The sequence below is a fragment of the Bos indicus genome, chromosome X (assembly GCF_029378745.1).
Source record: "Bos indicus isolate NIAB-ARS_2022 breed Sahiwal x Tharparkar chromosome X, NIAB-ARS_B.indTharparkar_mat_pri_1.0, whole genome shotgun sequence".
Classification (NCBI taxonomy): domain Eukaryota; kingdom Metazoa; phylum Chordata; class Mammalia; order Artiodactyla; family Bovidae; genus Bos; species Bos indicus.
In genome coordinates this window covers 91,641,685-91,713,773 of record NC_091789.1, presented here as the reverse complement: position 1 = coordinate 91,713,773, position 72,089 = coordinate 91,641,685, and the positions used below count along the sequence as shown (strand labels likewise).

Below are 72,089 nucleotides of genomic sequence, written 5' to 3'. Positions count from 1 at the left end.
CTTACTGGGGTTTCTCTTACCTTGGACGTGGGGTATTTCTTCATGGCTGCTCCAGCAAAGCGCAGCTGCTGCTCCTCACCTTGGATGTGGGGTATCTCCTCACAGCCTTCGCTCCTAACCATGGACGTCAGGTATCTCCTCTCAGCCACTTGCCACTCCAGCACTGCACAGCTGCCACTCACCGCTCATAAAGGTAGAGCCCTAATCTAATAGGACTGATGTCCTTATAAAAAGGGGAAGTGACGCCAATGGTGTGCATGCACAGAGACAATGTCATGTGAGGACACAGTGAGAAGGTGGTCGTCTATAAGCTGGAAACAGAGGTCTCACCAGAAACCAACCTTACTGGCTGTTTGATCTTGGACTCCCAGTCTCCAGAACTGTAAGGAAATAAATCTGTTGTTTGTCACCCAATCTGTGGTACTTTGTTATGGTAGTCCAAGCAGACTAATACAGTTTTAAAGTGTGTTCCTTGGTCTGAAGAATGTAACTCAGTGGTACAAATCAATACAATGTGTTCTGTTCTCGTCCTTTTATAGTACTATGAACATTTGCATTTACCACCAGATATGCACAGCTCAGTTCAGAGTGTACTCCTGTCAGGACCCATTTGTAGCCTCCCAAATTGTTGAAAAGCATTAGTCTACATAACCAAGGGCTCAACAAACTCCAAGTAGGATAAATTTTAAAAGATCCAGGGCTTTCCTGGTGGTCCAGTGTTTAAGAATCTGCCTGCCAATGATGGGGACAATGGTTCAATCCCTGGTCTGGGAAGATTCCACATGCCATGGAGCAACTAAAAGCCCAAGTACCACAACTACTAAGCCAGTGCTCTAGAGCCCACAAGCCGCAACTACTGAGCCCATGTGCTGTAACTACTGAAGCCCACATGCCTAGAGCCCATGCTCTGCAACAAGAGAAGCTGCTGCAATGAGAAGCCACAGCAAAAGAGTAGCTCCCGCTCAAAGCAACTAGAGAAAGCCACACACAGTAATAAAGACCCAGCACAGCCATATATAAATAAATCTTAAAAAAAAAGGTCCATGCCAAGATACTTCATAATAAAAATGCAGAAGGGCAAATACAAAGAGAAAATCTTGAAAGTAGCAAGATAAAAATGACTCATCATATAGAAGAAAACCCCAATAACGTTCACAACTGACTTCTCTTCAAAAACAACAAAGGCTAAAAGGCAATGGGATGACATATCCAAAGTACCAAAAGAAAAGACTTACCAAATAAGAATCTTATATCCAGCAAAAATTTATTTTAAAAATGAAGGAAGAATAAACACACTCGCAGATTACTCAACTTCTTGAATCTGTAGGTTTGTCTTTTACCAAATTTAGGAAGTCTTCAGCAATTATTTCTTTAAGTAGTTCTTCAGGCATGCCCTATTTCTCCTCTCCTCCAGGACTATTGAATATTTTATTGTAATCCCACAAGTCCCTGAAGATCCATTCATTTTCAAATTCTGTTTTCTGTTATTTGAATTGAGTAACTTCTGTTCTTCTGTCTTCCAATTCACTGCTTCTTTCATCTGTTTCTCCACTGAGGTCATCTTTTGAGGTTTTTTTTTTGTTTGTTTGTTTTGTCATTCTATTTTTCAGTTCTAAATTTCCATTTGGTTTTTACCTTATATCTTCTATATCTTTGCTGGGTCTTTCTGTTTCTTTTCTGTGATTCTATTTTGTCATTTGTTTCAAGTGGAAGCATTTTTATTATGGCTACTTTAAAGTCTTTGTCAGATAACTCTAACAACTCTGTCATCTTGGTGTTCACATGTATTGACTGTCTTTTTCATTCAACTTGATATCTTCCTGGTTTGTGGTATAACAAGTGATTTTCAACTGAAAGATGAACATTTTCAAGGAATTCCCTGGCAGTCCATTGGATAGGACTTTGTGTCCTCACTGCTGCGGCCCAGGTTTAATCCCTGGCTGGGGAACTAAAATTCTACAAGCTGCACAGCCAAAAAAAAGAAGAAAAGATGAACGTTTTCGATATTATAACATCCTGGTTTTCTTAAGCCTTCTTTCTTTTCTCATTTTTAAAACTTCTTATTTTGCTTTTTTAAACTTTTTATTTTATATTGGAGAATACCCAGCTAAAACTGTTGTAACAGTTTCAGGTGGAGAGCAAAGGGACTCAGCCATACAAATACATGTATCCATTCTCCCCCAAACTCCCCTCCCATCCAGGCTGCCACACAACGCTGAGCAGAGTTCCCTGAGCTATAAGGGCTTCCCTGGCGGCTCAGTAGCAAAGAATCCACCTGCAATGAAGCAGTTGCAGGAGACGTGGGTTTAATCCTTGGGTTGGGGGGACCCTCTGGAGGAGGGCATGGCAACCCACTCAAGTATTCTTGCCTGGAGAATCCCCTGGACAGGGGAGCTTGGCAGGATCAGTCCATAAGGTTGCAAAGGGTTGGACATGACTGAAGTGACTTAACACACCCTGTGCTATACAGTAGGACTGAGTTTGTTACCCATTTTAAATATAGCCATGTGACTTGCAGGATATTTGTTCCCTGACAAGGGATTGAACCTAGGCCACAGCAGTGAAAGCACCAAGTCCTAACCACTGGACCACAAGGAAATTCCCTAAGCTTTCCTACTAAGGTGGCTTTTTCTGACACCACTCCAGATGGAAAAGGAGTGGAGGGTGCCAGTTTGCTAATGCCAGCTATGAGGAGAAGTCTTGTTTCTCCACTCAACTTCAGTTGATAACAGAAGGTAGGGGCTCCTTGCTACTGCTGGGCAAGGCTGTAAGTTCCACAAACAAGTAGAGCTTCACTGATACTTCCCTGGCTGGAAGAGGTAGCAGTGCCTCCCTATTCTTTCCACATGGCCTCCGATGACACCATCCTGGGGAAAAAGGGAGGGGTGACTTCATGCTGACATGTGAAAGAAGTCTAGGCTCTCCATATGGTCTCCACTGACACCATATAGGGGAGGACTTGTTCCACCCAGTAGGGACAAGAGTCCTGGCTTCACAGTCAATTTTTTCTGACACCACCTCAGGAGGGGTTTGGAATGACTCTTACAGTCTGTTGAGGGGAAAATACAAGCTCCTCACTTAGCATTTGTTGGCATGGGTGGGAATTTGGCCACATTTTTTCTATACTGTTGGGGTGCAGTAAAGCAACTATTTTCTTAAAGTTTACCATATTGTTAAGCTACCCATTTCCTGGTTCCTTTACTAGAGAGAACAGGTTTCGTAGGGTCTTTTTTCTTGTCTGGGCCCATTGGTATTTCTAGGTTGCCAGGTTCTTCACCACTGTCAGATATATAAGGCAAAAAGAAAACCCATGAAACCAATGTTTTTTGTTTGTTGTGGTGGTGGTGGTGGGGGGTGTTCTGTTTTGTTTTTTTTTTTTTTTGCCACACCGTGCAGCTTGTAGTATCTCAGCTCCTCAACCAGGGATTGAACTGAGGCCTCAGCAGTAAGTGTCGAGTCCTAACCATTAGGCAACCAGGAAACTCCGAATATGCTCTTTTCTTTGGGGTCCTGAGGTTCCTCCTGCACTCCACCTTTCTGAGTCAGCTTTTGTTTGTTTTATAAACATCATTTTCAAAGTTTTTCATTGTACTTAGCAGGAAGAATAGGAAAAAAACACATCTGCTCCTTTTCCCCAGAAATGGAAGTCCTGTAATTGGATATTTTAAAATATTTTCCCAAGTCTCTACTTACTTTCTGAGCATGTGGAATACATTTACAAGAACTTTTAAAATATCCTTGTCTATTAATACTAACCTCTGTGTCAGTTCTGGGTTGGTCAATTGCTTGATTATTCTCATTACATTTCCTAGTTTCTTAACTCTTTTCATCCCTGGTAATACTTAATTGAATGCCAGGTGTGAATATTATTTTGCTGGGTACTAGATATTTATGCATTTCTAGAAGTCACCTGGAGTTTTGTTCTGGGACACAGCTAAGTTTGTTGGAAGGAGTTTGATCCTTGGAAGATCTTGCTAATATAATTTTTTAGGTGTAACTAGAGCAGTGCTCAAGTGAAAGTGAAGGTCGCTTAGTCATCTCCAACTCTTTGCGACCCCATGGACTATACAGTCCATGGAATTCCCTAGGCCAAAATACTGAAGTGGATAACCTTTCCCAACCCAGGAATCAAACCAGGGTCTCCTGCATTGCAGGCGGACTCTTTACCAACTGAGCTAAGGGAAACCCAGAGCAGTGCTCAGCCTAGGGCTAATTATTCCCCATTACTGAGGCAACAGCTTCCTGAATTCTCTACACAATACCCTATTTTTCCTGTCCAGCTATTGAGAACAGGCACTATTTCCAGCCCTGTGTGAGCATTAGACACCATTTCTTCTTATTCTTTCAGATGGTTCTCTTCTTGGCCTCAGTTTCCTCACACACGTGTGCTGATTGGTACTTGATAGAGAATACTCAAGGAGGACCCTAGGCAGATCACCTGGATCTTCTTTCAGTGCAGTTTTCTCCACTGTGGTGGTATGTCCTACAAATTCTAGCTGCCTTTTTCTCCCTAGATTCTCAGTTCCTTCTCAACTCAGGGAATTCACCAGTCTCTTCCTCAGTTTCCTCTCTCTGTGCAGTGGCCTGGCAAGTCTCTCAAGGAAGTATATTGGACAAATCATAGGACTCACTTAATTTATTTCCCTTTTCTCAGGGATCACTGTTCTTTACTGCCTGATATCTAGTGTCTTGAAAATAGTTGTTTTTTTTTCTATGTACTTTGGTTTTTGTTGTTTGTTCCTGGCATGAGGGTAAATCCAGGCCCTGGGACTCCATGTTGGCTGAAGTGACAGGCGGGAATTTATAAATGTGGAGATTTGCCCACGGATGTCATCAGTAAGACATATATTTGAGTTGGTGTGATTTTTATGAGTGAGGAATATTGTAACCTGAGTTTGAGACAAGAATGCCAATGAGGCTGTATCTATAAATGGGGAACTTGTATCTATTAAGTGCTCATCAGTGTGGGATAGATTGAGAAGTATTTATTAAGAAAATATTATTAATAAGAAAGGGGAGATATGTCAATGTAGGCTGTTAATGTAAGACATTCTCCAGTAGGTGAAAATTTACGTTTAACTGGTATTTTCAATGTATAAAAATTCCAGTGGGCAGGTATTTCCAAATCAGATTTGTAAATTGGGTTGTCAATGAATGACATGCCTTTGGTGAGTATTTAAGAATAAAGCAATTTGTCACCAGTAATCATTAATGAAGTTATACCTGGTTGTGAGGAGAGGTTTTTATGAATATAATCCTGGTAAATATGGAGCTGCCAATTAGGGATACTTTGATAGGTGAATACAAATAGAGAGATATACAATAGATACTGTCAATGGGGTATATGTCAACAGAGATATTTATGATGGGTATATTTGTAAAATGAGCTGGGCAATAGGACATATGCCAATAGGCAAGTGTTTAAAAAACAGGGAAATTTGTCATCAAAGGTCATAAATAGATTACACCATCAGGTGGGTGTTTAAGACTATAGAGATTTTTCAATGGACAAACAACAATGAAGTATGTATTATGGAGGTTATTTGTAAAAAGATTTCTCAATAAGGATTATAAATAAAGAATCCAATGGATGTTTATGCATAAGATTTTTCACTGGCAGACATCTACCGATATGTCAACAGTTTTTATTTCTCAGTGAAGAGATTTGTCAAGAGGGGTCGTGAAAGGAGATATTTTAAGGGTTTTTTTTTTTTTTTTACTGGAGTGATTTTTTTTCCCTAATAGGTTTATGAATGAAAGATTTTCCAATAAGTAGATATTTATGTGGAGAAGGAAATGACAACCCACTCCAGTATTCTTGCCAGGACGATCCTATGGACAGAAGAGCCTGAAGGGCTACAGTCCATGGGGTCACAAAGAGTCGGACACAACTGAGCTACTGAGCACACACAGATATTTATGAGATGAGAGATTTGCCAATGGGGATCATCAATGGAGCAATGCCAGTGGAATATTTGGGAATAAGAAGGTAGTGGAGGTCTTTCCTCATGGTCCAGTGGTTAAGAATCTGTCTTGCAATGCAGAGGACACAGGTTCCCTGATCAGGGAACTAAGACCTCACATGTTGCAGAGCGACTAAGCCCCCTAGCCGCAACTACTGAGCCCAGGATCTTGCACACTCCATAACCCATGCACCACAGCTAGAGAAGGTGTGCGATGCCAACTACTGAGTCCATGTGCCACAATAAAAGATCCCTCATGACACAAGGAAGATCCCGTGTGCTGCAATGGAGACCCAATGCAGCCAAATAAATAAATAAATTTTAATAGATAAAATTAAAATTTATGTTTCAAAAAAAAGAAAATAGCACAATGTGATTGCAGGAAGCAGAATTCTAAGAATGGCCTCCAATATCCCTCTCAGCTTATATAAACATCTTCCCTTGATTGTGGGTCAGCCGGTAGGGGTGATGAGTTACAATTCCTTGATTATGATTATATAGCAAATTAATTGCAAATGTAATTAAGGGTACTAATCAGTCTGCTTTAAAATAGGGAGATTATCCAGGTGAGCCTAATCTAATTAAGTACATTGCTGCTGCTGCCAAGTCACTTCAGTCGTGTCCTACTCTGTGTGACCCCGTAGACGGCAGCCCACCAGGTTCCCCCATCCCTGGGATTCTCCAGGCAAGAACACTGGGGTGGGTTGCCATTTCCTTCTCCAATGCATGGAAGTGAAAAGTGAAAGTGAAGTCGCTCAGTCGTGTCCGACTCTTAGCGACCCCATGGACTGCAGCCTACCAGGCTCCTCCGTCCATGAGATTTTCCAGGCAAGAGTACTGGAGTGGGGTGCCATTGCCTTCTCCGAATGAAGTACATTAGCCCTTCAGAAATGCAGAGTTTTCTCCTGCTGGTGACACAGACGCTGGAGAAATTGTAAGCATGGGAAGCAGTTGGCACATCCTAATTGACTTTGAAGACAAAGAGGCCCACATGGTGAGGCATGCAGTTGGCCTCTAGAAGCACAAAGCAACCACCACAGGCTGACAGCCAACAAAGAAATGGGAACCTCATTACTACAACTGCAAGGAACTAAATTGTGCCAATAACATGAATAAGATTGAAATTGAGTCTTCCTAAGAGCCTCCTAGAAGAGACCAGTGTAGCCAACACTTTGACATTAGTTTTGTGGGACTATTAAGTAGAGAAGCTAGTCAAGCTCACTTGGACTTGTGACCTACAGAACTGTAAGACCATAAATAAGTGTTGTTTTAGGCCGCTAAGTCTTTGGTAATCTGTTACACAGTGATAGAAAATTAATACAGTATTTGCCATTTGGGTATTTGTGAAGGGACATATGCTGCACTAAGGACAGGGTACTTTTCAAGGGAATTGTTTATGCAGGGCTTGGGGATCTGTCATAGGTTCTTGTCAGTAGTAGAGATTTATAAACATGGGGATTTGCCCATAGTGAGGACTGCATAATGGGGAACTATTATGGGTTGTATTGTGTCTTCCAAAAACATACATAACCCTCACCATCTCAGAATGTGACCTTACTTGGAAATAAAAGCAGGAACAATATCACTTGGGGAGGGGTGGCTGTCCTCTGAAGTCTTTGACAATGTTGGTATTTCTCAGTGGGAGCATTTGTACATTAGAAATTAGTATATGAGCATCATCATAAGAAAAACATTACAAATGAGCATATTAAAGAGAGACTTGTCAAAATCATTAAAGGTGCCAGAGGGCATGAAAGTATTATTACTAGTATTATATATTATTTCCAATATTGTAAATTATCATTCCTAACAAAACATTATTTGCAATAATATAGTCATTACTAAGATTTATCACTACTGTTATAAATTACATTTACCATTACTATTACTGATAATAACTAGTATAGAGAGCTATGTACCTAGCACATATATAATATATAATATATATAATACAATATATATATAATGTCATTTAATGTTCACACTGTCCTTATGAGTTAGGCATTATTTTTACCCCCATTTTACAGATATAGAAACTGAGGCATAGAGAAGTAGTAAGATATCCCCAAGGACACACAGTTAGGAAAAGGCAAGATTTCTTTCTCAAAATCATAAGCAGGAATTGTTTTGTTTTAAAAAATATTATAAGGAATCAAATTGAGAAATACTGATCTAGTTAATATTTTTTATTTTTATAATATTTCTTAAACTTTACTGATACAATTTACATACAATAAAATTTACTCATTTAATATGACAATTAATTTTAGTATATTCACAAAGTTGTGCAATCATCACAATAGAATTTTAGAATATTTTCATCATCCCCAAAAGAAGCCCATTAGCATTCACTGTCCACTTCTCCCACCTCCTCCCCCAACCCTGGCCAAAGACAAGCACTAATCTACTCTGTCTCCATAGTTTTACCTATTCTGCACATTTCATATAAATAGAATCATACATTATGTGGTCTTTTGTGACTGGTTTCTTTCAAATAACAGGTTTTCAAAGTTCCTCCATTTTGTAGCATATATCAGTACATCATCCCTTTTTATTACTGAATAATATTTTATGGTATGGATATACATTTTGATCACCCATTCATTAACTGATGGATATTTGGGTTGTTTCCACTTTGGGGCTATTATAAATAATGCTGCTACAAACATTTGTGTATAAGTTTTTGTATGGATATATGTTTTATTTTCTCTTGGGTGGATATCAAGGAACGGCATTCCTAGATCAGGTGGTAACTCTGTTTACCATTTTGAGAAACTTCCAAACTTTCTTCCAAAACAGCTGTACACTTTACATTTTACCAGCAATGTAAAACGAGTGCAATTTTTCTACATCTTTGTCAATACTTGTTGTTTTTCTTTTTTATTCTAGCCATACTAGTGGTTGTGCAGTGTTACCTCATTGTGGTTTTGATTTTCATTTCCCTAATGCTTAATGATGCTGTACGGCTTTTCGTGTGCTTAGGCCATTCATTTATCTCATTTGGAGAAATGTCCCTTCAAACCCTTTGCCCATTTTTAAGTTGGATTATTTACTTATGTTTTTATTATTGGGTTATGAGTCCTTTATGCCTAGATATAAATCCCTTATCAGATATATGATTTACAAATATTTTTTTCCTATTTCTGTGGGTTGACCTTTTACTTTCTTGACAGTATTATTTGCAGAACAAAAGTTTTTAATTTTGATGAAGTCCAATTTATTTCCTTTGTTTTGTACTATGTGGGGCTTCCCTGATAGCTCAGATGGTAAAGAAAGTGAAAATAAAAGTGAAAGTTGCTCAATCGTGTCCAACTCTATACAGTCCATGGAATTCTCCAGGCCAGAATTCTGGAGTAGGTACTTTCCGTTCTCCAGGGGATCTTCCCAACTCAGGGATCAAACCCAGGTCTCTCGCATTGCAGGTGGATTCCTTACCAGCTGAGCCACAAGGGATCTGCCTGCAATGCAAGAGACCTGGATTTTATCCCTGGGTTGGGAAGGTCCCCTGGAAAAGGAAATGGCAGCCCACTCCACTATATTCTTATCTGGAGAATCCCATGGACAGAGGAGCCTGGCCGGCAACAGTCCACAGGGTCACAAAGAGTCAGAGAGGACTGAGTGACTAAGCACTCACTGTATAGTATGTGCTTTTGGTGTCACAGCTAAGAAACCACTAAGACTCAAAATTTTAATATAGATTTGGCTCCAGTGTTAATATACTTCATCATAACACTACACTGCCTATCTAGCAATTAAATCACCCTTAGTAATATTACACAGGAACTTATTAAGAGAGTTTTATGTTTTGACCTGAAAAAAATACCCAATGGGTGAATGCACCCATGATTTATCCTCCAACCCTATCACGGACCTCAGAAGGATTCTGAGTAGGGACTACAAGGCCCATCTTAGGGAGAAGTAAGACGTGGCAAGAATACATAGAACTGTACAAAAAAAAGCTTCACAACCCAGATATTCACGATGGTGTAATCACTCACCTAGAGCCAGACATCCTGGAATGTGAAGTCAAGTGGGCCTTAGAAAGCATCACTGCGAACAAAGCTAGTGGAGGGGATGGAATTCCAGTCGAGCTATTTCAAATCCTGAAAGATGATGCTGTGAAAGTGCTGCACTCAATATACCAGCAAATTTGGAAAACTCAGCAGTGGCCACAGGACTGGAAAAGGTGGGTTTTCATTCCAATCCCAAGGAAAGGCAATGCCAAAGGATGCTCAAATTACTGCACAATTGCACTCATCTCACATGCTAGTAAAGTAATGCTCAAAACTCTCTGAGCCAGGCTTCAGCAATATGTGAACCGTGAACTTCCAGATGTTCAAGCTGGTTTTAGAAAAGGCAGAGGAACCAGAGATCAAATTGCCAACATCCGCAGGATCATGGAAAACGCAAGAGAGTTCCAGAAAAACATCTATTTCTGCTTTATTGACTATGCCAAAGCCTTTGACTGTGTGGATCACAATAAACTGTGGACAATTCTGAAAGAGATGGGAATACCAGACCACCTGACCTGCCTCTTGAGAAATCTGTATGCAGGTCAGGAAGCAACAGTTAGAACTGGACATGGAACAGACTGGTTCCAAATAGGAAAAGGAGTATGTCAAGGCTGTATATTGTCACCCTGCTTATTTAACTTATATGCAGAGTACATCATGAGAAATGCTGTGCTGGAGGAAGCACAAGCTGGAATCAAGATTGCCAAGAGAAATATCAATAACCTCAGATATGCAGATGACACCACCCTTATGGCAGAAAGTGAAGAGGAACTCAAAAGCCTCTTGATGAAAGTGAAAGAGGAGAGTGAAAAAGTTCGATTAAAGTTCAACATTCAGAAAACTAAGACCATGGCATCTGGTCCCATCACTTCATGGGAAATAGATGGGGAAACAGTGGAAACAGTGTCAGACTTTATTTTTCTGGGCTCCAAAATCACTGCAGATGGTGATTGCAGCCATGAAATTAAAAGACGCTTACTCCTTGGAAAGAAAGTTATGACCAACCTAGATAGCACATTGAAAAGCAGAGATATTACTTTGCTAACAAAGGTCCGTCTAGTCAAGGCTATGGTTTTTCCAGTGGTCATGTATGGATGTGAGAGTTGGACTGTGAAGAAAGCTGAGCACCGAAGAATTGATGCTTTTGAACTGTGGTGTTGGAGAAGACTCTTGAGAGTCCCTTGGACTGCAAGGAGATCCAACCCGTCCATCCTAAAGGAGATCAGCCCTGGATGTTCTTTGGAAGGACTGATGCTGAAGCTGAAACTCCAATACTTTGGCCACCTCATGTGAAGAGTTGACTCATTGGAAAAGACTCTGATGCTGGGAGGGATTGGGGACAGGAGGAGAACGGGACAACAGAGGATGAGATGGCGGGATGGCATCACCGACTCGATGGACATGAGTTTGAGTGAACTCCGGAAGTTGGTGATGGACAGGGAGACCTGGCGTGCTGTGATTCATGGGGTCACAAAGAGTCGGACACGACTGAGCGACTGAACTGAACTGAACTGAGACTTGGGTGAAGGACGGGCCAGCCCCCGGGCTTCGCATGGAGCTGGACCCCATGCTACACACCACACAGGACTGCCACCCTCTTCGTGCTTCTTCTCAGCCATCAGAGTCTTTTCCAATCAGAGATTCAAACAGACACATGAATGTGGGGGTGAGGGATAACTCACTTTATTTACCTTAATGGATTTTCTAGAAAGGTAATGAGAAGAAACATAGTGACTCACATCAGGACTCTGAACTAAGCTTCTCTGTAGGGTCTGCTTCTCCAGGGCAGCTATAGCTAAAAGGATCTACTGAAAGGAAGGTGCTCCCTCTGGAGCCTGCAACTACCACTTGCTGTTTAAGTCCCAGATAGCAAAGAATCTGCCTCCAACGCGGGAGACCCAGGTTCAACCCCTGGGTTGGGAAGATGCCCTGGAGAAGGGAATGGCAACCCATTCCAGTATTCTTGCCTGGAGAATTCCATGGACAGAGGAGTCTAGTTGTCTACAGTCCATGGGGCCATGGACTGACAAAGAGTCAGACAAGACTATGTGACTAACACTTTCACATCCAGTGTATACAACAGTCCTTGGTGCTGAGAAATAATTGGAAAAAACAGAAAATAGGCAATAGGAAGTGTGAACAAGCCTAGAATTGAGGTAAGATCAGGGAAGGTAAAGTAATCTATTTCATGTACTAGGGAACTGCTAGAAGAGGCAGTCTCTGGTTCCAGACAATAGGTCAGGGCTGAGGAAAAATCCCCAGACACTAGAAAACAGCCATAGAGACCAGTAAACAGTCACAGCAGCGATGTGACCAGTCAGAGAAACTATCAAATGGCCAAAGAACCAGAAAACAGTCCCTGTAATTAGAGGACAGCCAGAGACACTCCAGAACAGTCAAATGGAAAGAGAAAATACCCCTAAATGTCATACAACAACTAGAAATATCTAGGAGACAGCAAGACATATAAGAGAACAATCTCAAGCTGAGAGCACAGCCAGAGAAACAAGGAAACAGCTAGCCAGGCGAGGGGATAGTTCTGGACCTGAGAAATAGGTGGGGGGCATCATCAAATATCTAAAGAGACCACAAAACAGTCCTTGTATTTGGAAGACTGTCAGAGGGGCAACAAAAGAGCCAGAGCAACAGGGACTAAACCCTGAGGATCAGGCCAATAACATCAAGGGATAAAAAAAATTTAAAAAGCAGTCTGCAGGACTAGGGAACCACCAGAGTCCAAGGAACAGTTACAGGGATTGAAACAGTCAACAAACCAATTTACAGAAATCAGGAAATGATTACTGGTCCTAACATAAGGTCATCAGAAACTGTGGGGAGTAATCACAGAAGTCAAATACGGTATATTAATGACTAGTGGGGATTCAACAGACACAGTCATGGGAGCTAATACAGCACCAGCAGATATCATTATGGGAGCTCATGGGAGTCAGACACTGTACTGGTGACTAATAGATCATCAGAAACCACGAATGGTCTAATGGTAGGGAAGGCTCTAATGAGGCCCAGGTATTATGCTGGGGCTCATGAGGATAATACACTGTATTAGAGGATGAAGAACTGGCATCCACAGGATTGACGGTAGCAAATGGGTTGATGCTTAGACGGAGACACAAATCACTTTAGTGGTGGCTAATGGCTAATCAGCAGGATGATAAAGTACTAATATGAGATCAGCAGACACTAATCAGATTTCTTATGAGGACTCAAAGACACACTCTCTACTCGTGACCAAGATTAGCAGACACAGTGATGACACATTAATACAGGATGAGCAGCAGATACTGTGAAAAAACATGAGGCAAAGACTCTAAATTAGTGCCTGGTAATCATCTGTCCCAGTGTTGAGGCCAGTATTAGCAAATATGGAGATGGGCTGTAACGTGTGGTCAGCATGCACTGAACTGGGGCATCATTGCATTCAGATACTGTATTAATGGCTAATGGGGAATCAACTGGCACGGTGATGATGGTTAATGCAGGATCAGCAACATTGTGATTGTGACTTATGAAGGTCAGAGACATTGTACTCATTGCTAATGGATGGTCAGAAAGGTGAGACTAGTGTGGAATCAGCAGATACTGTTTTGGAAGCTCCTGGAGGTTAGTCTCTGATCTTATGGCTAATTGGGGATCAGCAAGTATATTGCGGAAACTTCATACATATTGAAGAAAATGTACTGCTGCCTAATTGAAGATCAACAGACACTGATGGGAGCTAATGTGGGGTCAGCAAACTCTATGGCCTCAATGGATCAAAGACACAATGCTGCTGTGGCTGCTCAGTCGCTAAGTCATGTCAAGTTCAGTACATGCAACTCCATGTACTGAAGCTCTCCAGACTCCTCTGTCCATGGGATTTTCCAGGCAAGAATACTGGAGTTGGTTGTCATTTCCTTCTCCAGGGGATCTTCCTCACCCAGGGATCAAACTCATGTCTCCTGCACTGGCAGGTGGATTCTTTACCACTGAGCCACCTGGGAAGCCCCATAGACACAATACTTGCAGTTAAAGGTGGGGGAGAACTCAGCAGACACAGGGATTTGGCTACTGTAAGAACAAAAAACATGGTAATGGGTCCTCAAGGAGGTCATACTCTATATTCAGTTCAGTTCAGTCGCTCAGTCATATCCGACTCTTTGCGACCCCATGAATCACAGCACGCCAGGCCTCCCTGTCCATCACCAACTTCCGGAGTTCACTCAAACTCACATCCACGGAGTTGGTGATGCCATCCAGCCATCTCATCCTCTGTTGTCCCCTTCTCCTTCTGCCCCCAATCCCTCCCAGCATCAGAGTCTTTTCCAATGAGTCAACTCTTCACATGAGATGGCCAAAGTACTGGAGTTTCATCTTTAGCATCAGTCCTTCCAAAGAACACCCGGGGCTGATCTCCTTTAGAATGGACTGGTTGGATCTCCTTGCAGTCCAAGGGACTCTCAAGAGTCTTCTCCAACACCACAGTTCAAAAGCATCAATTCTTCGGTGCTCAGCTTTCTTCACAGTCCAACTCTCACATCCATACATGACCACTGGAAAAACCATAGCCTTGACTAGATGGACCTTTTTTGGCAAAGAAATGTCTCTGCTTTTGAATATGCTATCTAGGTTGGTCATAACTTTCCTTCCAAGGAGTAAGTGTCTTTTAATTTCATGGCTGCAATCACCATCTGCAGTGATTTTGGAGCCCAGAAAAATAAAGTCTGACACTGTTTCCACTGTTTCCCCATCTATTTCCCATGAAGTGATGGGACCAGATGCCATGGTCTTAGTTTTCTAAATGTTGAGCTTTAAGCCAACTTTTTCACTCTCCTCTTTCACTTTCATCAAGAGGCTTTTTAGTTCCTCTTCACTTTCTGCCATAAGGATGGTGTCATCTGCATATCTGAGGTTATTTCTCCCAGCAATCTTGATTCCAGCTTGTGCTTCCTCCAGCACAGCATCTCTCATGATGTACTCTGCATATAAGTTAAATAAATAGGGTGACAATATACAGCCTTGATGTACTCCTTTTCCTATATGGAACCAGTCTGTTGTTCCATGTCCAGTTCTAACTGTTGCTTCCTGACCTGCATACAGATTTCTCAAGAGGCAGGTCAGGTGGTCTGGTATTCCCATCTCTTCCAGAATTTTCCACAGTTTATTGTGATCCACACAGTCAAAGGCTTTGACATAGTCAATAAAGCAGAAATAAATGTTTTTCTGGAACTCTCTTGCTTTTTCAATGATCCAGTGGATGTTGGCAATTTGATCTCTGGTTCCTCTGCCTTTTCTAAAACCAGCTTGAACATCTGGAAGTTCACGGTTAACATATTGCTGAAGCCTGGCTTGGAGAATTTTGAGCATTACTTTACTAGCGTGTGAGATGAGTGCAGTTGTGTGGTATTTTGAGCATTCTTTGGCATTGCCTTTCTTTGGGATTGGAATGAAAACCCACCTTTTCCAGTCCTGTGGCCACTGCTGAGTTTTCCAAATTTGCTGGTATATGGAGCCCAGCACTTTCACAGCATCATCTTTCAGGATTTGAAATAGCTCAACTGGAATTCCATCACCTCCACTAGCTTTGCTTGTAGTGATGCTTTCTAAGGCCCACTTGACTTCACATTCCAGGATGTCTGGCTCTAGGTGAGTGATCACACCATTGTGATTATCTTGGTCATGATGGGTGTCTACAAATCAGAAGACTAATGTGTGATCAGCAGATACACAGATGATCGGGGCTATTTAGGGGTCTTTAGGTAAAGAACTTGGAACTTGGTAAATGGGGGATCAGAAGATAGAGTGACAAGGTCAAGTTCTACAGAAATTGTGCTGGGGCTCAAGAGGATCAAAGTCTATTGGTCACTAATTAGGAAATAGCAGATAAATATGCTGCATTGTGGGTTCATGTGGTCAAAAACACTGTGAAAGTGAAGTAAAAGTGTTAGTCAAAAAGTCGTGCCAAGCTCATTTCAACCCCATTGATTGTAGCCCACCAGGCTCCTCTGTCCATGGAATTCTCCAGGCAAGAATACTGGAGTGGGTAGTCGTTCCCTTCTCCAGGGGATCTTCTCGTCCCAGGGATCGAACCTGGGTCTCCTGCATTGCAGGCAGATTCTTTACCATCTGAGCCACGAGGGAAGCCCCCAAGACACTGTACTGATGGCTAATTTTAAAAATCAGCAGATATAATGAGGAGATCTAATGTAGGGTGAGCAGACATGTCAATTAGAACTCATTGGGTTAAATATACTGTATGGTGGCTGTGAAGAAGGATGAGCGCCGAAGAATTGATGCTTTTGAACTGTGGTGTTGGAGAAGACTCTTTCGAGTCCCTTGGACTGCAAGGAAATCCAACCAGTCCATTCTGAAGGAGATCAGCCCTGGGATTTCTTTGGAAGGAATGATGCTAAAGCCAAAACTCCAGTACTTTGGCCACCTCATGAGAAGAGTTGACTCATTGGAAAAGACTCTGATGCTGGGAGGGATTGGGGGCAGAAGGAGAAGGGGACGACAGAGGATGAGATGGCTGGATGGCATCACTGACTCGATGGACATGAGTCTGAGTGAACTCCGGGAGTTGGTGATGGAAAGGGAGGCCTGGCGTGCTGCGATTCATGGGGTTGCAAAGAGTCAGACACGACTGAGCGACTGAACTGAACTGAACTGAACTGAACGGTGGCTGATGGGGAACAAACAGACAAAACGGTGAAAACCAACATGGAGACAACAGCCACTGCAATAGGTCTAAAGGAGGTTATAAGATACACTGCTGGGAGCCAATGGAAGGGAGGTTAGTAGCCACCATGCTGAGTCTAAAGGAGGGCAAAAAGATGTGATAGTAGATCATGAGTCACTAAGCTGTAAGCAAAAAAGGAGTGAAAAGATGGTAAGCTGTGAGCAAATGGGGGTCAGCAAAAATTGTAATGGCAGCTAAAAGAGGTGGCAAGACATGATGATATGAGCTAAAGGGAGTGAGAAGATTCTGCTGAAACAAAAAGTGGAAGAAGACAAGCTATTGTGAGCTAATGGTAGGTTAGCAGACATTGTGCTCTTGACTAGTGTCAGTGATAAGAACTGCTATAAACTAATGAAGTGTTAGTAGACACTGTGCAGACATGTCATGGGGGTAAAAACTACATCATGGTAGCTAATGGAGTATGAGGAGAGACTGTGCTTAGGCTATCAGGAGCCACATACATATTAGTGTTGGCCAGTAGGGTTATCACATAAGTGACGGTAGCTAATGGAGGGCCAGCACAACCCACCATGGAGCCTTAGTAAAGGTCATTTTCATGGAGCAAAACCATTTCTAAAGCCTTGAAAGAATGAAGTCTCCCATTGCCAGTGTCTTTCATCTGATCTAGTGGTCAAGATTCTTGGTTTTTCTCCCAGGCAGCCTTCATCTGACTCCTGATATGGAAATGGGAAATTTTTTATTGTTGTGCTTTAAATTTTTAATTGAGAGATAATTTACATACAATAAAATTCACAAATCTTAAATTTAATCATTTGATGACTCTTGTGTATTCTCATTAACACACACTCAGTCAAGATACAGAATAGTTCCACCACGCCCGGGGAAGTTCACTCCTACCTCTTAGGAGTTAATTCCTACCCCAGAGGCAACCACTGATCTGCTTTCTGTCACCATAGATTACTTTTTTTATGTTTGACATTTTCCATAATAATAATCATTTGAAAACATCAGATTTAATTTTTAATGGATGAGCTGAAGATTGGAAGAAGTGAGGAGATGGCATTTTGATAAACGTAATGCTTAGTAAACAAGGGTGCTGCTGCTGCTGCTGCTGCTAAGTCGCTTCAGTCGTGTCCGACTCTGTGCGACCCCATAGACGACAGCCCACCAGGCTCCCCCATCCCTGAGATTCTCCAGGCAAGAACACTGGAGTGGGTTGCCATTTCCTTCTCCAATGCATGAAAGTGAAAGTCAAAGTGAAATCGCTCGGTCGTGTCCGACTTTTAGCGACCCCATGGACTGCAGTCTACCAGGCTCCTCCATCCATAGGATTTTCCAGGCAAGAGTACTGGAGTGGGGTGCCACTGCCTTCTCCAAAACAAGGGTGAGGGCATGCTATACAAAGTGAGAAAAGTGTAATATGTATATTCAAGTGTATGCTGTATTGGAGGGCATCTAACAATTAATTCAAATACCCTGGGTTGTCGTAATCCTTATGGAACACTCAGGGGAAAAAGCAAAAAAATTATGTAATTTAGCATCAATATTTATTATGGCACAGTGCTACCCAGTACTAAAAGAAAAGGATTTGTTTCTGCTTATCAAAAAAGTACCAGGGGAAACATTCACAAGGTTGAGAGATTTATCATTGATAGACCTCCACTAAAGAAAACTCTAAAGGATATTTTTCACATAAAGAAGAAAATGATCATGAAGGAAATGTGGGAAACAATAAAGAGCAACCAAAGTGGTAAATATGTAGGTAAAATAAAATAAATATATAAAACAAAAGTGTTTTCTGGGGAGACATGCACACGTGTATACACACACACTTAACATATAGATAGATACATATATTACATATATATATACCCCATAATACATCATTATATTTTAAAATATATGTGTATATATATATATATATATATATATATGAGCAAATTTTCTATTAAAAGATGAACTTTCAAAGACAATTTCTTAGAGAAAACCATAAAATACTACTTAAAATTTAATAGATTTTAAATGAGTTAAATAAAAAGACAAACACATTCAAGGATGGAAGGGCTTAAAGCCATTTTACACGTTTCAGATAGGCAATAATTTATTAAAAAAAAATAACAGATAAGTTCTAGTGAATATGTGGGAAAATGTAAACTTTTTCTCAAACTGCTCATGAGAGTGTAAAATGGTACAATTTTTAAAAACTTTAATATTTAGTCAAGTTGAAAAACTTCTATGTCAATCAGAACCCAGCTAGGAGACAGAAGCCATACCAGTTATTTTAATAGAGAAAATTTATTACAAAAAAATTTTAACTAGTTATGAAGTTACTAACCACATAACTTAAAAGCAAAAAGAACATTAAAATTCTTATGGACTCAGCAACTGCAGAAAGCAGTGGGGCTAGGGTAAAAAGGGAAGAAGTTGGAATTACTAAAAATAGAAGGTTGTAAGTGGGGTCACATGTGACTGAGATTCATAGTTCTAAGGAGGTGGCACTACCCAGATGTTGCAAGTGTCTCTGAGGGGATGCAGTACCATAGAGCTGTTAGTACTGGGAAAGTGCAAACTGGATTAAACTGCTGCTACCATGAGGATGTGCTGCTGCCCAAGTGAAGAAGCAATGCTGGGCTGATACTCAGATAAACAGGGAGCCAACTGGAATTGAAATAAAAAAAAGAGCAAGTCCCTTCTTCCTTCCATAGGCTCAACATTTATATTTCATATCTCTTATTGGCAAGACCCAACAGCGAATAGCAGCTGGCAAGACAGGAATGTGTTCTATAGAGTCATGGCCCCAGCATCACAAAGTCCCAGTATAGAAGGGCAGGTTTGGAACTGGGGCACAATAGATTAATAACTGGCATACTGCCTACACCCTATGACCCATCATTGCCATTTCTAGATTTAAATACTAAACACAGAAATGATACAAATGCCTTTCACTAGGGGAATGGAGAGATAAATAAATAAACCAGAGCTATATTTACCAACATGGATAGATCTTGGAAAGGTAACATTTCATGAAAAAAAGCAAGCTGCATAAACAAAAATAGTGTAATACTACTGATGTAAAGTTTTTAAAATATAGCATTATATATTGGAGACTTCATATTATACAGAAAAAACTTAGGGTAGATTAAAATTTTCAATGTTGAAAATGAAACCTTCACTTTAGAGGAAAGTACAGGAGAATATTATCACCTTGAAACTGATAACATAAAAACATAAAACCTAGGCAGAAGAAAAGAGTTAACAAAATTAAAGAACCAGTCACAGACTGAGAGGAGATATCTGAAACACAAATGACTGAAAAGGGATTTTTATGTTCTCATATTTTTTTTAAAGAACAAGGAAAACAACATTTAAACCAAGAAGTAAAAGACAGCCTATGAGAAAACAATGAGCAAAGGATATGAACAGTCACTGCACAGAAGAAATATAACAATGACCAGTCGACAGGTAAGCTGATTCTCAACCACTAATTACGGAAATCCAAATGAAATGCAAACAACAATGAGCCACTCCCTAAGGGGATCAGGACAATTTTCACACCAAGGCAGGAGCCATATTGTTACAGGTATACTCTGTGTGCCCCAGTAATCAGATGGCCCAAAGGGCTTGATCAAATGGTGAGGGGAATCTTCTTAGAGAAGCTTTCTCCACAGTACACGGCAAGGGCTGGCCTAAGTGAGTTCTCTGATGTTCTGTGAGGTGTGCCTTCTGCCAGAAAGCTTTCCCACATTCTTGGCATTCAAAGGGTCTCTCCTGTGTTAATGAGGCATACTTTCACAGAGAAGGCATTTCTTCATTCACAAAGTTTCTCTCCTGTGTGAGTTCTCTGGTGTTGACAAAGGGATTTCTTCATACTGAAGATTTTTCCACAATCACTACATTCATAGGGTTTTTCTCCTGAATGCATTCTCTGATGTTCAATGAGGCGTGCTTTGACATAGAAGGCATTACCACATTTGTTACATTCATAAGGTTTCTCTCCTGTGTGAATTCGCTGATGTATTCCAAGAGATGAATGCACACTGAAAGATTTCCCACATTCATTACACTGGTAGGGTTTTTCACCCGTATGAGTTCTCTGGTGATTATTCAGAGTCATCTTCAATCTGAAAAATTTCCCACATTCACCACATTTATAGGGTTTCTCACCTGTATGAATTCTTTGATGTTGGTTTAGGGATTTTTTTGCACCAAAGTTTTTCCCACAAGCACCACATTCATAGGGTTTCTCCCCCGTGTGAGTTCGCTCATGTTGAGTAAGAGATATCTTAACACGAAATGTTTTCCCACATTCGCCACATTCATAGGGTTTCTCCCCTGTGTGAGTTCTCTGATGAATCATGAGGGTTGCCTTCTCAGAAAAGGTTTTCCCACACTCAGTACATTCATAGGGTCTCTCTCCTGTGTGTGTTCTCTGATGTAGAATGAGTTGTGACTTCCTGCCAAAAGATTTTCCACATTCATCACATTCAAAGGGCTTCTCTCCTGTGTGAGTTCTCTGATGAGCAATGAGGTATGATCTTGCACTAAAGGTTTTTGCACATTCACCACATTTATAGGGTCTCTCCCCTGTGTGTATTCTCAGATGTTCAATAAGGTTTGATTTCCTGCAGTAAGTTTTCCCACATTCATTACATTCAAAGTTTCTTTCTCCTGTCTGTGTTCTTTTGTGTCCAACAAAGCTCATTCTCTTGTAGAAGGCTTTCTGATATTTGACAGTTTGATCCAAAGTTTGAATTTTCCGATGCTGAAGGTCATTATCATGCCTGAGGGAATTACCCCAAACAGAACTGTTGGCACCTGGCAGTGAAAAAGAGCCTTTAAAAATAAATCAGATCATATCACTCTCACTCAAAACCCAACATAGGCTTTCCCTTGTCACAGTATAAAGCTTAACAAAGCCTATAAAAACTCTACATAATTTAGTCCCCAGCTAACTCTCAGATTTGTGGAAAATTCTGAAAGAGATGGGAATACCAGACCACTTGACCTGCCTCTTGAGAAATCTGTATGCAGGTCAGGAAGCAACGGTTAGAACTGGACATGGAACAACAGACTGGTTCCAAATAGGAAAAGGAGTACGTCAAGGCTGTATATTGTCACCCTGCTTATTTAACTTATATGCAGAGTACATCATGAGAAACGCTGGGCTGGAAGAAGCACAAGCTGGAATCAAGATTGCCAGGAGAAATATCAATAACCTCAGATATGTAGATGACACCACCCTTATGGCAGAAAGTGAAGAAGAACTAAAGAGCCTCTTGATGAAAGTGAAAGTGGAGAGTGAAAAAGTTGGCTTAAAGCTCAACATTCAGAAAACTAAGATCATGGCATCTGGTCCCATCACTTCATGGCAAATAGATGGGAAAACAGTGGAAACAGTGGCTGACTTTATTTTTCTGGGCTCCAAAATCACTGCAGATGGTGACTGCAGCCATGAAATTAATAAGATGCTTACACCTTGGAAGGAAAGTTATGACCAACCTAGGCAGCATATTCAAAAGCAGAGACATTACTTTGCCAACAAAGGTCCATCTAGTCAAGGCTATGGTTTTTTCAGTGATCATGTATGGATGTGAGAATTTGAACTATAAAGAAAGCTGAGCACTGAAGAATTGATGCTTTTGAACTGTGGTATTGGAGAAGACTCTTGAGAGCCCCTTGGACTGCAAGGAGATCCAACCAGGCCATCCTAAAGGAGATCAGTCCTGGGTGTTCATTGGTAGGACTGATTTTGAAGCTGAAACTCCAATACTTTGGCCACCTGATGCAAACAGCTGACTCACTGGAAAAGACCCTGATGCTGGGAAAGGTTGAGGGCAGGGGGAGAAGGGGATGACAGAGGATGAGATAGTTGGATGGCGTCATTGACTCGACGGACATGGGTTTGAGTGAACTCCGGGAGATGGTGATGGACAGGAAGGCCTGGCGTGCTGCAGTTTATGGGGTCGCAAAGAGTTGGACACGACTGAGCGACTGAACTGAACTGTCAGATATCACTTCCTAGCACTCTCACTACCCAACCTTGATCCACACCAGCATCTTTGCTATATACCCCTGAGGTATATATCCCTCAGACTAGGCTTGGCACTATCTGTTCTCTCTGCTTAGAATACTACTAAAATCTACATGCCTCTGTCTCACTTCACTGGTGTTGGTGTACTAATGTTAACTTCCCCAAAGAGTCTTCCCTGACCACATTCTCCAAAAGCACAAACCATCACTGTCTACTCTTCTTATCTTGAACGGATTTTCTTTTTTCCACCAAACATCATGTATTCATTTGTTTCTGGTCTCTTTTCCTCATTAGACTGCAAGCTCCAAGAGAAGAGAGATATTACTTTATTCACTATTGGACCCCCCCACCTAGAAGGTGACCAGCATATAGTTGACCCTCATTTAAGATTTGGTAGATGACTAAATGAATGTATGAATGAGTGCTTGACAACAGAAGGCATCCAAGACAATGGAGGGAAGGAAGACAATTGAGAATACTAAAGAGAAACAGACTAGCTAAGAATAAATATCTAAGCTGAGGCAGGCAGGGAAAGACAAGAGTGGTAAATAACTACAAAAATCAAGATAAAATAGGAGAGAGCACTTAAGTGTGAGCATGATGTGGGGACGTAGGATTTAGGTATCTAAAGCATATAGACCTTCTGTCCTCTAGTCATTTTCAAAGAGCAAGGGCCTCTGAAAAGAGATTCCTGAAAAATAATAGCCAAACATAACCTTTGATTTGAATTCCTGAAGTCTTATTTCTCCTACTTTTCATATGTTGAGTTGTTGCTCACTCACCTGTGTAACCATTGTCTGAGGATTCCTCCTCTAATATCCATAGTTCTTCCCCTCGCTCCAACTTGAAGATCATCTCTGGTTTGGCCACGCAGAGGCCTGTTAATGGGAAATGGCACAGGACGTGGGCCAGGTTGCCTGAGCTTTAGGGCCTCTGATGGAGGAGAAAGGTGCATCTTCATGAACTGCACAAGGAAGGCTACGCACTGAAACCTTTCACTGGGGGAAGTGAGAACACACACACTCTTCCTGGTGCTCCAAACTGATAAATTATCTATGACCCCTTGAATCTAGAACTGAAGTATCACTGAACTCTACAAAGGCTGCCCAGGTTATAGCAACCAAGAAAGGAAAAACATGCTACCAGGAGTTAGGTGGACAATATCCTCACCCACAGATGCCAGGTTGCTGTAGTTCTCCAGCATCACATCCCTGTGCATGGTCCTCTGGGCAAGATCCAGTGTGTGCCACTCCTGTCGGGTAAAATCCACAGCCACATCTTCGAATGACACGGATCCCTGTAACAACAATCTGCGATGATCAGGATAGAACATCTGGAAAAGATATGTGGGAACTAATTCTTCCAATAGAGCACTTTTGAAAGTTGACTAGAAAAAGCTTCACTGGTGTCAACTGAAAAAAGTGTACAATGTGAGATTTGTGAGTTAAGTTTTATTTAGGGCAAAATGAGAACTATAGCTTGAGACAACATTTCAGATAGCTCTTAGGAACTGCTCTGACAAGGAAAGGGGAGGTCAATATATATGTGATTTTGGTGAAGGGGGTACATGCAATCAAGCACACATCTTGGTAGAAGATTGCTGCTAGTCACAAGAGGCAGATGTCTCTGTTAACGATCTTAGTGCTTTTCTAGATATGAGAAGATACAAGAAATTGGGTTCAGAACATTTTCTCCTGAAAATACCTATCTGAAGGTCTGCTCTACCAGTTTTCTCCAGAGCACAGACTGTCTCATTCCTGATCTCTGCCCTCAACTCCTTTCAGGGTATGCTGAAGGTCAGTGACTACAGTGGCTAGTGACCTAATCCTTATAGAGGCAAAGAACAAGTGACAATCTTTAGCTGGCACTGGAAACCTGACTCTGTCTTGCTTGATACTATCCTTTGGGAGAGAAAAACCTAGAGCAGTCCTGCTAGTGTATTAACTTTTCAGTTCATGGATAAAAGACCACTGACTGCTGAGTTAACACAGTGTCTAGACCTGTCCTAATTGCTGAGGAAATAAAGAGAGTGCTTGCTCTCAAGGAGCTCATACTCCAGTAAAGAGACTTGCATAGGTATGCATTGTTTTACAGCACTTTGCTTTATTGTGCTTCAGAGATACCATGTTTTTTCACAAATTGAAGGTTTGTGGGGACCCTCCACTGTCCAGATGGTGGTTAGCCTTCTCTAGCAAGAGTATTTTTTAATTAAGGTATGTACATTGTTTTTTTAGACATGTTATTGCACACTTAATAGACTACAGTATAATGTCGGTGTGACTTTTATATGCACTGGGAAACCAAAAAATTCATGTGACTCACTTTATTGCAATATTTGTTTTATTGCAGTGGTCTGGAAACAAACCTGTAGTATCTCAAAGGTATGCCTGTATATGAACACACCCCTGCTATGGGATGTTACAGGAGCTATGATGGACATGGGTACAAGGTGCAATGGGCTTTTACAAGGGATGGAATAAGATTACACCTTGTGTTAACAGACTGAACTTCACTTGGGGAGGCAGAGCTTTGAATCCTTAAACAAGAATATAATCTTCCTCACGAATATGGGGCAGTAACATGAAAAACAAGGCAGGAAGACACGAAACATGCAAGATGAGTTAAGAGAACTACATATAGCACAGTATGACAGGAAAATAGTGCTTTGGACTGTGATGAGATAAAGGGTTACAGAAACATTCAGGGGCAGGCAGTGGAGGGATTTCCAACTTTTTTTTTTTTCTAAAGATCATCAATCTCCAAAATACTTGACTATACAATCAGAATATTTTCTGACCTTCCCACAATATATTTACATTTATAAATTACACAGAAGTACTGTCAAGTAAGAGAAAGGGAGAGAATATTACTTCTAGGATAACAGCATGAGCAGCTGAGTTGAGGCTGGTGCCATATATGGTGGTGGTGGTTTAGTTGCTAAGTGGTATCTGACTCTTGCAACCCCATGGACTGTAGCCCTAGCCTTCCAGGCTCCTCTGTCCTTGGGATTTCCCAGGCAGTAATACTGAAGTGGTTTGGCATTTCCTTCTCCAGGGGATCTTCCCAAGCCAGGGATTGAATCCATTTTGGTGCACTGCAGGGGCTTCCCTGGTGGCGCTGGTGATAAAGAACCCACCTGCCAATGCAGGAGATATAAGAGATGCCGGTTCGATCCCTGGGATGGGAAGATCCCCTGGAGGAGGACATGACAACCCACTCCAGTATTCATGCCTGGAGAATCCCATGGACAGAGGAGCCTGGGAGTCTATGGTCCATAGGGTCACGAAGAGTGGAACACAACTGAAGTGACTTAGCACGCATGCATGCTCCTGCACTGCAGGCGGTCTCCTGCACTGCAGGCAGATTCTTTACTGCTGAGCCACTAGGGAAGCCCCGGTGCCATGTACTAAGATTAGCAAAAAAGGAACACAATGGGCTGGCAGAGGGGGAGAGTGAGATCAATCTTGGACCAGAGCTGGAGTGTTCATGTCACATATTGATAGAGACGTCCAGCTGGCAGATTAATATATGATGCTGGAGCTCTGAGAGAAGGCTAGGACAGACCAAGGACTGAGAGGCAATAGCATTTCAGTACCAGCTGAAGCTACCATAATAAACTGGATGGCTAAGAGAACACAGAGCTTGAAAGAGGCATCAAGTGCACGGTCAGTGGGTATACCAACATGACATGAAGATTGAAAAGGAGTTGGGGGGCTCCTGTGGGACAGAGAAAGCCTCTCGTTTCTTTGTCATGCAGTCCTGTTCCAAAGTAAATCCCAGTACCAAAGCTGCAACCTTGCAGTAGCAGGCCCCTCAGACTCTAAGGGAGAAGAATCTCTTCTTTGGGCAGAGGACTAATGTTCTGAAGAGCTTTAGAAAGATCCCCATTGCCTTTTTTATAACCTATCACAACTTGGACCAAAGGGCAAACCTAGTTGTAGAAAGTGAATGCCAGGGTAGAGATGAAAGCCCTAACTGTCCACCTAGAGGAAGGGGAAGCCCTGGGAACAGAGGTGTGGGGAAGATTGCCCTAATAATATAGCTTCAAAATACATGAAGCAAAACTAAAAAAAATCTGGAAAAAATATAGGACAATCCACAAACATGGCTGCCAACCTTTATCACCTCTCTTAGTGATTAAAGGAACTAACTAGTAGACAAAAAAAATCAACAATGATATAGAAAACTGAACACTACCAATCAACCAATTGATTTTGTAAAACATTCCACTCAAAACTGAGAGATTAACTGTTTCTTCTAGAACACATGAAACGTTCACCAAGTTTATGATCCATATCCAGGATCATAAAACAAATCCAAAAACAATCAAAGGGTCCACTGGGTACCAAGGGAAATTGACATGGAACAATCAACTCTGAGATATATCCTAATTAAAACTATTAGAATTTAAAGACAAAGAAAAAAATTCCTCAGGGCCTCCAGGCAAAAAAAATTTAGATTGATATCAATTTCTCAAAAACAACATACAAAGCAAGGCAATACAGTAGTTTCAAGAAACTTAAGAAAATACAAATTAAGGAAATTATATCCAGCCAAAGATATCAGGACAGAGAAACCCTTCAAATATCAAGAGTTTTAGGAAAAGTTGTAAATATGCCAGAATATGTGTGCCCTTCATAAGGAATTTGCTAGAGCTGCACTAATATGGTAACCACATACCATATGTGGCTATTTAAATTTTGATTAATTAAAGTGGAAGAAAATTTAAAATTCAGTTCTTCCGTCACACTAGGCACATTTCCAGTGCTCAGTAGCCACATGTGGCTGGTTACAGTATTAAACAGCACAGATACAGAATATTCCCATCACTACAGGAAATTTTATTGTATACCATAAGCTGGAATCAAGATTACCGAGAGAAATATCAGATATGCAGATGACACCACCCTTATGGCAGAAAGTGAAGAGGAACTAAAAAGCCTCTTGATGAAAGTGAAAGAGGAGAGTGAAAAAGTTGGCTTAAAGTTCAACATTCAGAAAACTAAGATCATGGCATCTGGTCCCGTCACTTCATGGTAAATAGATGGGGAAACAGTGGAAACAGTGTCAGACTTTATTTTGGGGGCTCCAAAATCACTGCAGATGGTGACTGCAGCCATGAAATTAAAAGATGCTTACTCCTTGGAAGGAAAGTTATGACCAACCTAGATAGCATATTCAAAAGCAGAGACATTACTTTGCCAACAAAGGTCCATCTAGTCAAGGCTATGGTTTTTCCAGTGGTCATGTATGGATGTGAGAGTTGAACTGTGAAGAAAGCTGAGTGCTGAAGAATTGATGCTTTTGAACTGTGGTGTTGGAGAAGACTCTTGAGAATCCCTTGGACTGCAAGGAGATCCAACCAGTCCATTCTGAAGATCAGCCCTGGGATTTCTTTGGAAGGAATGATGCTAAAGCTGAAACTCCAGTACTTTGGCCACCTCATGCGAAGAGTTGACTCATTGGAAAAGACTCTGATGCTGGGAGGGATTGGGGGCAGGAGGAGAAGGGGACGACAGAGGATGAGATGGCTGGATGGCGTCACCGACTCGATGGATGTGAGTTTGAGTGACAGACAGGGAGGCCTGGCGTGCTGCAATTCATGGGGTTGCAGAGTCAGACATGATTGAGCAACTGAACTGAACTGATACTAAACAAACAGGGCTTCCCCGATAGCTCAGTTGGTAAAGAATCCACCTGCAATGCAGGAAACCCCAGTTCGATCCCTGGAGAAGGGAAAGGCTATCCACTCCAGTATTCTGGCCTGGAGAATTCCACAGGATCGCAAAGAGTTGGACATGACTGAGCAACTTTTTTAATATATATATACTAAATAGTGAGCTTTAACCAAAAACAATGAATGGGAAAATTTTGGCAAAAGGACTGACAGTAAGTATTTCATATATTAAACTGCAAAGCTAAGACTAAAAAATAATTTTAAAATGCACCTAAAACTGAACAAGATCATTGACTATTGTATAGGAAACAGATGGGAGACAAATTAGATAGTAAAAGATTAATAAAGAAAAAAGTAAAAGGGAGGGGATATATGTATACTAATAGCTGATTAACGTTGTTGTATAGCAGAAAACAACACAACACTGTAAAGCAATTATCCTCCAATTAAAAATAAATTTAAATAAAAAAAAAGGTAAACTGGTATAGCCATTATGGAGAACAATGCAAAGGTTCCTCAATTAAACTAGAACTACCATATGATCCATCAGTCCCACTTCTGGGAATATATCTGAAGGAAAGGAAATCACTATCCCAAATATTCATTGCAGCATTATTTGCAATAGCCAAGATATAGAAACAACATACATAAGTGTCCATCAACAGATGAATGGATAAAGATCTGGTATATAAAAAATGGAATATTATTCAGTCATGAAAAAGAAGTAAACCCTGCCATTTGCAACAACAGGGATGAACCTGAAAGACATTACACTAAGTGAAATAAGTTAGACAGAAAGACAAATACTGAATGATCTCACTAACATGTGGAATCTAAAAAAAAAAGTCAAACTCAGAAGCAAAGAGAATGGTGGTCACCAAGGGTGTGGGGGAAAGGGGAGAGATATTGGTCAAAGAGACAAAGTTACATTTATGGACAATAAATAAAGTCTAGAGATCTAATATACAAGCATGATGACTATACTTCATAATATTCTACTGAAAAATGGAAATATGCTAAGAGAGCAAATTTCAGATGTACTCATCACACACAAAAAATGGTAACTGTAATGAGATGATAAGTTAATTAAACTCAGTAATCATTTAACCATGTATATGCATAGCAAATCATGTTGTACATCTTAAATATATCAGATCAGATCAGTAGCTCAGTCGTGTCCGACTCTTTGCGACCCCATGAATGGCAGCACGCCAGGCCTCCCTGTCCATCACCAACTCCCAGAGTTCACTCAGACTCACATCCACGGAGTCGGTGATGCCATCCAGCCATCTCATTCTCTGTCGTCCCCTTCTCCTCCTGCCCCCAATCCCTCCCAGCATCAGAGTCTTTTCCAATGAGTCAACTCTTTGCATGAGGTGGCCAAAGGACTGGAGTTTCAGCTTTAGCATCATTCCTTCCAAAGAAATCCCAGGGCTGATCTCCTTCAGAATGGACTGGTTCGATCTCCTTGCAGTCCAAGGGACTCTCAAGAGTCTTCTCCAACACCACAGTTCAAAGGCATCAATTCTTCAGCACTCAGCCTTCTTCACAGTCCAACTCTCACATCCATACATGACCACAGGAAAAACCATAGCCTTGACTAGATGGACCTTTGTCGGCAAAGTAATGTCTCTGCTTTTGAATATGCTATCTAGGTTGGTCATAACTTTCCTTCCAAGGAGTAAGTGTCTTTTAATTTCATGGCTGCAATCACCATCTGCAGTGATTTTGGAGCCCAGAAAAATAAAGTCAGCCACTGTTGCCACTGTTTCCCCATCTATCTCCCACGAAGTGATGGGACCGGATGCCATGATCTTCATTTTCTGAATGTTGAGCTTTAAGCCAACTTTTTCACTCTCCACTTTCATCAAGAGGCTTTTTAGTTCCTCTTCACTTTATGCCATAAGGGTGGTGTCATCTGCATATCTGAGGTTATTGATATTTCTCCCGGCAATCTTGATTCCAGCTTGTGCTTCCTCCAGCACAGCGTTTCTCATGATGTACTCTGCATGTAAGTTAAATAAACAGGGTGACAATATACAGCCTTGACATACTCCTTTTTCTATTTGGAACCAGTCTGTTGTTCCATGTCCAGTCCTAACTGTTGCTTCCTGACCTGCATACAAATTTCTCAAGAGGCAGATCAGGTGGTCTGGTATTCCCATCTCTTTCAGAATTGTCCACAGTTTATTGTGATCCACACAGTCAAAGGCTTTGGCATAGTCAATAAAGCAGAAATAGATGTTTTTCTGGAACTCTCTTGCTTTTTCCATGATCCAGCAGATGTTGGCAATTTGATCTCTGGTTCCTCTGCCTTTTCTAAAACCAGCTTGAACATCAGGAAGTTCACGGTTCACATATTGCTGAAGCCTGGCTTGGAGAATTTTGAGCATTACTTTACTAGCGTGTGAGATGAGTGCAATTGTGTGGTAGTTTGAGCATTCTCTGGCATTGCCTTTCTTTGGGATTGGAATGAAAACCCACCTTTTCCAGTCCTGTGGCCACTGCTGAGTTTTCCAAATTTGCTGGCATATTGAGTGCAGCACTTTCACAGCATCATCTTTCAGGACTTGGAATATATACAATTTTATAAATAAATATATAAATAAAAAGATAAAAGGGTTGAGTAAGAATACCACAGAAGGGATAAATACAAAGGTAACCACCAGAATGGGCTTCCCTGGTACCTTAGACAATAAAGGAGGCTTGGATTTGGTTCCTGGGCCAGGAAGATCCCCTGGAGAAGGAAATGGCTACCCACACCAGTATTCTTGCCTGGAGAATCCCATGGTGGGCTATGGTCCACGGGATCATAAAGAATCAGACACAACTGAGCAACTAATCACAACTACCAGCATAAAAATACAAACCTTCCTAATTACCAAAAACATTTAGAGGAAGCACTCAATAGAGAAAGAAACACAGTAAATATAACATTTACACACTGTAATTACATCATAAGATAAAACAAGAAAGTTGACATTTTGTATTAATTATATTACAAACAGTAATACAAATAAATGTGAATAGGCTTATTTCATCTATTAAAAGAAATAGATTTTCACATTGCCTTGTTAAAGCAAAACCCAACACAATGCTGTATACAAGAGACATGCTTAGAACAGTCTTTCAAAAAGGCTAAAATTATAGAGATGGACAAAGATTTACCAAATGAAAATGATATAAAAGCAGGGATTGAAATCCTGATACCAGACAAAGTAGAATTCCAAAAGCAATTATATGAGATAAAGGAGGATACTTTGTAATGTTAAAAGCCCTGTTCACAACAAAGATATAAAAATAAAGATATTTGTAAATTTCTAGATGCTCAGGCCTATGGGCAGGGCTGCTGGCCAGGCTGCCCCACCTATTTAATTGTGGGTCTGAGTGGAGAGCATGTGGCTTCTGCCCTATTGCAAGTCATCTCATCTGTTGGCACCAGCGGTGTACCACAGCAATAACTCAGTCACCTAGGTCATATCCCGATTTCCAGGCCTTTTCTAGCCTAAGCGGTCATCACTCTCCCCCTTTCTATTACCTGTGCCATCAACTAGGAGAAGGTGACTGTGTTAATGGCTCAGATTTCTCTAATCCAAACTCTTACCATTCGTCCTTGGTAAGCAAGGGTGTCTGGCATCTGTTGGTGGGCTTCCTTGAGTTCTGCCCAATTGCCATGTCCAAGCCAGGAGGACTAAAATAGCTGCTTGAATGTGCTGTGGATAGTGCTCCTAGGCTCCTTGGGGCCCCTTTTCAGACTAAGATGCTTATTGGCCCCAGGACCTCATGAATCAAACAAAGCCAAAACAGACACAAATTAGCAAGAGAGAAAAAGGAACATTCTGGGAAGGAAGTTGATAATGATGTATAGAAATGGAATTCTCTGTCCTGGGCTCTCATGAAAGGAAGCCTAGTTGCTCAGGGGACTTTTGGGGGAACACCTTCCGGAAAGGCCTTATTACATCCATGGGAAATTCATGGGGGTCAGGGAGGCTTAGATTTCTGCTATAATTTTTGCCCCTCATTAATCAGTGAGGACTTGGGCAAATCCATTCTCCTTGTGAGTCTCAGTTTCCCCAATAATAATATATGGGTGTCATGGGCATACATTAGGCTTCCCTGATGGCTCAGCAGGTAAAGAATCTTCCTGCAATGCAGGAGATGAGAGTTCGATCCCTGAGTCGGAAAGATCTCCTGGGGGAGGAAACGGTAACCTACTCCGGTGTTCTTGCCTGGAGAATCCCCATGGACAGAGGAATCTGGTGGGCTACAGTCCAAAGCGTTGCAAAGAGTTGGACATGACTGAGTGACTAAGCACACACACACAGCACCTGGGCATAGATTTGACTAGACTAGTTTCCATATGTAAGAGAGAAGACTGGGCTACCCCCAAGTGACCTATGGAATTTTGTCAACTACCTAAGTCCAGCACGCCCCACCCTATTCTAATTCAGTTGGACTTGGGGAGAGTTCTGTTGTGGTTCCCAGCATGACTGATGTATTAGACCTCTTCCTGTTCTACTGTGACTAATGGCTACGTTCGCTGTGACCCCCTGGGGAGTCCTTAGCAATACTGGAGAGAGCCATTGGTGGAGGGAACCTCTAAAGACCTTTCTTAGGTCATCAAGAAAACTGCCTTGGTCAGCTCCAGTGCTATTCTCTGGTCTGCTTGGGTGCTGGGGTTGTGCGTAGTGAATGGCCCTTCTTTGTTCCCGATTTCTGTTTAGAGCAGATGGAAATCTGATAGACAGGAGACATTTGTGCAAGTCTTTTGGAGGATGCTGTAGACAAGCTGCTAGCTCTGTACTGCCTCTACCCTGACTGGATTCTGGGCCCCAGTGACCGTGTTCCTCTTCTCTCTGGACAATTCCTAGACTTTGGCCTGTATGACTTTTGCGGGCCAGACCTAGCCAATAGGAACAAGTGGCCTGAGGTAGCACTTTCTAGTCGGCAAATTCCTTCTATCTCCATTATTTTCTAAAAGGCCCCTGAAGCAGTTGGGCAGAATGGATGAATTTATCCCAACTTTACAGATAAGGACATGGAGGCAGTGAGAAGTGAAATGACTTGCTTATGGTGATCTAGAACATTGACTGCAAGTCAGTGTGGGTAAGAGGATGGGCAGGCTGGGGTGAAAGATGTGGTGTAACAGAATACTACTAATATTTTCCAAACATAAAATAAATAACATAATTGATATATGCCAGGCACTAGACACTTTAACTGCATTATCTTGTGTAATGTTTATCTTAACTGTATGAGGTTGACATTATTGTATCTGCATTTTCAGATAAGAAACCAGAGCCTCAGAAAGGTTAAGACTCTTGCCAAAATTCACACAACCAGGTCATGAGACTTCAAATCTCTTGCTTTTTCTGTTGCACTTGGAGTGAAGCTGCTGTTTCAATGTACGTTGGGGTGCTAGGGGTTGAATTTCAGCAGCAGGCCCAAGGTCAGAGCACACTAAAGCTAAATTGGAACCTCTGGCTGCCTCTTTATCCTACTGAGCCCAGCCAAGCTTCCCAGCTCCAAGCCCAGGTCAGAGGCCCTTGTGAGCTCAGGGAGCAACTACTTTCCCCCATTCCCACCTCTAGCCTTGGATCTCTGGGAATTGTTCCCAGCCAGGTGAGCCTATCCCTTCTCCCATTTAAACCTGCTAATAAGCAGCCTGGGGGAAAAAAGTTAACTAGCAGAGTGAATCAATAGATGTGAGCTTGGAGAACTGGCGTCTGGCCACTCAGACCTTCACCATCAATTGGAGCATTTCCTTCATGAACAGTTAATTGCAAATCATTTAACAGTCACAGTGAGAAACAGTCTCATTTTCTGGAAGAATAATTGCTGTCTGATGGGCTCTTGAAGGCTACTCTCCTCTGTTCCTTCAGTTTCTCTCCTGCTTTTCCACTTCCTCCCTCTCGACGCCAGAACATATTTTCTCTCAGCCCATGGAGAACCTCATGAGATTTCCAATGGGCTCCTATGTAGAACCCAGTGCCAACAGGAAGTGGATGCTCTGTCTGTCCACAAATGCTGTGATTAAAATTAATATTTATGTCCTTCAAGAGGCAGAAAATGGAATGGACATCCATGTCCATCCACAAACTCAGATGTGGGTGAGCAAGAAAATAGTCTTTGTTTGTTTTATTTAAAGTAACTGAAGTCTGACTCCAAACCTCCCATTCTAGCAGAGAAGCAGAAAATTCCATGTTTTTCATGACTGGGGACCCACTTAAGGTTGGCACTGGAATCCAAGGGGTACTTGTATTGAAATTAAGGCAAGGGCAAATAATCTCTAATCTATTCCAGTCCCACTGATATCTTCATTTTCTTTGCCTGCAGTGATGGAAGAGAAGCTGAGAGCCCCAAGGTCTTAGGTCCTGCCTCCCTCTGGGTACCTTAAAACCATCTCCTCCCCATCTTTGAGGCACTGCCCTAAGCAGTTTTTGTGCTTCTCTACTGCCCCAGACTTAGGAGCTCTCCATTCCCACGTGGGGCTGGGAGTGGGAGGGATCCCTCTTCATTTTTTTTTCTTTCAGGACTTTTCCTTGTCCTTTATGATTATATATCAATGGTGTTTTCATACTTTTATAAAAGAGTGATGGATTCAGTGATGTCGCTTTCTACACTGTGAAATCCATCTTGCAAGAGGTATTTTTAAGGGCCTGGTTACCCCCATGTAGCAGGGGTATGGAGTGTGGGGATATAGAGGGGCAGCAAACAAATAAACATGAATATTTCCAGAAATTACCCTGCCACAAAATACTGCTTTATTGAAGGAAAAAATTATTTCACTGTCCTACAATTTAGGACACCAAGATTTTAGTCCCTGTTCTACCTGCACTTGATGGAAACTTCATATCTCAGAGCCTCAGGTTCTTCATCCTTAAACGAGTTGGAGAACACAGAATCTCAGACTGTGGTCCTTTCCTCACCCTTTCCTTTTTGATGCTTAAATTCTTCCTCTATCATCTGTCTTGCTCCTACTCACCTCCACTGCATAGATTCCTGGGGCAGTTTTAGTGCCTAAGATGTCCCTATTTACGTTGAGTTGGAATAGGCCTAGCTTAGTCCCTGGGAGTCACACAGATCTATTTGCCATCTACTCTCTTTGCCCCATAACAGTCCTTCCAGATCTGAAGGCAGAGATGGTATTCTTTGGTTCAACAAATGTTAAGTACCTATTCTAGGTGCTGAGGGTCCAGCAGTGAATAAGCAAGATAAAAAAAAAAATCCCTCTCCCCATACCCCCCGCTTATGGGACTTACTTTTTTCTTGGCAGATAATGAAGCAAAATAAATAAAGTTATCATATGTCAGATGGTAATAGGTACAATGGAGGGAAAGAAAGGAAAGACAGGAGGTTCCAATGTAAAATAGAGTGGTCAAGAGAAGACTCACTGTGCAGGTCACATTTGAGAGAAGAACTGAAACTTCAGGGTAAGAGAAGATAATAAATACCAGGAACAACCATGAGTCCAGTGTACCTGAAGTGGAGTGAGTGAAGGGATGAGGTCACAGAGGTAATGTTGGAGTGAGGGAGATGAGAAGACTGTTGAAAAGACTTTGACTCCTGTCCTGAGTTAGAGGGGAGCAGAGAATGACACGGAGAAGGAAATGGCAACCCACTCCAGTGTCCTTTCCTAGAGAATCCCAGGGACGGGGGAGCCTGGTGGGCTGCCGTCTATGGGGTCACACAGAGTTGGACACGACTGAAGCGACTTAGCAGCAGCAGCAGCATGCACAAAGTAACACAACAAAAGCCTACATAAGCTAAAAACTACAGGGATACAAGAAGAAATAGAAGTTTTCTCTAGTGGAATACTTTTAACATACTATTCATAGAAGTAGCCAGATTAAGTGAACAAGGGCTAATCAATTAAGGTGGGACTTGAGGGAGTGGGGAGGAAAGAAAGAAGGAAGGAAGGAAGGAAAGAAAGGGAGAGAGAAAGAAAGAAAACACTACATCCAGATCATACAGAATATACTTTTTCTCAGGTGTACGTGGAACAGTCACAAAACATGATCATATACTAGCACACAAAGAAAACAATCTTGGTAAGTTTAAAATAGACATAAGACAAATAACACTAATTATAAGCAATAAAGAAATTTAATAATTAAAAATTGACAAGCTTATTCTAAAATTAATAAAGAAATAAAACCACATGATTTAGAATAAATGAAACTATTTTGAAAAAGAAGAAAAAAGTTAGAGGACTTACATTATCTCATTTCAAGACTTATAATGCTATAGTTTTCAAAACTGTAGTATTTTTGTAAAGATATACATGAGACAAAATAGAATTTAGGAATAGATTCACACATATATGATCAATTGATGTCTGACAAAGGTGTCAAGAATATTCAGTGGGGAATGGATAAGCTTCTGAACAAATGTCTCTGGAATAATAAGGTAGTCAGATCCAGAAAAACTTCAGAATTCCTATAATTGCCCTCTGCTCTTCCCCAGTAGTATATTGGACACCTTCCAACCTGGGGGGAGCTCATCTTCCAGTGTCATATCTTTCTGCCTTTTCATACTGTTTATGGGGTTCTCGCAGGAAGAATACTGGAGTGGTTTGCCATTTCCTCTTCCAGTGGACCATGTTTTGTCAGAACTCTTCACAATGACCCATACATTTTGGGTGGCCCTGCATGGCATGGCTCATAGCTTCATTGAGTTATGCTAGCCCCTTCACCACAACAAGGCTGTGATCCATGAAGGGGAAGGATATTACTGAATTGTTAAGACTGATTATCTCCAAAAGATGAGATTATGAGGACTTTTCAAATTAAAATTTGTATGTTTCTATTAAGGTTGTGTTTACCAGGTTTCTCCACTGTAAAGTTACCAGTTTCCCTATGTAATAAGTGAGTAATCTGTAGGAATATACCTTGAAACTATGTAAACACTTTGTTCCTCGTTAAACTTTCATCCAATAGCTTTGGCATCCATCAGTGATTCTTTCTTGGCTCAGTTATTACTAACTACAGTGGTTGCAAAAGGTTATTTTCCTAACTTCATCATTTGTTCCATATGACTATTTGAAGTGCATGTGTGCTTAGTTGCTCAGTCGTGTCCAACTCTTTGTGACCCCATGAACTGTAATCCACCAGGGTCCTCTGTCCATGGGATTCTTCAGGCAAGAATACTGGAGTAGATTTCCATTTCTTTCTCCATACAATTTGGCATTGGACCTTAAAGAAGAGCTTTCCCATCTCCCTCATTCAATCATTTATTATCAGTATGAACTCATGGTTTATCTTAGTCTCTAGCCAGGCTCAACACGCAGATGGGCACCCAAAGGCCGTATGGACATATGTAGGTAAAGAAACTTTTCTGGGACTCTTTGACATGAAAGAATAATGCACTGTGATTTCAAAATCTGTTGGTCAAGTCCTAACAAGGGCCACAGTTAGGTTAGAAGGCTACAGGGATGCAACAGTTGATGGAATTAAAGTGAAAGTTTGCAGGAAAATAGGAATATTTGAATAGATTTTAAGTGAAGTACATCTCCTTCATCTAAATGAATTCCTCAGATGGATATTATATCTGGCAGGGGAATACTTCTATCTTGTTGTTGTTCAGTCACTCAGTCATGTCCAACTCTTTGCAACCCCATAGACTGTTTTTCACTATCTCCTGGAGTTTGCTCAAACTCAGGTCCATTGAGTTGATGATGCCATTCAACCATCTCATCTTCTGTCATCCCCTTTTCCTCCTGCCCTCAATTTTTCCCAGAATCATAGTCTTTTTGAATGAGTCGACTCTTTGCATCAGGTGGACAAAGTATTGGAGCTTCAGCTTCAGCATCAGTCCTTCCAATGAATATTCAGGGTTGATTTCCTTTAGAATTGACTGGTTTGATCTCCTTGCTGTCCAAGGGACTCTCAAGAGTCTTCTCCAGCACCACAGTTTGAAAGCATCTATTCTTTGGCGCTCAGCTTTCTCTATAGTCCAACTCTCACATCCATACATGACTACTGAAAAAACCATAGTTTTGACTACATGGTTTGAATTCAGGTGAATTCTTAAATAGGTTTTTAAAATATATATATACCATCAAAAACTAAAAGTGAAGTAAGTACGTACAAGCTGTTTTATTTATTTTACCATGTGCGCTCAGAACCCTCCCTTTTCACCTGTGTATATCTCTATATTTGCATTTATTTTAGTTTAAGACTCAGTCATCCCTTAGTAATTGGAGTAACTAAAATAGCAAATGTAGTTGCTATTGTGTGTTCCTGGGTGGCATATGAAAAAGGTGGATGGCTCAGGGAGACTAACAGCAGACCATCACTAATTAATTAGTATCACCATAGCATCAGTAGTTCTTAATTTGGTTTCAGAGTGGAAAAACACAGAAGCTAAAGGAAACTGGTTCTCAGTGACTGATCCTACAAATGTTTTTTTCCTTTATCTCAACATAGGAAAAGAGTCAACTGCAGTTTGTTTTCATGCAAGAAGGTCCATACTGCCAAAATGTTATTTGAATTCACCAGCTTAATAATTCAACTGTCATAATTTAGTTAGAAGGGAATATACAATGGAGAAAAGACAATCTCTTTAACAACTGGTGCTGGGAAAACTGGTCAACCACTTGTAAAAGAATGAAACTAGAACACTTTCTAACACCATACACCAAAATAAACTCAAAATGGATTAAAGATCTAAATGTAAGACCAGAAACTATAAAACTCCTAGAGGAGAACACAGGCAAAACACTCCCCGACATAAATCACAGCAGGATCCTCTATGACCCACCTCCCAGAATATTAGAAATAAAAGCAAAAATAAACAAATGGGACCTAATTAAAATTAATAGCTTCTGCACAACAAAGGAAACTGTAAGCAAGGTGAAAAGACAGCCTTCAGAATGGGAGAAAATAATAGCAAATGAAGCAACTGACAAAGAACTAATCTCAAAAATATACAAGCAACTCCTGCAGCTCAATTCCAGAAAAATAAATGACCCAATCAAAAAATGGGCCAAAGAACTAAACAGACATTTCTCCAAAGAAGACATACAGATGGCTAACAAATGCATGAAAAGATGCTCAACATCACTCATTATCAGAGAAATGCAAATCAAAACCACAATGAGGTACCATCTCACGCCAGTCAGAACAGCTGCTATCAAAAAGTCTACAAGCAATAAATGCTGGAGAGGGTGTGGAGAAATGGGAACCCTCCTACACTGTTGGTGGGAATGCAAACTAGTACAGCCATTATGGAGAACAGTGTGGAGATTCCTTAAAAAACTGGAAATAGAACTGCCTTATGACCCAGCAATCCCACTGCTGGGCATACACACCGAGGAAACCAGAATTGAAAGAGACACATGTACCCCAATGTTCATCGCAGCACTGTTTATAATAGCCAGGACATGGAAGCAACCTAGATGTCCATCAGCAGATGAATGGATAAGAAAGCTGTGGTACATATACACAATGGAGTATTACTCAGCCATTAAAAAGAATACATTTGAATCAGTTCTAGTGAGGTGGATGAAACTGGAGCCTATTATACAGAGTGAAGTAAGCCAGAAGGAAAAACACCAATACAGTATACTAACTCATATATATGGAATTTAGAAAGATGGTAATGATAACCCTGTATGCAAGACAGCAAAAGAGACACAGATGTATAGAACAGTCTTTTGGACTCTGTGGGAGAGGGAGAGGGTGGGATGATTTGGGAGAATGGCATTGAAACATGTATATTATCGTATGTGAAATGAATCGCCAGTCCAGGTTCGATGCACGATACAGGATGCTCGGGTCTGGTGCACTGGGATGACCCAGAGGGATGGTATGGGGAGGGAGGTGGGAGGGGGGTTCAGGATGGGGAACACGTGTACACCCATGGCAGATTCATTTTGATGTATGGCAAAACCAGTACAATATTGTAAAGTAATTAGCCTCCAATTAAAATAAACAAATTTATATTAGAAAATAATTTAGTTAGAAGGGATTTGGACTTGATGCAAGTCCCAAGTATATTTAATAATATACTACACTGATGATAACATGATGATATTAGAAACTGAAGATCAAGCTAAGATTGACTTAAATGCAATAGTGACACATACAATCAGCAGAGGTTAGTTGATAAATCCAACAAAAATCTAAGGGCCCACTTGAATGGTGAAATTCTTAGGACTACCCTGGGTAGGAGCCACACATGACATTCCACAGGCAACAAAAAATAAACTGCTATTGCCAACCCCTGCTACTAAGAAATGCAGCACCGGAGCAGGTCACTTGGGTTATGCAGGATGCATGTTCCACATGTGCAAACACTGCTAGTTCCTCTCTATCAAATGACCCCAAAGAAGGCCATATTTGTATAAGGGCCTGAAAAAAAGTAAACTATGTCTGAATCACAAAAAGCAGTAGCTGTCTTGATGTCTTTGGGCATCCTGAACAGAATGCTGCTGACAACAGGCAAAAGTGGAATTCAAAATGGAAAACTTATATTAGAAAAAGAAACACTGCTGCAATAACTCAATTCTGTCTTCTGATGGTTCTTCGTTTCTTTCTTTATAAGTCAGTTCCCTCTGGATGCTCCTGGAGAAAAAGCATGGCTGTTTGCTGCACAGTCAAAAATATCAACTACATTTATGATGCACTCTCCCAGTGGAGACATTTGCACACTGCTAGAGACAGTACTTTATCCATACTTTGTCATCTCAACATTTATTAGCAATTTCTTATTCAGTAATGCTCCTCCTGCTCAGACTTCTTTGATAACATCATCAGAACCCTCAAACTGTGTACCATCTAGCAACTCAGAGAAAAACAGAACCAGCCAGAAAGGAGTGTCAGAAAAGCAGGCAGAAGACTTCAAAAAGGAAGGGAGATAGATTAAGGACTCGATGACGGTCAAGATGAAAACACTTGGAATGCAAATTCCATGTGCATGGATGGACTTCCCTTGACGGTGCGAGACTAGTACAATATGTGCAATAAGTATTGCATTTCTCTTACAATTTAATTCATCTGAAATTCTACTGGGATGTAGGATTACTTTATGTTTTCCGACTAATCTTTATTTTAAAGTGTCTTTAATACTGTTTAGTGGATGTGGGTTAAAACTGTCTAATTCAGAAAAGTCAACAGATAAAATAAGGAACAGGTTGTGAAGCCCTTGCATATAGCAACCAACTGTTAGAAGCCTAAAGAATCTAAAGGTCTTATATGTAAAATAGATAAACAAGGTCCTACTGTATAGCAAAGGAAACTATATTCAATATCCTATAATAATGCAATCTTGTAATGAAAAAGTATATATATATAAAACATATATACATGAAACTGAATCACTTTGCTATACATCAGGAACTAACACAATATTGTAAATCAACTTCAATTTTTACTTATCTATTTATGACAATAGATTTTAAATTTTTATTTATTTATTTTTGACTGTGCTTTGTGCGGGTTTTCTCTCATTGCGGTGAGCAGGGGCTACTCTTCGTTGTGGTATGTGGGCTTCTCGTTGTGGTGGATTCTCTTGTTGCAGAGCACGGGCCCTAGGCACGTTGACTTCAGTAGCTGCAACACACAGGCTCTGTAGTTGCACCTTGTGGGCTCTAGGGAACGAGCTCAGTAGTTTTGAAACATGGACCTAGTTGCTCCGCAGCATGTGGAATCTTCCCAGACCAGGGATCAAACCTATGTCCTCTGCACTTGCAGGCAAATTCTTATCCTCTGCACCTCCAAGGAAGTCCTATACTTCAACTTTAAAAAAAAAAAGAATCTAAAGGTCTGACACAACTACCTTCCATCAGCTTTCTTATGTAGTATTTTATGTACCGAGTATCCCTGTGTGCTCAGATATCATGTTTTGTTTAGAAGTATTTTGGTCAAAAATGCTTAAGCCCATAAAAAGTGAGTGGTATACCACTGAGTAATTTGACTCTGGGTCAGATGAGTTAATTATCCAATCAGAGGATAATTTATGCTCAGGCTTTCTCCTGCAATGCAGGAGACATGGTTTGACCCCTGATCTGGCAAGGTCCCCTGGAGAAGGCAATGGCAACCCACTCCAGTATTCTTGCCTGGGAAACCTCATGGACAGAGGAGCCTGGCAGGCTATGGTCCATGGGGTTGCAACAGTCAGACACGACTTAGTGACGAAACAACAACAATGAATAATTCTGCACTTATAACTTAGATGAAATGAAGCAATTCATAAAAAACAACAACACAAATAAACACAAGTCATCCAATATGAAACAGATAATTTGTTGAGTAGCCCTATAACTATTAAGGAAAATTTATCCATAATTTAAAGCTCACCAAAGAATCTAAAAATAGTAGGTCTATGATATGTATTTTATAACTGATTTACTTTGCTGTACAGCAGAAACTAACACAACATTTTAAAGCAATTATACTCCAATAAAAATTTTAAAAAATAAAAAATGAAACTCAACCCCCAGAAAAGGTATCTCTGGCCAAACGGTTTCTCTGGAGAATTTTACCAAACTTTTAACAAAAATTAACACAACTACATAATCTCTTGCAGGAAACAAAAGAGGAAATAACTCTTTCATACTCATTCTATGAAGCTAGTATTTTCCTTGGATAGGTAAAAAGAGGCCCCCAAAAGATATCCACATCCTAATCCTTGGAAGCCATCAATATCACCTTATATGGCAAAAATATAAAGGTCTTTGCAGATGTGATTAAGAATCTTCAGATAAGGAGGGTATCTTGGATTATCCATGTGGCTTCTAAATGTAACAAATATCCTTTAGGAGAGGGAGGCCAAAGAAGATCTGATGCACACAGAAAGCAGTGATGTGAAGACAGTAGAGAGAGATTTGAGGAAAACTGAAGGGATGAAGCCACAAGCCAAGGGACAGTTGCAGCCCGCAAAAGCCGGAAGAGGCAGGGAACAGATCTCCCAGAGCCTCTGCAGGAAGTAAGCCCTGGCAACACCTTGATTTGGGCCCAGTAATGCTTATTTTGGATTTCTGGCCTTCAAAAACTATGAGAGGATAAATTTATACTGTTTTAAGCCACTAAGTTTGTGGTAATTTGTTGCAGCAGCCACATGAAACTAACACATTCCCTGATTACAAAATCAGATAAATATAGTACAAAAAACAAAACTACATAACAATAGCACTCATGAATATAGAGGCAAACATTCTTGACAAAATATTAGCAAAAATAATTCATTAATATATTAAAGGAATTATACACTGTGACCAACTAGGGTTTATTCCAGGGATGCAAGACAGGTTCAATATTCAAAAACCAATCCATGCATGCAATCCACCATATTAACATGATTTTTTAAATTAAAGATATATATATATTATTAAGTTTGATATTCTTTTTTATTTTTTAATTGAAAGATAATTGCTTTACAGAATTGTGTTAGTTTCTACCAAATATCAACATGAATCAGCCATAGGTATACATATGTCCTCTCCCTCTTGAACCTCCCTCCCATCTCCCTCCCCACCCCCCCTTAACAGGATTTTAAAAATCACATGATCATATCAATCAATATAGAAAAAACACTTGAAGAAATACAACATTCATTCCTGCAAAAACCAGAATAGAAACAGAAATACAGAGAAACCACCTCAATTTGATAAAGAGCATCTAAAACAAAACTACAGGTAACATTATACTGGGTTGGCCAAAAAGTTCGTTTGGGTTTTTCCATAATAAACTTTTTGACCAACCCAATACTTCATGGTAAAAGACTGAAGACCAAAAACAAGACAAGAATGTCCATTCTCACGACTTATTTAATATAGTGCTAGAAGTTCTAACCAGTGCAACAAGGCAAGAAATTAAAAGGCATACATAATAAAAAGGAAGAAATTAAACTTTTCCTATTTTCAGATGACAAGGTCATAGGAAGCATAGAAAACCACACAAAAACCAAGTGTATTTTCATATGTTAACAATGAAAATGTGGGCTCCAAGGCAAAAAAATATGAAACCATTGATAATTACTCATAAGTATAAAATGCTTAATTATAAATCTAACAAAACCAAAAAAGCAAGACCTAAGTACTGCAACACACTGGCAATCTTGAAAAAGAACAACACTGGAGGCATCACACTATCCAATTTCAAACTCTTGAACAATGAGGGACTGGAGTATCAATGCACTGTGCAGTTGAAAATCCATGTAGAATTTACAGCTGGTCCACTGTAAACTTGGTTCCTCCTGACCCCCAGTTTCTCTGTTTCCAGAGATTCAACTAATTGTAGATTGTGTAGTACTGTAGTATTTACTGTTGAAAATAATCCACTTTTAAGTGGACCCACACAATTCAAACCTGTGTTGTTCAAGGGTCAACTGTATATTACAAAGCTACAATAATCAAAACAGTATGGAAGAAAACTATAATTCAAAAAGATACATGCACCCCAATGTTCACTGAAGCACTACTTACAATAGCCAAGACATGAAAGCAAACTAAATATCCACTGACAGATGGATAAATAAGATGTGGTATATATACAACAGAATATTACACAGCCATGAAAAAGAATGAGATAATGTCATTTGAAACAATATGGATGGACCTAGAGGTTATCATACTAAGTGAAGTAAGCCAAAGACAAATATCCTATGATATCACTTATATGTGGAATCTAAAAAAAAAAAAAAAAGATACAGGGAGTTCCCTGGTGGCCTAGTGGTTAAGACTCAGCACTTTCACTGCCATGGCCTGGGATCAATCCCTGGTTGGGGACCTGAGATCTTCCAAGCCTTGTGGCATGGCAAAAAAAAAAAAAAAGATACAACTGACCTTATTTACAAAACAGAAACAGACTCACAGACATAGAAAACAAACTTATGGGTACCAAAGAGGAAAGAGGGGAAGGGATAAATTAGGAGTTTAGGATTAAAACAGATAACCAATAAGGACCTACTGTATAACACAGGGAACTATACTCAGTATTTTGAAATAACCTATAAGGGAAAAGAATCTGAAAAAAAATTATATATATTTATACACACATACACACATGCACATATATATAACTGAATCACTGTGCTGTACACCTGAAACTAACACAATATTGTAAATCAACTGCACTTCAATTAAAAAATAAAAATTAAATAAATAAATTTAGTGAATAAAAAAAACAGTATGGTACTGGTATAAAAACAGACACAAACAACAACAGAATGGAATAGAGAGCCCAGAAATAAGCCCATACATACATGGTGAATTAATTTATGACAAAGAACCCAAGAATATGTAATGGGAAAAGAACAATATCTCCAAAAAATAGTGTTAGGAAAACTGGACAGCCACATGCAAAAAAATGAAACTTTAGAGCACTATCTTACACCATACAAAAAATTAACTTGAAATGGATTAAAGAGTTGAATGTAAGACCTGAAACCATAAAAACTCCTAGAATGTATGGGCAGTAAACTCCCTGACATCAGTCCTGGCAATGACTTTTTTGGATCTGACTCCAAAAGCAAAGGTAATAAAAACAAAAATAAACAAGTGGGACTACATCAAACTGAAATTCTTCTGCACAGCAAAGGAAACCATCAACAAAATGAAAAGGCAACCTACTGAATGGGGAAAAAACATTTGCAAATCGCATATCTGATAAGGGGTTAATATCCAAAATATATAAAGAACTCATATAACTCAATAGCAAAAAAACAAACAATACAATTTAAAAAGGGACAAAGGATCTGAATAGACATTTTTCCAAAGAAGTCATACAGATGGCCAATAGGTACATGAAAAAATGCTCAACATCACTGATCGTCAATGAAATGCAAATCAAAACCACAGTGAGCTATCACCTCACACCTCTTAGGATGCCAAAAATTATCAAAAGGACAACAAATGACAAGCATTGGTGAGGACACAGAGAAAAGAGAACCCTTGTGCACCGTTGGTGAGAATGCAAATTGGTGCAGTCAGTATGTGAAACAGTATGGAGATACTTCAAAAAATTAAAAATGGAACAATCATATGATCCAGCAATTCCATAACTGGGTATTTATCTGAAAAAAATGAAAATACTCACTTGAAAAATACCTGTACTCCCATGTTCACTGCAGCATTATTTACAATAGGCAAGATATGGAAGCAACCTAAGTGTCCACCCAAAAGATGAATGGATAAAGAAAACATGAGCTAGATATAGATATATACACATACATAATGAAATATTATTCAGCCATGAGCAAGACGGACATCCTGCTGCTTGCAACAACTTGGATGGGCCCTGAGGGCATTATGCTAAGTGAAATAAATAGGACAGAGAATGATAAATAGTGTATGATCTCACTTATATGTGGAATCTAAAACCAAAAAAACAAAACAACAACCAAGCTCATAGATTTAGAGAACAGGTTGGTGGTTGCCAGAGGTGAGAGGAGGGGGTAATATGCATGAAGGGAGTCAAAAGGCACAAATTTTCAGCTAAAAATAAATAAGTCATGGGGATGTAATGTACAGCATGGTGACTACAGACAATAATATTGTTGTATTGCATATTTGAAAGCTGTATGGTGATGGATGTCAACTAGAATTATGGTGATCATTTAACAGTACATACAAATATCAAATCATTATGTTGTATATCTGAAACTAATATAATATTGTAAGTCACATATACCTCAATTTAAAAATAAATAAGTAAAAGTGTGGTATTGGTAAAAATAGACAAATGTATCAATGGAACAGAGAGCAAGGAAATAGACCCACACAAAAATAGACTGCTGATCTTTGACAAAGAAACAAAGGCAATTCAATGGGGAAAGGATAGCCTTTTCAATAAATGGCATTCAAACACTTCAATATCCACACACACACACACACACACAAATCCAGACCAAGTCCTTACAACTTGCACAAAAATGAACTCTAAATGGATCTTAGACCTATATGCAAAATGCAAAAATATAAAACTTCTGCAAAATAGGGACTTCCCTGGTGGCCTAACAGTTAGGATTCCAGGTTGTCATTGCTGTGGCCCAGGTTCATTCCTGGTCAAGGAAATGAGATCTTGTAAACTGCATGGTACAGCCAAAAAGAATGAAAGAAAGAAAACTGCAAATAACAGGAGCAAGTCTAGAATGTCTAAGTGACTTTGGGTTTGGCAATGTTTTAAAATATAACACCAAATGTATGTTACATGAAAGAAAAACTGACAAATTGGACTTTACTAAAATTAAAAAATTCTGCTCTTTGAAAGGCACTGTTTAGAGAATAAAGAGACATGCCCAGAACAGGAGCAAATATTTGCAAAACACATATCTGATAAAGGGCTTGTATTTAAAATATATCAATACAAAGCACTCTTAAAATCAACAATAAGAAAACATACAATCCCATTAAAAATACGCAAAAGATGTGAATAGACACTTGACCAAAGAAGATATATAGATGGGAAATAAGCATGTAAAACCATGTTCAACATCATTTTTCATTAGGGAATTTCAAATTAAAACAATGAGTTACCACTACACATTTATTAGAATGGTTAAAATCCAAAAAACTGGTAATACCAAAAGCTGGCAAAGATGTGAAATAAAAATGTTCATTTGTTACTGGTGAAAATGAAAATGGTGAAAACCTTTGAAGACAGTTTGGCAGCTTCTTACAAAGTCTTATCATATGACCTACAATTGCACTCCGAGTTATTTACCCAAATGAACTGAAAACTTCTGTACATACATGTTTGTAGCAGCTTTATTCATAATCATCCAAAACTGGGAACAACCAAGATGTCCTTCAATAGGTGAATGGGTAAGCAAATTGTGGTACAGCCCTCCAATGGAATATTATTCAGTGATAAAAAAAAAATGGAGGAACTTTAAATGCAAATTGCTAAGTGAAAGAAGCCAATCTGAAAAGGCCACAGACAATACGATTCCAAATACATGACATTTTAGAAATGGCAAAACTATAGAGACAGTAAAAAAAGTCAGTGATTACCAGAGTTTCAGGCAGAGGGAGAGGAAAGATGAATAGCTAAGCACAGATGAAACTGTCCTGTATGAACTGTAATGATGGAAACATGTCATTGTGCATTTATCAAAACCCATAGAATATGCAACACAAAGAGTGACCCGTACTGTAAACTGTTGAATAATAACATATCAATACTGGTTTATTTAACAAATGTACCACACTAATGCTATCATCTCAATTATTCTGTAAATCTAAAACTGTAGTAAAAATTAGGTCACTTAATTGTTTTAACGCTTTTAGCATATAATCCAGCAATGGCACTCACGTTCATTCATTCGATACAAAAACCTTACACAATCATAGCATCCTTATTTGTAACAGCCAAAAACTGGAAACAACCAAGATATCCTTCAACTATTCACTGGTTAAGCAAACTGCAATAAATCCATACCATTGAATGTTATTCAGCAATAAAAAAGGAACAAGCTGTTCATATATGCAACAATCTGGATGAATCTCCAGAGAATTATGCTGAATAAAAAAACAGCCAGTCCCAAAAGGTTACATACTGTATGATTCTATTTATATAACACTTGAAATAACAAAACTATAGAACTGGAGCACAGATTATGGGTTGCCAAGGGTTAAGGAGGGAGAGCAGGAGAAGGGAAGTGGGCATGGCTATTAAGGGGCAACATGATGGAAATGTTCTATGTCAATATCCTAGTTGTGATATTGTACCAAGATTTTACAAGATGTTATGATGGGGGAAACTGGGTAAATTGAATCTACAGTTCAGTTCAGTTCAGTCGCTCAGTCCTGTCCGGCTCTTTGCGACCCCAAGGACTGCAGCACACCAGGCTTCTCTGACCATCACCAACTCCTGGAGCTTACTCAAACTCATGTCCATTGGGTCAGTGATGCCATCCAACCATCTCATCCTCTGTTGTCCCCTTCTCCCTCCCGCCTTCAATCTTTCCCAGCATCAGGGTCTTTTCAAATGAGTCAGCTCTTCGCATCAGGTGGCCAAAGTATTGGAGTTTCAGCTTCAGCATCAGTCCTTCCAATGAATATTCAGGACTGATTTCCTTTAGGATTGACTGGCTTAATCTCCATGCAGTCCAAGGGACTTTCAAGAGTCTTCTCCAACACCACAATTCAAAAGCATCAGTTCCTCGGTGCTCAGCTTACTTTATGGTCCAACTCTCACATCCATACATGACTACCAGAAAAAACATAGTTTTGATTATATGGACCTTTGTTCATAAAGCAATGTCTCTGCTTTTTAATATGCTGTCTAGGTTGGTCATAATTTTTCTTCCAAGGAGCAAGCGTCTTTTAATTTCATGGCTGCAGTCACCATCTGCAGTGATTTTGGAGCCCAAAAAAGTGAAGTCTGTCACTGTTTCCATTGTTTCCCCATCTATTTGCCACAAAGTGATGGGACCAGATGCCATGATCTTAGTTTTCTGAATGTTGAATTTTAAGCCAACATTTTCACTCTCCTCACTTTCATCAAGAGGCTCTTTAGTTCTTCTTTGCTTTCTGCCATAAGTGTGGTATCATCTGCATATCTGAGATTATTGATATTTCTCCAGGCAATCTTGATTCCAGCTTGTGCTTCATCCACTCCAGCATTTCTCATGATGTACTTTGCATAGATGTTAAATAAGTAGGGTGACAATATACAGCCTTAACGTACTCCTTTCCTGATTTGGAACCAGTCTGTTGTTCCATGTCCAGTTCTAACTGTTGCTTCTTGACCTGCAGACAGATTTCTCAGGAGGCAAGTCAGGTGATCTGGTAGTCCCATCTCTTTAAGAATTTCCCACAGTTTATTGTGATCCACACAGTCAAAGGCTTTGGCATAGTCAATAAAGCAGAAGCAGATGTTTTTCTGGAACTCTCTTGCTTTTTCAATGATCCAGCAGATGTTGGCAATTTGATCTCTGGTTCCTCTGCCTTTTCTACAATTATCTCAAAATTAAAATCTGTCTAAAGTAAAAAAATTTTGTCTAAAAAATTAAAAAAAGAGAAAAATGGGAAAAGTAGGTGCCTCTTACTTACCTCAAATGATCCACCAGGTTGTCCTGGAACCAGAGCAGGAAACCTCTGGGGTGATTTCCTGTTAGCTGGCATGTTGACTCTGGATACAAGTCCACCTTCCAAAGCTGGAGAGGTGTGTGTATATGGGCTGCAGTCAAAATAAATGGAAGATCCCGCAGCCTCCATTAAGAGGAAAGCTCAACAGCTCCACAGAGATACCAACAAATCCTAAAAGGACAGTATCCATGTCATCAGTGTCATTCCACATTCACCCCACAAAGTTCAGCAATTCCCTCTCTGAGCATTATTACGGAAATAATTAATAATAATCTCTGAGCAGATTACGGAAATAATCATGATATTTGGAGTCAAATTAATGAGCTCAAAGGGGTGCTTCACATTTTACCCGACAAGCCTATCCCTCAATTCCAGGTTCAAGGCAGATCTGGGTTTGGGGAGAAGGTAGACCTGAGGCAAGTGAATGGTGCTGAAGTCCCATGGGATAGGCAGGGGAAGGACTTGTCCATGGGGTCCTGGTCGGTGACTGTGGAAGCAGAAAACCTGGAAACTTGGTAATCTAAATGAAAGGGATCTTTTTTGCCCACTTTAATTTCTTTACCATTCTGGGTGAAAAATCTCTCTTAAATTCTTTTACAAGGGGACTTCCCTGGTGGTCCAGTGTTTAAGAATCTGCCTGCCAATGCAGAGGACACAGGTTTGATCCCTGGTCAGGGAACTAAGATCCAACATTCCCTGGAGCAACTAAGCCCACACACTGCAAGTACTGAGCTGGCACCCATGCCCATGTGACACAACAAAGATCCTGTGTGCCACAACTAAAACCTGAAGCAGCCAAATAAATAAAAATAAATTTTAAAAAAGGAGAGGATGTGGAGAAAAGGGAACCTTCTTACACTGTTGGTGGGAATGCAAACTAGTACAGCCACTATGGAGAACAGTGTGGAGATTCCTTAAAAAACTGGAAATAGAACTGCCTTATGACACAGCAATCCCACTGCTGGGCATACACACTGAGGAAACCAGAACTGAAAGAGACATGTGTACCCCAATGTTCATCGCAGCACTGTTTATAATAGCCAGGACATGGAAGCAACCTAGATGTCCATCAGCAGATGAATGGATAAGAAAGCTGTGGTACATATACACAATGGAGTATTACTCAGCCATTAAAAAGAATACATTTGAATCAGTTCTAATGAGGTGGATGAAACTGGAGCCTATTATACAGAGTGAAGTAAGCCAGAAAGAAAAACACCAATGCAGTATACTAATGCATATATATGGAATTTAGAAAGATGGTAACGACAACCCTGTATGCAAGACAGCAAAAGAGACACAGATGTATAGAACAGTCTTTTGGACTCTGTGGGAGAGGGAAGGGGGAGGATGATTTGGGAGAATGGCATTAAAACATGTATAATATCATATAAGAAACGAATCGCTGGTCCAGGTTTGATGCTGGATACAGGAAGCTTGGGGCTGGTGCACTGGGATGACCCAGAGGGATGGTATGTGGAGGGAAGTGGGAAGGGGGTTCAGGATGGGGAACACGTGTACACCCATGGCGGATTCATGTTGATGTATGGCAAAACCAATACAATATTGTAAAGTAAAAAAATAAAATAAAATAAATAAAAAATATTCTACAGGGAAGTTCTCAGCCTGTTCTTTCTAGAAGATGGTTCAACATTAATAATATTTATTAAATCAACAAATTAGAGGGGGAGGAAACACACTGCTTTTAACTTACACCAAGAAAAAGGCATTTGACACAAGTCAGCAGTCATTACTAATAAAAACTCAAAATTAGGGAAGAAGTTAAATCACTTAAATATCACAAAAATTATTTACAAAAATATAGCTCTGAAATACTATGCTAAAAAGTAAAATGATGAAGCAGCTGCCATTAAAATTCGTAAAAAGATAAGGATAGCCAATACAATTCAAAATTTTCCTGACTCTAGTGCACATGAAAGATTAAATAATCAGAATAAATATTGCAAAGAAATGAAAATATAGCTTTCTTTGTCAGTGATATGATTTTATACATAGAAAACCTACCAGACACTACCAGAATTCATAGGGTAATTTGATACAGGACTGGATACAAGATAAAGTTATAAGAGCAGATAGTTTTTTCCTGTTTAACAACAGTAATCACAAGAAAACAGAAAAAAAATTAGTAATAATAACAAGAAAATATAAAAGTATGTAAAAATGAACAAGAGCTATATCTAAAAATTTTTAAATTAAAAAATTGATATAGTCACACAAACAAAAAGAATTAATTAAAATGGAAGAAAAGATTCAATTACAATGTCAACCCTCCCAAAAGCATTATAGCAAAGAATAAATGAAAAAGAAAAATTAAACAAAAGCTCAATAATAATAAGATGGTGTCTAGAACACTTTGCAGAATGCAGCTAAAGAGATTCTTAAAAGGAAAATTCATGCTTTTAAATGTTTTTTAACAAAGAAAGGTTGGACATTAATAAATTAACAACCAATTTAAGAAGTTAGATAAAAGAGAAAATAGTACAACTAGAAGGATTTACGGAAACTGAAAACAGAGGTACATCAGGGAAGATCAACAATACCAAAAGGTGGTTCTTGGGAAACGCTAATAAAACCAGCAAATCTTTGGGGAGACTAAGGAAACCATCTAAACACACATACACTATTAGGACTTGACAACAGATGCAGCAAGGAATCTAAAACCTGACTACCTAAGAAGCCTCCATTAAACAGAAAAAAAACTATCTGCTCTTATAACCTGATAGATTCTCATTCATCAGACTCTTTAATTCCCCACCAACTGACCCCACAAACTGACAGTCTGCAACTACCCAGAGCCAACAAAGCCATCACCTCACTGCGCGCCAACAAGACTTAAAACAGTCTGAGGGCCACTTCCGTTTCCTGTCCTCACCTCTGCCACTGCCCCTTCTGGGGCTGTTAATTTTGCACACAATCACACAAGAGCTCTGAGACTGTGGTCCACTCACTCTGAACAATGTGCAGTTAGAGACCTGCAGAGACTTGAACCATGAGCAGCGGTGACGGGCGAGGAACATGGCTGCGCCGAGGTGTTCCACTATGAGGGCAGTCATCTTAGCGTCTTTTCCGTACAGTGGGCTGTTCCATAGAAGGCGACAGCGAGGGGCGTCGCTCATGCGTAGAAACTTGGAACTGGGTTCTATGGGTCTGTGCAAAATTTACAGAAGCAGAGGTTCCAAACCACATCACAGGGGAAGGGGAGATGTGTCCAGATCTTCAAGGGAGGTACCACTAAGAAGGGGGAAGAAAGGCAGGATCACAGTTTCCTCTTGGGAGATATCACTGGATGAGAGAAGGAGTCAGGGTGGTACAGTCTCCTCCTTGAGGATACCACTGGTACGAGGGGGGAAAGTGAGGTCCCCTCCTGGGCGATACCACTGTAGAAGAGAGAGGAGGAGTCAAGGTGGTACAGGCTCCTTTTAACGTACTGTGGAATTGATACTAAGAAGTGTCTGATCCCCTCAATTTTCATTACCCCACAAAAATGATTGTAGCTAGGAATAATATTACTAGTCTTTGATATAGATAATTAATGTTTTTCAGAAAATTATCAATAGAAAGACATTTAGAAAAGTTATAAGCACACTTTCAGTGAAAATGAATCTCTAAGATGCGCCCTCAACATCTGCTATCAACCAGGTTAGCCTCAGCCTCTGTTATATGGAAATTCAGGAGCTGCTGCTGTCTCTTGGGACAGAAGAGAATTCTGGGTGTTCTTCACCTCTTAGTTCCTATGCACATTCTTTAAAACCCAGTCCTAGTATACCCTCCTGCAGGGAACCTACTCTGACAAGAGGTAAAGAGCTCTTTTCTCTGCTGAAGGTGTTTCAAACCCAGCAGGTAGACCCTGACTAAGTGTGGGTATGGATTGCTGAGTACCCTAAGGACATTCATTTCTTCTCTCTGGGCCTCAGCTGAATAATCTGGAGTAGTTATGAAACGGATGGAGACAGAATGGCAAATGTGAGAACGTTGCTGTAACACACACACCTCTACATAAATTTCCAAAACTTATTATTGTTGTGATTTCTGGTCAACATCTCAAATCCTAGACCCTGTTTACTTCCATCAGTGCCTCTCTGAACTGATGTCAAAGCTGAGCCTTTCTTAACTCTACCAACACCTATGTGATCTGGATTCATGTTCTCTATTACTGCTTTACTGGAAGTTTTATTTTCCTTTTGGGTATGAAGGATTCATTAACAAAAGAAACCACTTGTTATACACACATAAACAATTTTAATTTTTGATAGAAGAGTATTTATTTAATTTCAATATATAGCTGTTAGAAGCATCGAAAGAAATAGAAACAACAGAGAAAAGCAACAGCATCTACATGGCCAAATTGGGCTGACACATACATCCAGACTTGACCAGTGCTAGAAAGTCCCAAATGACAGCAATCTGGAGTCCCAACTGAGAAATGGTCCTGGGCAGAGAGTCCACTCCATGAATAAGACTTCACACTGCAGCTTTGGAGGCTCCTCCATATAATCCCAGGCCACAGACTGATATCATCATCCATTTGCTGGCAAAAATGTAGCTCTGTTTTTTTTTTTTAACTTTTATAATGCTGTTTGTTTCACCTTGTGAGTCATAAGATTAGTTAGACCTCAGGAGACTAGCAAGGTCCCCAGCAGCTTAAGAAATTCCAAGACCTACTCCCTTTCTTATCTAAAGTGCCACTTGACTTGCTGGTAACAATTGGTGTGCTTGCAGGCAGGCATGAAGTCCAGGCAGGGTCAGGATTCGATCAGAGGCCTGCTCCCCTGATTCTGACACCTGAACAAGACTACCTCCATTTTAATTTCCCTAACAAGTAATGATTTAATCAATGTTCTTATATTTTGACTTTTGAAAATATTGCACTAAAATGTTGTTTTGATTACTGAGTTTTGGGTTCCCCTTTAACTTATGTACTTTTGTTACGGGAAGTACACTGATTGAAATTGCCCACCCTGGCCAGGCACCGTAGTAACTATTCGCATGAGTTGTTTTACAGCAGGAGGTCCTGGTAAGGAACAGGGAACTAATAAGCCTCCACCAACCAGAAGAGTTTGGGAAAGGTCAAAAGGAGACACCACCTGTCCAACCACCTCCCAGAATCCTTCTCGCTGGCATCCATCTTGGCTGAACAAGGGCGTGCACCACCAGGAAGGACTCTGAGTCAGAATGATTGGCTAAGGACAACCCGGAAACTAATCCCATCACCATAAAACCATAAGACTGCAAGCCATGTGGCAGAGCTGTTCTCCTGGATTCCCTTACCCTACTGTTCTCCACCCGGGTGCCGTTTCCCAATAAAATCTCTTGCTTTGTCAGCACATGTGTCTCCTCAGACAATTCATTTCCCAGTGTTAGAGAAGAGCCCAGTTTTGGGCCCTGGAAGGGGTCCCTCTTCCTGCAACACTTTGAAGTGAGTGTCTCTTTTGCCTGAGCCTAGTCCCAGCCCTACTAAGAAAACTTGTTCTCTAACATCAGAACTTTATTAATTGAAATTATGTCAGTAAGATTAAAACCTCCCACTCTTGCCTGGAGGATCCAAGCTACTTGGACACAGAAAAGCAGGATTGATTTGCAACCCAGGTTCAGAGATTCAAATAAGGGGCATCTGAAGTGTTATATCTTTTTTTTTTTCTTTTATTTATTTATTTTGGCTGTGCTGGGTCTTCCTCGCTGCACATGGGCTTTCTCCAGTTGCAGAGAGTAGGGGCTACTCTCTAGTTGCCGTGCTTGGGCTTCTCACTGTGGTGGCTTCTCTTGTTGCAGAGCACCATCTCTAGGGCACTTGGGCTTCAGTGGTTGCAGTGTGTGGGCTCAGTACCTGTGGCACACAAGCTCAGCTGCTCTGCAGCATTTGGGATCTTAGTTGCCTGACCAGGGATCAAACCCACATCCCCTTCATTGGAAAGGGGATTCTTTACCACTGGACCACCGGTGAAGTCCCATGCTTCATTTAAATTTTAACTAAACTCCACTTTTCCCCAACATCCTGTAGTAATCCTATTTCTTCCTTTGTTTGGTGGGACTAGGGTAATCAACCATCCCTGTGTGTGTAGGACAGACAGGTTTATTGAAACAAGGGAATTTCAGTGCTAAAATTAGGAAAGTCCTGGGAAAACTGAAACAAGTTGGCCACTCTAAGTGAGATCCTGCACAGTTCCTGTGATGTGTGGTCTCCCTTGTTACAGCAAGTTAAACCCTATTTCTGGGGAGTTCTGGGCTTTCACTGCCATGGCCCCCAGGTTCAACTCATGGTTGGGGAACTGAAATCCCATAAGCCATGGGGGCACTGTCAAAAAAAAAAAAGTTCTGTCCAACTATGGATGTGACTCTTGTGGTCTTTATCAGATGGACTTTATCAAGGTCATTAATGTTGGAAGGGTTCACAGAAGTTGAGTTTGAGATCACTCTTAGTATGCATTGATGGTGGAAAAATTGCCAGGCCTGGGTTCCAGCTCCAGATCAGAGAGACTTTGATGGAAGAATAGTTCATTGAAGGCTGCATGTTAAATGATACTAGGAAGGAATTGATGGTAGAAGAATTATCAGAGCTCTAGATTACCAGTCAGACTAGAGCAATACTGAAAGGGTTGAAAATTGGCTGAAAGGTAGTAGAAATGTTAACTGTGGCCTGGATTTTGGCTTTTGACAAGAGAGTCATTGATGGTTGGTTAGTAAACAAATGACCAAATTCAAGGTGCTACCATATGAGTGACTTCCCTCACAGCTCAGTTGATAAAGAATCTGCCTGCAATGACCTGGGTTCAATTCCTGGGTTGGCAAGATTCCCTGAAGAAGAAAATGGCAACCCATTCCAGTATTCTTGCCTGGGAAATCCCATGGACAGAGGAGCCTAGCAGGCTACAGTCCATGGGATCACAAGAGTCAGACACAGTTTAGCAACTAAACCACCACCACCACCTTATGAACAGTGGTGGTGGAAGAGTTAATGCAAGCCAGTAATTTGAGCTCTGTTGTCTAGACCAAGGGGTTGCAGATAGATAGTACAGCTGGCCAATGGCTGTGTATAACAGCTGGGATCTGGTTTCTAGTGACCAATAGGATGAAACACCAGCCTGTTACCAGGGAGAAGCCCCTGTTGCTATGTGCAGAGTGAGAGAGGCAGGGTCTAGCCTGAGTTGCTACAGACAAATAGTTAGCCAATGACTGCAGACATTGGGCTTTAGCTTCTATAGCCTACAGTAAACTATTGCCAAGTAATAACCCCTATTGCCATGTGAAAGGAGGCGGCCAAAGTGGCACCTGAGAGGCTGTGGACAAAAGACAGTCAGCCAATGGATGAGTAAGAATGGGGCTCTGGCCTCCACAAGCGTATGAGGCTTCCTGGTCTGTAAATCAGGGAGGTCCTCATGGACGGAGGAGCCTGGTGGGCTGTAGTCCATGGGGTCGCTAAGAGTCGGACATGACTGAGCGACTTCACTTTCACTTTTCACTTTCATGCATTGGAGAAGGAAATGGCAACCCACTCCAGTGTTCTTGCCTGGAGAATCCCAGGGACGGGAAGCCTGGTTGGCTGCCATCTATGGGGTCGCACAGAGTCGGACACGACTGAAGCGATACAGCAGCAGCAGCAGCAGCATTGTCCAATGCAGGGAGAGGGCAATGCATAGCCTGAGGGTGTGCAGATAGGTAACACAGCTGTGTGTGGGAAGTGGAAGTGGGTGGAAGTGGAAACAAGGCCTGAGGTTGCTTTGGGCAGGCGGTGCAGCTAGCCAATGGCTCTGTGTGGGAGGCAGACTTCAGTCTCCCTGCCCAAGCCAGTGCTAACATCCCTGTTACTATGCAGAAATAGCTTTGTTCCAAATTGTATCAGAAAGAATAAGCCTCTCAGTCTTGCCTGTGCTGTGCTGTGGTAGTCACTCAGTCATGTCCAACTCTTTGCAACCCCATGGATTTTAGCTTGACAGGCTCCTCTGACCATGGGGATTCTCCAGGCAAGAATACTGGGGTGGGTTGCCATGCCCTCCTCCAGGGGATTTTCCCAGGGATTGAACCCAGGTCTCCCACGTTGCAGACAGATTCTTTACCATCTGAGCTACCAGGGAAGCCCCTGGAGAATCTAAATCACTTTGACAAAGAGCAGCAGCCTCAATTTCCAACACAGGAAGAGGAGGAGGAAACTTAGCATGAGGGGTTGCAGACAGGTGACAAAGGAAAAGAAACAAATGAAATAACTTTAATAATATAGTTTATTTAAATTACATGTCCAAAATATTATCATTTCAACCTATAATCAATCTTTGAAATTATTAATGAGATATTTGGCATTCTTTTTGTTGTAGTAAGCCTGTGAAATCAGATGTGTACTTTACAACACATCTCGATTTGAATGCTAAATTTTCATCAGAAATACTTATGAAATCTAAATATAATAGACTTCATAAAATTTGCTGTAGAGGACTTTTCCCACAGTCCAGTTATTATGACCCTCTGCTTCCACTGCAGGAGGCTCAGGTTCAGTCCCTGGTTGGGGAACTAAGATCCCACATGCTGCACTGTGTGGCCAAAAATAAATAAAAATAAAATAAAATTTATAGATGATAATTTAGGTTAATATTCACAGGTTGTTCCAAACATACTTTAAAAGTTTTCTAATAACTGAATTGAGTATCTATCTTCTAACAGAAGAAATGTCTAATATTACCAAAATGTACAATGTTACATTTAGAACAGTTTTTCTTTCAAATGGCAGCTAGATATTTGAAAGGTTTGCCACAGAAAGGAATGACTATAATCTCAAAGCTCAATTGGTGGCCAGTACAGACAGGACATCATTTCAGATCTCTTAATCCAAAGTTGTAATGCATTTTATTGAAGCACCGGATCTTCTGTTTGTGTGTCAATTTTACATTTTTAATTAATGAAAATTAATAAAATTTTAAATTCAATTTTCAGCCTCATTTCAAGTGCTCAATAAGCTACATCTGGCTAGTGTCTGCCATATTGAATGGCACAATTCTGAGCTATGTGCCCTTGATGGTGGTCAAGTTGAAAGAGCCATGGTTTTGAGTCGTAGACCAGAGGAGCAGGGATGGTAGAAGAGTTCATAGAGACTAGGATTGAAGATATACTAAGATGAGCACTGATGATGAATTGCTGACAAAAGCTCACATTCAAGGGCAGATCAAAGTAGCACTGATGGTGGAAGAGCTAATAGAGGCTTGAGTTTGAAGTCAGACCAAGATGTTGATGGTAAAAAAAAAAAAAAAAAATGGAGATCCAGTTCAGGCAAGATAGCATAAACCTGTTTTTCTCCCTGTTCCTTCCTGCTACACACAACTATTAAGCTTTGAAATAAAACAAGGGAAATCCATACCAAAAATATGAAACATGGTATAAGGAAGGTGGACTCACTTAGGATTCCAGGACTGAAGGAACAACACACCTGCCAGGCATCATGTCCTCCCACCCAACAGAAGACAGCAACTCAGACCCAACATTTCCTGATGTCCAACCCAGCAACAGAAGGCAGCTCAACTAGGCTCATTCGTACCTTGAATTAAATGGAAGTCTCTCTGACAAAGGGGGCTTCTCCAGTGGCTCAGCAGTAAATAATCTGCCTGCAATGCAGGAACCACAGGAGACACGGGTTCGATCCCTGGGTTAGGAAGATCCCCTGGAGAAGGAAATGGCAACCCACTCCAGTATTCTTGCCTGGAGAATCCCATGGACAGAGGAGCCTGGAGGGCTATAGTCCACGGGGTCACAAAGAGTTGGAGGTGACTGAAATGACTTGGCACAGTACCCAGTGGCTCTCTGACAACATGTGACAAGCCCAACACCATCAAGGGGATGGATTTGGAACCCACTTATAATAAGGGACATGAGAAGTGCTCCCTTTCCCCAGTGGGCCCTGAGAAGGCAGGGGGAACCTGCAGGAGAGATACAGCCACAGCAAGAGACCAGACCTGGAAATTTCTTTTACCTTGAAGGCCCAAGAGATCTGAGATTCCCGTCTCCCAACAGGAGACATGAGGCAAAAAGAATCCCACCAGGCAGCCAGACTTGAAAAACCTCTCCCCTGCCCAGGGCACCAGGGCAGGCACATAGAAACAGCAAGACGGACCTAACCACAGCAAGCATCCTGAACCAGGATGCCACTTTGACCTTGTAGATCTGAGATTCCCTTTCCTGGCACCAAGACACCTGGGCAGTCAGAAGGCACTGGTCAGTGGGGCTTATCACATCCCTCTATCACTGAGCAACCCCCAGAGATCTGACCTGTAGAAATCCTACATACCCTTACACAGCACCAGTAAAGACAAGTGGAAGCCCCAGAGGAGCCAGGTAGACAAAGCAGATGGAAATAACACTACAAAAGCTCAGAAAATTAAATTGATATTGGAACCACAGCATCAAAATTAGGCCAAAATTTTCATAGCAAACCAAAACAGGGTGACTGACTGCAAAAATAAAACATTTCAATAGGACCCAGCATCTCCTAACATCATAGATGAAGGCCTGGAATACAATAGAAAATCATCTGTCACATCAAGAACCAATACCAAATTGAATGAGAAAAGAGAATCAACAGATGCCAACACTGAGATGACTTGGATGTTCAAATTATTCGACAAGATTGTAAAGCAGCCAGTATAAAAATGTTTCAACAACAATTACTGATGCCAAAAGCTCAGCTTCTCTGTACACCAGTGCTGAACCAAATCTCAGAGACAGAGTTTTGGTGAAGTAGAAAAGGATATCTTTATTGCTTTGCCAGGCAAACGGGGACACAGTGGGCTAATGCCCTCTCAAACCCACATGTCCCAACTTGAGGAAGATAATGAGAAGTTTTATAGTAAGGATTCAAAGTGGGTGTGATCAGCTCGTGGACTTTCTTCTGATGGGTTGGTGGTGAGGTAAGTAGGAGTCAGCATTATCAACCTTCAGGTCCAACTAGTCTGGGGTCACGTGCTTGTGGGCAGCATACCATTATTAATTGTTAACTTCTCCCACCTGGAGGGGGTTTCAGTATCTGCAAAATAACTCAAAGATATTGTGTGTATCCCTTGATGAGGAAATAAGACCTTGCCCCAGCGCTGCTCTTGGGGAAACACTGACTGAACCCACCTACTCTGGCCAGACACCACAGTAACCATTTGTATGAGTTATTTTAGGACAGGAGATCCTGGTAAGGAACAGGGAACTAACAAGCCACCACCAACCAGAAGAATTTAGAAAAGGTCAAAAGGAGAGAGGAGACACCAGTCTACATGTCCTTCCAGAATCCTTCTCTCTGGAATCCATCTTGGTTGAGCGATGAATGCACCAGCAGGAAGGACTCTGAGTCATAATGTTTGGCCAGAGACAACCCAAAGATGAACCCCATTACCATAAAACATGAGACTGCGAGCCATGTGGTATAGTCCACCTGGGTTCCCTCAGCCTGCTGCTCTCTCCCCCGGTGCCCCATCCCAATAAAGTCTCCTGCTTTGTCAGCACATGTGTCCACAGACAATTCATTTCTGAGTGTTAGATGAGAGCCCACTCTCAGGGCCTAGAAGGGGTCTCACTTCCTGCAACACCCTCCCTTCCTTAATTAACAACTGCTTGAATCTGCCCATTGGAACTCAGGGAAGATCATGGAGGCTGAATGAAGGCTGTTTCCTGTAATCAAAGAAATGGAGGTGTAGCCTAAAAAATTAGTTTACAACCTTAAAGCAAACTGTGTTTTATTCAGTGGGAAAATCTTAGGATTTCAAGCCCTGGAAATAGCATCTCAGGTAGTCCTGAAAGACTGCTCTGAAGCAGTGGGAGAAGGAGTCAGGCTATATACAAGTTTGCAACAAAGGGAGCAGACAGTCTGAATATCAAAGATTATTGTTAAGTAAGGAAAACCAGATATTATATCAAGTTAAGGAATTTAGAATTCCTCTATATATGGGAAGAGGCAAGAGTCTGGGATTAATGAAGTCATTCTTTTCATATTCATTTCAGCTATCTGGAGCCAGCATCCTGTTTCTTTGATTTCTCACAATCTCCGGAGCTCCTCAGCAATCCCCATGGGGAAGGGTGGCATCATCTGGATCACAGGTATTGTTTTCCCTTTGTGAGCTTTCATTCACATTTGGAGGCTGAAATCGCTGATGGCTGTTACATCCTTGTTTACTGGTATGGCAGGAGATATTCCATTTAACAGGGGACACAGAAAGCCTTTGTGCCCAGGAGTCCCACAGAGCCCTGCTCAGAATTATTACAAACTCTACAAATTCTATTGGAACAAATGAAAAATGAGAAGAATCTCAGCAAAGTTTTTAAAAAAAAACCCAGATAGATATCTGTTGTTATACAGTCACTCAGTCGTATCTGACTATTTGTGACCCCATGGACTGCAGCAGGCTAGGCTTCCCTGTCCTTCACCATCTCCTGGAGCTTGCTCAAACTCATGTCCATCGAGTCAGTGATGCCTTCCAACCATCTCATCCTGTCTTCCCCTTCTCCTCCTGCCTTCAGTCTTTCCCAGCATCAGGGTCTTTTCTAATGGATCAGCATCAGGTGGCCAAAGTATTGGAGCTTCAGTTTCAGCATCCATCCTTCTAATGAACATTCAGGACTGATTTCCTTTAGGATTGACTGGTTTTATCTCCTTGCAATCCAAGGGACTCTCAAGAGTCTTCTCCAACACCACAGCTCAAAAGCATCAATTCTTCAGCATTCAGCCTTCTTTTTGGTTCAACTCTTACATTCATACATGACTACTGGAAAAACCATAGCTTTGACTATACAGATCTTTTTTGGCAAAGTAATGTCTCTGCTTTTTAATATGCTGTCTAGATTGGTCATAGCTTTTCTTCCAAGGAGCAAGCATCTTTTAATTCCATGGCTGCAGTCACCATCTGCAGTGATTTTGGAGCCCAAGAAAATTAAGTCTGTCTCTGTTTCCATTATTTCCCCATCTATTTGCCATGAAGTGATGGGACTAGATGCCATGATCTTCGTTTTTTTAATGTTGAGTTTTAAGTCAGCTTTTTTACCTTCCTCTTTCACCTTCATCAAAAGGTTCTTTAGTTCCTCTTCACTTTCTGCCATAAGGGTAGTGTTATCTGCATATCTGAGGTTATTGATATTTCTCCTGGCAATCTTGATTTCAGCTTGTGCTTCATCCAGCCTGGCATTTCGCATGATGTACTCTGCATAGAAGTTAAATAAGCAGCATGACAATACACAGCCTTGATGTACTCCTTTCCATTTTTGAAAAATGGATATTACAGAAACAAAAAATGCAATGACAGAAATAAAAATCTCACTGGATGGGCTCACTAGTAGAGTAGAGATGACAGAAGATGGAATCAGTAAACTTGAAGACAGATCAAAAGAATTTACCTAATCTGAAAATATTAAACGGAGCTTCATAGACCTGTCGGAGAAGGCAATGGCACTCCACTCCAGTACTCTTGCCTGGAAAATCCCATGGATGGAAAAGTCTGGTAGGCTGCAGTCAATGGGATTTCTACGAGTCGGACACGAACTACGAGTCAGACACGAACTGAGCAACTTCACTTCCACTTTTCACTTCCATGCATTGGAGGAGGAAATGGCAACCCACTCCAGTGTTCTTGCCTGGAGAATCCCAGGAACAGGGGAGCCTGGTGGGCTGCCATCTATGGGGTCTCACAGAGTTGGGCACGACTGAAGTGACTTAGCAGCAGCAGCAGCATAGACCTGTAAGACAATAATAAAAGACCCAGTATTCATATCATGGAAATACCAGGAGGATCAGAGAAAGACACTGAGACCAAATGAGTACTTGAATAATTAATGAAATGTCACACATTTGGCAAAAGAAACCCAAGTGGTGCAGTTGGTAAGAATCCATCTGCCAATGCAGGAGACAAAAGAGACATGAGCTCCATCCCTGACTTGGGAAGATTCTCTGAAGTAGGAAATGGCTGGTGCACTGGGATGACCCAGAGGGATGGTACAGGGAGGGAGGAGGGAGGAGGGTTCAGGATGGGGAACACATGTATACCTGTGGCAGATGCATGTTGATATATGGCAAAACCAATACAATATTGTAAAGTTAAAAAATAAAATAAAATATTAAAAAAAAAAGGAAATGGCAACCCACTGCAGGATTCTTGCCTGGAAAATCCCATGGCAGAGGAGCCTAGTGGGCTACAGTCCATGGGGTTGCAAAGAACTGGACACAACTGAACACACACACACATACACACTCACACACACACACACACACACATACACAAACCTACAGATCAAGAAGCTGTGGGAACCTCAACAGGATGAACCCAAAGAAATTCATGTCAAGATATATCACAATTAAACTTTTGAAAACTAAAGACAATAAAAATAACTTAAAAGCAGTGAAAGGAGAGAGAAATTGATCCTTCTAGGTTCTTTGGCTGCTTTAATAAGTAAACTGATGTAAGGTAGATTGACCGGAGAAGGTGATGGCACCCCATTCCAGTACTCTTGCCTAGAAAATCCTGTAGATGGAGGAGCCTGGTAGGCTGCAGTCCATGGGGTCATGAAGAGTCGGACATGACTGAGCGGCTTCACTTTCACTTTTCACTTTCATGCATTGGAGAAGGAAATGGCAACCCACTCCAGTGTTCGTGCCTGGAGAATCCCAGGGATGGGGGAGCTGGTGGGCTGCCGTCTCTGGGGTTGCACAGAGTTGGACAGGACTGAAGCGACTTAGCAGCAGCAGCAGCAGTGAAGCAGATTGACAGGAGAAAAACAAAAGTTTAATAACATGTATACCTCCTGTACACATGGGAGATACCCAGGAAAACTAACTCTCTGAAATGGCCAAAGCCATCATCTTAAATACCATCTTCCAACTGTTGACTAAAAAATTAATCACAACCTGAAAGTAGAGAGTTTTTTATTTGGTGGGAATGTTAAGGACTCTGAGCCCAGGAAGCAGCATCTCAGTAGCCCTGAGAGACTGCTCCAAGGAAATGGGAGAGGGAATCAGGCTATATACAAGTTTGCAATGAAGAGGGCAGGCAGTTTGAACATCAAAGATTATTGTTAGTAAGGAAAACTAGATACACAGCTAAGGAATTTAGTGTTCTATGTATGGGAAGGTGCAAGCCTCTGGACTCACTGAATTTATTCTGTTCATATGCACCTCAGCTTTGTTGTTGTTCAGATGCTCAGTCGTGTTCGATTCTTTGGGACTTCATGGACTGCAGCACACCAGACTTCCCTGTCCTTCACCATCTCCCAGAGTTTGCTCAAACTCATGTCCATTGAGTCAATGATGCCATCCAACCATCTTATCCTCTGTTGCCCACTTCTCAGCCTGCCCTCAATCTTACCCAGCATCAGGGTCTTTTCCAGTGAGTGGGCTTTTCGCATCAGGTGGCCAAAGTACTGGAGCTTCAGCTTTAGCATCAGTGTTTCCAGTGAATATTCAGGGTTGATTTCCTTTAGGTTGGACTGGTTTGATCTCCTTGCTGTCCAAGGGACTCCCAAGAGTCTTCTCCAGCACCACGGTTCAAAAGCATCAGTCCAAATTCTGTTTCTTGATTGTCTGCATCCTTAATTCCTTGTTTACCATGCGTGCATGCTAAGTCACTTCAATTGTGTCTGACGTTGTATGACCCTATTGGACTGCAGCCCACCAGGCTCCTCTGTCCATGGGATTCTCCAGGCAAGAATACTAGAGTGGGTTGCCATCCCCTTTTCCAGGGGATCTTCCTGATCAGGGTTCAAACCTGCGTCTCTTACCTCTCCAGCACTGGCAGGCAGATTCTTTACCACTAGCGCCATCTGGGAAGCCCCCATATGGTGGATGGCTGCCTCTTGCATTCCCCCTAACTCCTCAGCAATTACCATGAGGGGTGGCAGCATATGCTGGATCACAGGCATTTTGTTCCCTTTTGGGAGCCCTCATTCACATTTGGAGGCCCGAAATCAGGGATGGCTGTGACATTTCTTGCCTACGGATATGGCAGGAAATATTTCATTTCCCACAACTAAAGATGAAAGAAAATCTTGGAGGGTGTGGGAGGGGAGTCAGTTATGGGAGATGACTGGGGAAAGCATGGTAAACAGGGGTAAAGTTGTTATGCATACTGAAGTTGTTGCCTTCTCCATTGATAAGAGCTTTCTAGAGATTTCAAGTCATCTTTCTCTTCCTGGTACAGAAGGGAGATTTCCCTTTTAAATGTAAATGTCTCTTACAAAAGGGTAACTTCTACTCAGTTTTCAGAACTTCTTTCAGGGCTGCTGTCTTTTAAAAAAATAACCAGCTTAAAGTAATATGCCAAAAAGACATATTTTGAGGTGGCAAAATCTGCTCCCGTTTAGCAGCCAGAAAAAAAAACAGTATTACCTCTAGGGGAACACCAATTTAAGTGACAGCAAAATGAGTAGGGAAATTGGAGAGATGCTGTTTAAGAGTACAAACTTGCAAGTAGTAGACAAATAGGTTCTGGAAATCTAATGCACAGCATAGTGAATATAGCTAGTGATAATGTATCATATACTTGAAAGTTGCCTGAAGAACAAATCTTAATTGTTCTCATCACAAAAAAGAAATGGTAACTTGTGATGGGATAGAGGTGTTAGCTAATGCTATGATGATAATCATTTTGCAGTACATAAATGTATCAAATCAATACATTGTCTACCGTAAACTTATACAATGATATGTGTCAATTATATCTCAATATTTTAAAATTCAAAAGAGACAAAAAATGAAAGTAGACTTCTCACCAGTGGCAAAATACTTTTTAAAGTACCGAGAAAAGAGTTGTACAATGCAAATTCTTTATCTGGTGAAACTATCCTTTAGGTAAGAAGGGGAAATAAAGAGCTTCCAGGGTGATGAACATGTGAAGATGTGGGAAAGGGGGTGCACCTAGAAAGGGCATAGAAGCTCCGCCCCTTCCTCCCTTCCCAGACATCTTGCTCTATGCATCTCTTCCATCCAGCTGTTCCTGGGTTATATTCTTTTATAATAAACCTGTAATCCAGTAAGTAAAATGTTTTCTGAGTTCTGTGAATTAATCAGATTTCTGCTTTGTGGAAACTCCTAGTTTATACCTAGTCAGTCAGAAGTACAGGTGACAATCTGGGCTTGTGACTAGCACCTAAAGGGAGCTGGGGGGAGGGCAGTCTTGTAGGACTGAGCCCTTAACCTGTGGGATCTTGTTACCAAATTGCTCAACTAGACCTACCCTGGGGTCTGAGCCTGGGCCAAGGCCACTTGGCTAGGTCAGGGAGTTTATTTTTCCTCAGATTTGCAGTCAGTCATGAAACTGATGCTAAGACTGGAACAGCACAAGCTTTATTCAGTGGCCAAAAAATCAACTTCTCAACTAAATTTGGGTGAAGACACCATGTATAGATTGCAGGGAGAAATATCAATAACCTCAGATATCCAAATGACACCACCCTTATGGCAGAAAGGGAAGAAGAACTAAAGAACCTCTTGATTGAAAATGAAAGAGGAGAGTGAAAAAGCTGTCTTAAAACTCAACATTCAGAAAACGAAGATCACCTGATCCCATCACTTCATGGCAAATAGATGGGGAACTAATGGAAACAGTGACAAACTTTATTTTCTTGGGCGCCAAAATCACTGCAGATGGTGATTGTAGGCATGAAATTAAAAGACGCTTGCTCCTTGGAAGAAAAGCTATGACCAACCTAGACAGCATATTAAAAAGCAGAGATGTTGCTTTACCGACAAAGGTCTGTATAGTCAAAGCTATGGTTTTTCCAGTAGTCATGTATGGATGTGAGAGTTGGACTATAAAGAAGGCTGAGAGGCAAAAAATTGATGCTTTTGAACTGTGGTGCTGAAGAAGACTCTTGAGAGTCCCTTGGACAGCAAGGAGATCAAACCAGTCAGTCCTAAAGGAAATCAGTCCTGAATGTTCATTAGAAGGACAGATGCTGAAGCTGAAGTTCCAATACTTTGGCCCCCTGATACAAACAAATGACTCATTGGAAAAACCCCTGATGCTGGGGAAGACTGAAAGCAGGAGGAGAAGAGGACAACAGAGGACGAGATGGTCAGATGACATCACTGACTCAAATGGACATGAGCTTAAGCAACCTGCAAAAGATAGTGAAGGACAGGGAAGCCTGGTGTGCTGCAGTCCATGGGGTTGCAAAGAGCTGTGCCGGAGTCCAGCTCCAGCAGCCAGGGAATCAGCCTGAAGGGATGAGTGGTGTTGGTGAAAAATGATGTAGCCTCTGACTCAAGGTTCGAGGTTCGGGACTACATGTTTATTTCAAGCATAAGGTATTCTTTTATACTTTGACAAAAGCATTAGGTCAGCGGTTTTACATTTTCAGTTCCCCCTCACCCAGATTTATTGTCTCATTGTTGCCCTTCAAACAGAGTTCCTGCTTCAGCCATTCTCTTAGAATCCTGTTTACTTGTGATTACATTGTAACTCATGCTTATGTCTGGGCTGCATACCACATTCCTCAGTTTATTTCTTATCTTTCTAAATCCTGTTTGCCCCTAGTATCCTAAACTCACTATCTCCTAAAAAGGCTTCTAAGTATTTTTAATTATTCCTAAACCCTAAACTCAGCAAACTTCCTTTGCCATAAACATTTCCCTCACAAACAGGTCTCAGATAACAATCCTTCCCATGGCCTCAAGCTGTGGTCTATGTGTTCATCCTGGGACAATCTTTGTAAAAATCCTTGAACAAATGTCAATGGTTACTTTATAGATTATTTTCTGGACTCAACTGTAGAAGGCTTTGTGCTTTCTCCAGCTTCTCTCAAGAGCAATAAGCACCTTAACATTCTTTCCAGCCAACTCAGCCGAAGAAAGGAAAGAACAAGTCAGAGTCACAAAACTTAACTCCTTCATCCTGGGACTATGCCTGTGGAATGAGGAGAGGGGGTTGGGGCCGTGCCTCCATTTTGTCAGTAATGCCTAACGCAGCTCCTGACAGAGCTGGACACAACTGAGCAACTGAACAACAACAATCTGAGGACAGGGGTGTGGTTTGGACAGGCTTTTTCAGTCTTTGTGTGGGCTTTTCTGATTGCTGTCATGGCAGTTGCCACCTGTCATGGCTCTGGTGGGTGTGTCATTTAGCATATGCTAATGTATTACAATGAGCTCAATGTCTACTAGAAGCTCAATGTCTACTAGAAGTTAAATCTGCCATCTTGGGCCTAGTTGGTCCTAACCAGTTATTTTTCTCTTGCAGCTTCCTCTTGAAACTTAGGTTAAGAACAAATGGTTTCCATTTGAGGGAGGGACTGGGGTATGATTTGGAGCAAAAGCCTTGGTAGCAATCTGACACTTAGGGAAGGTCAAAGAAGTGGTGGAAGGTATCACTCATTATCAGATAAATGCAAATCAAAACCACAATGAGGTACCATCTCACGCCAGTCAGAATGGCTGCCATCAAAATGTCTATAAGCAATAACTGCTGGAGAGGGTGTGGAGAAAGGGGAACCCTCTTACACTGTTGGTGGGAATGCAAACTAGTACAGTCACTATGGAGAACAGTGTGGAGATTCCTTAAAAAACTGGAAATAGAACTGCTTTATTATCCAGCAATCCCACTGCTGGGCATACACACCGAGGAAACCAGAATTGAAAGAGACACGTGTACCCCAATGTTCATCGCAGCACTGTTTATAATAGCCAGGACATGGAAGCAACCTAGATGTCCATCAGCAGATGAATGGATAAGAAAGCTGTGGTACATATACACAATGGAGTATTACTCAGCCATTAAAAAGAATACATTTGCATCAGTTCTAATGAGGTGGATGAAACTGGAGCCTATTATACAGAGTGAAGTAAGCCAGAAAGAAAAACACCAATACAGTATACTAGCGCATATATATGGAATTTAGAAAGATGGTAATGATAACCCTGTACGCGAGACAGCAAAAGAGACACAGATGTATAGAACAGTCTTTTGGACTCTGTGGAAGAGGGAAGGGGGAGGATGATTTGGGAGAAGGGCATTGAAACATGTATATTATTGTATGTGAAACAAATCACCAGTCCAGGTTCGATGCATGATACAGGATGCTTGGGGCTGGTGCACTGAGATGACCCAGAGGGATGGTATGGGGAGGGAGGTGGGAGGGGGCTTCAGGATGGGGAACACATGTACATCTGTGGCAGATTCATGTCAATGTATGGCAAAACCAATACAATATTGTAAAATAATTAGCCTCCAGTCAAAATAAATAAATTTTTTAAAAAAGAAATATACACAATGTAAAATCAGAAGTTTATGATTACATATTACTTGTGATATGAAATAAAGATGTTCTTAAAAAGGATGCAATTGAAAAAAAAAAGAAGTGGTGGAAGGAAGCCTGTTTCTTACAAATGAGAAAATGAGGGACACAAAATATCTTTTGTGCCTATGAGGGTGCCACAGCATTCTGCTCAGTTTCAATTACCTATCTATCTATCTATATACACACACACACATGTATAACATGATGCATTTGTTATAAATGAAACATATGAATACACACATATGGAAATAGAATAAATATTTTATATTTAGATATATGGGCATCTTTCTAAATCTTAAGATGAAGACATTTAGTGGTCATAAGTGGATTTAGTTGCATAATGTTGAAATATAGTGGCCAATTCTGAAACAGGAGGGAAGGGCTAGGGCACAACCTTTAAAAGAATGACATAGCTATTGAGGATACCAGTTAGAACCAACTAGGTCCAAGATGTCAGAAGATTCCACTTTCAGTAGACCTTGAGCCTCATTCTACACTCATTGTAACACATTAGCATATGTCAAATGAGACACCAACCAGAGCCAAGACAGCTCCAAGGCTGATCATAAAAGGCCAAAAAGTGGGCAGTGACCAAATCTTAGAAATCCTTGCCCTTTCTCCAAAATAGTCCTCCCATTCACTAGCCTATGAATTTACTCAGCTCATAAACTAACCAGCCCATATTTTGGGGACCTTCTTACCTTTTGAGACAAACTGCATTTTGTCTATGGAATGTGTATCCCTCTAAGTAAATCCGTTTTGTCTCTCTCTGAATTCTTTCTGTGCCAAGACATAAAAACCTGAGCATTAAGTCCTGAGGCCAGGTGAGTGATTTCAATCCCGTTTTGGCATACACACACAAAAAAGACAGTGGGGTTCAAGTCCCAGGCCACAGGCTCAAGTCTCAATCTGAGTTTTGCCTGGTTTTGAATCCCATCTGAGTTATACAGTTCCAATTCACCCTATGTACTTATAAATATTAACTGCTGGTGATATATATGTGTGTGTGTGTGTGTGTGTGTGTGGCTCATTTGGTAAAGAATCCACCTGCAATGTAGGAGACCTGGATTCAATCCCTGTGTTGGGAAAAGCCCCTGGAGAAGGGAAAGGCTACCCACTCCAGTATTCTAGCCTGGGGAAGAGTCCCTGGAGAAGAGAAAGGCTACCCACTCTAGTATTCTAGCCTGGGGAAGAGCCCCTGGAGAAGAGAAGGCTACCCACTTGAACAGCATATTCACTGTTTTGTTCCATTACCTTCTGCCATTTGCCAGGCAACTTCATAATTCCATCTTCCCAAAACTTTTTATCTTTTTAAACAGAGAACTATTCCAAGTGCCTTCTACAGTCTTCCAGGAAACTGGAATTTTTTTACAAAAAGAATTTTGTAAAGACCAAAATAAATGAAAATCCAAGAGTGCA

The 72,089-nt window shown here is 40.9% G+C and overlaps 1 protein-coding gene across 1 annotated transcript; it reads right to left on the bottom strand.

The window, feature by feature from the left end:
- Window positions 1-18,761: 18,761 nt before the first annotated feature.
- Window positions 18,762-53,744, bottom strand: ZNF157 (zinc finger protein 157). Its single transcript, XM_070784234.1, has 5 exons — window positions 53,384-53,744; window positions 50,379-50,585; window positions 23,875-24,001; window positions 23,487-23,582; window positions 18,762-21,488 (listed from the first exon to the last, which is right to left on the bottom strand). The coding sequence occupies exons 2-5, from the start codon at window positions 50,541-50,543 to the stop codon at window positions 20,482-20,484; spliced, it is 1,395 nt and encodes a 464-aa protein (XP_070640335.1). The 5' UTR covers window positions 50,544-50,585; window positions 53,384-53,744; the 3' UTR covers window positions 18,762-20,481.
- Between the last annotated feature and the right edge of the window lie 18,345 nt (window positions 53,745-72,089).

Coding starts and splice junctions, on each gene's coding strand:
- ZNF157 (XM_070784234.1), bottom strand. CDS start 50,543: ATGGAGGCTGCGGGATCTTCCATTTATTTTGACTGCAGCCCATATACA. Junction 23,583..23,874: donor CAGCAACCTGGCATCTGTGG/GTGAGGATATTG, acceptor TCCCATTAACAG/GCCTCTGCGTGGCCAAACCA. Junction 21,489..23,486: donor CTCAGACAATGGTTACACAG/GTGAGTGAGCAA, acceptor TTTCACTGCCAG/GTGCCAACAGTTCTGTTTGG.